The sequence below is a fragment of the Salmo trutta genome, chromosome 9, assembly GCF_901001165.1.
Source record: "Salmo trutta chromosome 9, fSalTru1.1, whole genome shotgun sequence".
NCBI lineage: Eukaryota > Metazoa > Chordata > Actinopteri > Salmoniformes > Salmonidae > Salmo > Salmo trutta.
This window is the reverse complement of record NC_042965.1, coordinates 10,346,673-10,407,620: the sequence shown is the minus strand read 5'-3', so window position 1 is coordinate 10,407,620 and position 60,948 is coordinate 10,346,673. Positions and strand designations below refer to the sequence as shown.

The following is a 60,948-nucleotide window of genomic DNA, read 5'->3' as shown; positions in this document are numbered from 1 at the left end:
AAAATTGTCTTGTGTTAGAGCCTGAAATGAAAACTGATTAAATTGAGATTTTGTGTCACTGGCCTACACACAATACCCCATAATGTGAAAATGGAATTATGTTTTTTTTTTTTTTTTAACAAATTAATTAAATATGAAAAGCTGAAATGTCTTGAGTCAATAAGTATTCAACCCCTTTGTTATGGCAAGCCAAAATAAGTTTGGGACTAAACATTTGGTTAAGAAGTCACATAATAATTTGCATGGACTCACTCTATTTGCAATAATAGTGTTTAATATGATTTTTTTAATGACAACCTCACCTCTGTACCACACATATACAAATATCTGTAAGGTCCCGCAGTCAAGCAGTGAATTTCAAACACAGATTCAACCATAAAGACCAGGGATATTTTCCAATGCCTCACGAAGGGCACCTATCGGTAGATGGGTGAAAATGTAAAAACAGGGTGAAGTTACTAATTACACTGTGGATGGTGTATCAATCCACCCAGTCACTACAAAGATACAGTCGTCCTTCCTAACTCAGTTGCCGGAGAGAAAGGAAACCGCTCATGGATTTCACTATGGGGCAAATGGTGACTTTAAAATAGTTCATGTCTGTGATAGGAGAAAACTGAGGATGTATCAACAACATTGTAATTACTACACAATACTAACCTAAATAACTGAGTGAAAAGAACGAAACCTGTACATAATAACAAATATTCCAAAACATACATCCTGTTTGCAATAAGTCACTAAAGTAAAACTGCAAAATAGGGTGGCAAAGAATTTAACTTCATGTCCTGAATACAAAGGGTTATGTTTGGGGCAAATCCAAGAGAACACATCACTGAGTACCACTCTTCATATTTTCAAGCATGGTGGCATCATGTTATGGGTATGCTTGTCATTGGCAAGCAAGTTTTTTTTTTATAAAAATGTACTGAATAGACCTAAGCACAGGCAATATCCTAGAGGAAAACCTGGTTCAGTCTGCTTTCCAACAGACACTGGGAAACCAATTCACCTTTCAGCAGGGCAATAACCTAAAACACACGACCAAATATACACTGGAGTTGCTTACCAAGATTACATTGTATGTTATTGAGTGGCCTAGTTACAGTTTTGACTTAAATCGGCTTGAAATTCTATGGCAAGACTTGAAAATGGCTGCCTAGTAATGATCAACAACCAACTTGACAGAGCTTATAGAGTTTTTTAAAGAATAATGTTCAAATATTGTACAATCCAGGTGTGCAAAGCTCTTAGAGACCTACCCAGAAAGACTCACAGCTGTAATCACTGCCAAAGGTGATTCGAGCATGTATTGACTCAGGAGTGTGAATACTTATGTAATTTAGATATTTCTGTATTTAATTTTCAATACATTTCAAAAAATGTTTAAAAACATGTTTTTACCTTGTCATTATGTGTATTGTGTGTAGATGTCTGAGATAAAAAATATCTATTTAATACATTTTGAACTCAGGCTGTAACAACAAAATGTGGAATAAATCATGGGGTATGAATACTTTCTGAAGGCACAGTAGATCCAATTCCCACAGCCTGGAATTAGACCTCCTCATCCTCCACTGGCTGTCCTGACCTCAACTTAATGATCACCTGCCAGAAATAGAGAAAGAAAGGAGTAAACGAGAGAGAAGGGTCATGAGTGGGGCTTGTACTCTGTACATTTGTTTTGACAGAGAATTCATCATTGTCAGATTAAAACTGGTGTGTGTGTATGCATGTGTGTGCATGTGTGATGGTGTAGTGGACATGAGTAGGCCATGGTTGCTCATGGCCACGTGATGGGCAGCTCCTTCTGTGACTTCAAAATCCGTGTCGGCCCTTGGGCCAAGAGGGAATTTCCTCTTGGTCTAATGGTCAAGACGTTGGTTTCCCCCTCGTTAGACCCAGGATCATATCCCATGTGTTACAATGGCATGCCTCAGGTTCCTCGGTTTGCCAATATATTGCTCTGTATGATAGTCGTCTTGGGCCATTAGTCAATTTATATCCCAGACATCACATCCTCGAGAAGAGGAGTTTTAGTTCATTCTGAAAAAAAGGCAGGGTAGTGTGAAGAAAATGAACCTTACCTCTTTGAGCTGGGCTATCTCTTTACTCTCCAGGTTTCTTTGTGCAGTGTTGGTTATGGTCTTCACTCGAGTGGCATAACTAGAGAATAAATAGTATGAAACGGAGAGATGGTATGTGTTACAGAAACGGTACGTGTTAAAATATTGTACGATTTACATACGTGTTACAGAGATGGTACATGTCACATACATGGTACGTTACACACAAACAAGAACAACCCAAGCAAGGGCCACTTTGAAATGGCACCCAGTTCCCTGTAGTGCACAAGGGTGCCATTTTGGAGGGTGCATCTTGGGGGCTTAGTACTACAGGGAGCCTGGAGGGATGTGATTTCAGCATTTTTTTACTATCGGCATGGGTCAATTGGACATGAGTTTCTCTTCTTATAGCAGAGTTTGTTAGAAGTGTTTGTCGGTGGGGGGCCGGGTGTTTAGGTGTTTGAGTTGTGTGTTTTATGGGGTATGTGTGATGGGAAAACTCTCTCACATAAGGGAGGTGAGCGTCTCGTCCAGGTTGCAGTCGGAAGGCGAGACGTTGACGACCATGAGCGTCTTGGCGTTGCCGCCCAGCGAGTCCTGCATGATCTGGGTGAGCTTGCTGTTCCTGTAGGGGATATGTGGCAGGTCCGAGGACAGGGCAGAGATCACATCTCCCAGAGCACTCAGAGACTTGTTAATAGAGTTAGCCTCCTATAGAAAGAGGAGGAAGTGAGAGAGAAAGAGACAGAGAAAGCCTTGGTTATCATTGTTACTGTTGTCCCGTTGACAATTTTGATCCTTATTATTTTCATATTGTAAATATCCAAAGTAAGCTTTGGCAATATGTACATTGTTACGTCATGCCAATAAAGCAAATTGAATTGACAGACAGAGAGAGAGAGAGAGAAACTATTCAGGAGGACTATTCAACAATGATATCCATGGGCAAAAAATGCAAACTGATAGTTGTAAACAGCCCGCCCACATAAATGACTGTAATATATAAAGCTTTATGCCTGAATTCTAACAGGGTAACCTAATAACCTTGAGCTGGTCGTCTTTTGCCCCAGTCTTTGCTGCTCTCTCGCTCCCTGCCAGATCCACCAGACTCAACTTCCCAAAGCTCACACTCCCATTGGTCAGATTCCTGCTCTCCACCATGATCCCAATGATCAGGTGGGAACGAGAGCTCTCCATGTTCATCTCTGCATCAACCACACAGAGGAAAAGAAGTAAGCCTTTTTATATCAACACTCCTAAAATAGTTTTAAATGTCTGTATATAGATTTATTTCCTGTTTACTTTATTCCTATTTTCTGATTGTATCATATTTTGTCAGAGGAACAGCATTATGACATGAGGTAGAATTGTGAAGTATGGTATCATGGTTGTCACATTAACCCCTGAAGTAAATAAAAGAGCCAGTGATTCTGTTAAGACCCTATCTCCTCTTACATATGCCTTGCTTAGCAGCTCTCTCTCTCTCTGAGCCCAGTTCTGTAATGATGTACCTACCATCCACTCAATCTGACTGTGACTAAACCAATAAATCAAAACCATTTAACAGGGCGCGTTTGAAGTGTGGAGCGGGCGTTAGGGCGTACTGGTGGCTGCGTTATGGCGGTTGGCGCAAGCCTGCTGAAACATGGCAAAGAGCTCCCCGGCGCTGGAGGCCTCCTTTGTCTCTGCTCCCTGGGCAAACACAAGCCCCTTTCTGTTTCTCTTAATCTCCACCCGCCTGCTCTGGGCCTCGGCCCCGCTCACAAAGAGGTCCTGGAGCCGGTCATTGTACAGTTCCAACATATAGACCGAGACCTAGGAAGAGAGTAACACAGAGAAGAGACGAGAGGAAAGGAGAGATGAGAGGAGCAAAAAGGACAGGATGGAGGAGAGGAGAGTCATTTTATGTTTACTATAAAGTATATTTGCTTCTTGTTGCTGATATACAATAGGACATTGTTTCTCATCGCTCAGAAAGACTTCGCAGCCCTCACCTTGAAGTCAAACTTGGTGGCATTCTCCTGGAGGATGTCAAATACGGCATTGAACGCTCTAGGCATGATGCCTGGGCTTCTCTGGTCTCTGTCACCCACCATGGTGAAGGTCTTTCCGGAGCCTGTCTGACCGTACGCAAAGATACACACGTTGAAGCCGTCGATGGCTGACTGGATCAGCCTGGAAAAGAGACTAGTTCAAACAGGGATTCTTAAAGGCCCTGTGCAGTCAAAAATGTTTTTACAGTGCCTTCGGAAAGTATTCAGACCCCTTGACTTTTTCCACATTTTGTTAAGTTACAAGCTTATTCTAAAATGGATAAAATAAACTAAATTCCTCATCAATCTACACACAATGCCACAATGACAAGGCAAAAACTGGTTTGTTGACATTTTTGCAAATGTATTAAAAATAAAAAACAGAAATACCTTATTTACATAAGTATTTAGTCCCTTTGCTATGAGACTCGAAATTGAGCTCACGTTCATCCTGTTTCCATTGATCATCCTTGATATGTTTCTACAACTTGATTGGAGTCCACCTGTGGTAAATCCAATTGATTGGATATGCTTTGGAAAGGCCCACACCTGTCTATATAAGGTTCCACAGTTGACAGTGTATGTCAGAGCAAAAAGCAAGTCATTAGGTCGAAGGAATTGTCTATAGAGTTCCGAGACAGGATTGTGTCAAGGCACAGATCTGGGGAAGAGTACCAAAAAATGTCTTCAGCATTGAAGGTTCCCAAGAAAACAGTGGCCTCCATCATTCTTAAATGGAATACGTTTGGAACCACTAAGAATCTTCCTAGAGCTGGCGGCCCGGCCAAACTGAGCAAATATTTCCCTCGATCCTGACTAGTCTCCCAGTCCCCCACTGAACATTATCCCCGCTGCATGATGCTGCCATCACCATGCTTCACCGTAGAGATGGTGCCAGGTTTCCTCCAGACATGATGCTTGGCATTCAGGCCAAAGAGTTCAATCTTGGTTTCATCAGACCAGAGAATCTTGTTCCTCATAATCTGAGAATGTTTAGGTGCCTGTCATGTGCCTTAGACTGAGAAGTAGCTTCCGTTTGGCCACTCTACCATAAACCCCTGATTGGTGGAGTGCTGCAGAGATGGTTGTCCTTCTGGAAGGTTATCCCATCTCCACAGAGGAACTCTAGAGCTGTGTCAGAGTGACCATCAACTTCTTGGTCACCTCCCTGACCAAGGCCCTTCTCCCCGATTGCTCAGTTTGGCCGGGCGGCCAGCTCTAGAAAAAGTCTTGGTGGTTCCAAACTTCTTCCATTTAAGAATGATGGAGGCCACTGTGTTCTTGGGGACCTTCAATGCTGCAGAAATGTTTTGATACTCTTCCCCAGATCTGTGCCTCGACACAATCCTGTCTCAGCGATCTACGGACAATTCCTTCGACCTCATAGTTTGGTTTTTGTTCTGACATGCACTGTCAACTGTAGTACCTTATATAGACAGGTTGCCTTTCCAAATCATGTCCAATCAATTGAATTTAACACAGGTGGACTCCAATCAAGTTGTAGAAACATCTCAAGGATGATCAATGGAAACAGGATGCACCTGAGCTCAATTTCGAGTCTCATTGCAAAGGGTCTGAATACTTATGTAAATACGTAAATAAGTATTATGTAAATAAAAATGTTACTTATGTAAATAAAATAATACATACATTCGCAAAACGTTCTAAAAACATGTTTTCACTTTGTAATTATGGGGTATTGTGTGTAGATTGATGATGATTTCTTTATTTAATCAATTTTCGAATAGAGCTGTAACGTAACAAAATGTGGAAAAAGGGAAGGGGCCTTAATACTGCACTGTATAGTATTCCTTTTTGTATATCTGTGTTTATATTATCCATGAGTTTCTAGTAGACAGACCATGTGGTTCAAGAGGAAATAGCCTAATTAATGAAAAAAGCATCTAATCAACAATCGCACTATTTTCAATTACCTCTGCAACTCATTCAACTATTCACCAGTTTGATGGCAAAACATTTACAATATATACATATAGATATAGTAAAATAAATGTTTCAAAAATAATAATATAAAGGATATTTCATGCTGAAACCCTCATATTAAACACCAATGGCATTCACCAATGGCATTCACTTGCCAATTAATGGTTTGTATTTAGGATAATGTTTTTCAGCTTTGTCATTATAGTTTTTTATTTTAAAACATCTTTTATAATTATTTCATATATTTTACATGTGATAAGGCCAGAGAGAGGGCCAGAGATAATTACAGACACCTGTAATAATCTGGAAGTACTCAAAAGGGCCACTAGATAATTTATGATAGATTTACCCCCTATTGAACTGTACATATTAATATCTTGAAACTGTAATTGTCTAAGACATGCAAGAAAAAATAATAAATAATTGTTCACAAAAAGAAGGATACCAAAATTCTGGTAGTTTACTGGTAAACTTTGAAAGTTTCCAGTAATATAGCCTCCCTTTGCAACCCTAGTTTAGTTACAACGGTGCGTACAATAAGCACAAAACTCTACATTTACAAAAGACCTTTGAATACATTTCCAGTTCCCCCACCTCCACCAAACCAATCACAGTGCTCTGTACTGTATTTCGTGACAGACTTATTGAATCTGACATAGGGGTAATAGGGTCTAAGGATGGGCTTTGGCAGCAGTTTTGAAAGGGGAGGATACCTCCTTTCCTGTCTCTTTTGGTTCAGATATGAACATTTCTGCTTCCCAAATCAAATCAAAATGAACCATTTGAGCCAATAAAAGGATGTTAAGATTGGCAGCATCACCTGTTGGTGTCTTGGAACACATCTTCCTGGGAGCTCTCGCCACCGAATACCCAGTCGAACTGGAACTCTCTCGGCCCCCTTGAGGTTTCCACGGTAACAGAGTAATCGTCCAGACGCCCCACGGCGATGGCCCCTCCCTGAGCTGCCTCGGTGCGGCTCATGGGCCGTATCCGACAGAACACCCGAATTTTACCTGCACCACACGACAAAACCACTGCAAAGGTCAAGCGACGCCACTGACCCCAAACTGTACAGTACTGAACTTACACCTATGCTAGCTCAGCTAAAATAGTCTTGTGGCATGCAGAAGACCCGCGTTCAAACCTAGTCAATTACATAGATAGATAACTACCTTTCATGTCCTCCACCATGTTGTAGTACTTCTTTCTCATGGTCCTCTCTGAAGTGTAGTTCTCTACGACCTTCCTATTCTCCTCTCTCACTTGTTTCAGCTGCCAACAGGGGATAGATGAGACAGTAACACTGAGACTGCAAACAGTAAGACCACCAAGAGTAGAGGGGATGAGAACCCCTCTGAAAACATCCCCTACAAACATGGTTGTCCTGCCAAGGCCCTTAGCATTGAAGGTTCTACTTCATGTCTTAGCTAGCTAGCTATAGGCTAGTTAGTCACACCACATCCAGGTCCCTGTTTGGACATCTCACCTGGTCTTGCAGCAATAAAAGTTGCTGGCCAACGCTTTTCATTCCCTCGCCTTTCCCCAAAATCTCATCCAACTCTGGAGTTGTGTCACAGTCTGAGAGAGTGGAGAGGAAAGCACAGTATGGGTACTGTAGTGCAGGGTTGGGGTCAAGTTGAATTGAAGAAGTCTATAGGCAGGTTTCCATTAATCCAGGTTTATGCGACAAAAGCAATGTCACCCCAAAAATCTTTGTGACGTGTAATGGAAATAGCAAATATAGATTTAATTCTAAATGCCAACTGCCTGCTAAATCTATTTTCCAACTATAATGTTTCTTTGCAGGATTCTCGTCCTGACTTTCAAGAATGGCTGAATTGCTTCGACTTGCTTTTCAGGTTGGCTGGATGCAAGTTTCACCATCCAATTACAAGTTTCGTCATGGCACAGACTGTGGAGATATGTTGGCACATGAGAATTATTAGAATATGGCATATATTAGTTAATTCCTGCATTCTATCCATGCTGGCTTTTGCGGGCTACCTGAGACATGAAACAGATAGGTGGGAGGGCATACAGGCGGTCGCCAATTATTTAACGCGCAATTTGCCTAAATGGGTAATGGAAACACTTCAACCAATTTCTATTATAAACTAGGTTTTTGTGTAAAAATGTGGGTTTTAAGGTGTGATGCTTACGTCCAGCTGTTTTTATCGGCACAAGATAGTTAAATGGAAACGCACCACAGCAGGCAATTGTCAAATATATTTTCTATGCAAACTGTCTAAATGTCGACAAAAACAATCACTGGACAAGTTAATGGAAACATAGCTACTGAGAATAAAAGGCTTTTTTTTCTTCAATTTATTGAATTGGAATTTCAGATTACTTCCTGAATTGACTGGCTTCTATTCAAATTGACCCCAACCCTGCTGTAGTGCATCAAACTAATGAAAGATATGCAGTTGACAGTGGGTATCATAAGTATTCACCTCCCGTTGAGTAAAAAAATAAATACATTATAAAGTGGGATTTATTTAATTGTGATTTTTTTGTCATTGATCTGGACCAGGTATTCCCAAACTGGGATACGGTATGCGCAATGCCGTCGGGGATACACCAAATACATTTTTTATTTGTTTTTCAACAAAAAAAATTCAACAATTTTTTCTTCACATTTTCAAACAGTCCATTTATATTTTCCAACGGGGCTATACATTTGGGTGAGTTTTTTTCCCCGCCTAAGTTGCCTTGTTTCACTGCCAAAAATAAAATGAAACCATCAGGTGTTCAGTGAAATAACAACACAATGTCAAATACAGGTAGCCTAGTCAAATAATTAACATCCAATCACATTAACCGTTACTCTCTCGCAGGAATTCCACTAACGGTCCGTATGTAGCCAAACTTAACTGCTGCTCATGTTGGTATCTGTACTGATGGTGCAAAAGCCATGACAGGGAGACATAGTGGAGTGGTAATGCGCGTGCAAGCCGTTGCTCCCGTAGCCACTTGGGTACACTGCAGCATCCACTGATAGGCTCTTGCTGCCAAGGGAATGCCTGACAGCTTGAAAGACGTTTTGGACACTACAGTGAAAATGGTTAACTTTGTTAAGTAGGGGTTTTTCTCTTCCTGTTTCGTGGGTGATTATATTTTGTGAGTGTGTTTGTTCCTCCTGCGTCACGGTTTGTTGTTTTGTCAGTAAGTTTATCTTTGTTATTGCATTCAGTTTCACTAACTAATAAATATGTGGAACGAAACCGACGCTGCATTTTGGTCCGCTCATTCAGACAGGCGTGACAGAATCACCCACCACCAAAGGACCAATCAGTGTGGGATGGAGCAGCAGGAGAAACGGACTTGGAAAGAAATCCTGGATGGAAAAGGACCCTGGAGGCAGGCTGGGGAGTATCGCCGACCGAAGGAGGAACTTGAGGCAGCGAAGGAAGAGCGGCGATACTATGAGGCGCTATATCCACCCAGAGGCAAGTGCTAGAGGCAGCCCCCAAAACATTTTTTGGGGGGGGCACACGGGGAGTTGGGCAGAGTCAGGGTGGAGTCCTGAGCCAACGTCCCGTGCTTACTGTGGGGAGCAAGTGACGGGGCAGGCACCGTGTTGTGCGGTGATGCGCACTGTGTCGTCAGGGCTCATTCACAGGCCGGTGCAATCTGTGCCCGCACCCTGCAGTTTTCGAGCTGAGGTGAGCATCCAGCCAGGGCGGGTTGTGCAAGCCATACGCTCCAGGCCTCCAGTGCGCATCCATAGTCCAGTACGTCCTGTGCCTGCTCCTCACACTCTCCTTTCAGTGCGCATCCATAACCCGGTACAGCCAGTGCCTGCTGTGAGCACTCGGCCCTTAGTGCGTCTCCCCAGTCCGGTGAGACCGATTCCTGCTCCTCGCACTCTCCCTCCAGTGCGCCACCATAGCCCAGTACGTCCTGTGCCTGCTCCCCGCACTCGCCCTGAGGTGCGTGTTACTAGTCTGGCGCCTCCTATGCCAGCTCCACGCATCAGGCCTCCAGTGCGCCTGCCCAGTCCGGGGTGTCCTGTTCCTGCTCCCCACAATCGCCCTGAGGTGCGTGTTACTAGTCTGGCGCCTCCTATGCCAGTCCCACGCATCAGGCCTCCAGCGACGCTCCTCAGCCCGGAGCCTCCAGCGACGCTCCTCAGGCCGGAGCCTCCATCGACGCTCCTCAGCCCGGAGCCTTCAGCGGCGGCCTTTAGCCCAGAGTCTTCAGTGGTGGTTGGCGGTCCGTGATCTGGTTCCTCCAGATACACAGAAGCGGGGGGATCAGCGGGCGGTGGGGGTACTGCCCGGAACCAGAGCCGGCACCATAGACAGTCTCCCACCCTACCCTCCCTTTGTGTTTTATTGTTTTTTTTGTTTGCATTCGGAGTCTGCACCTTTTGGGGGGGGGGGGGGGGTACTGTCACGTCCTGACTCTAGTAAGATGTCATTTTCTATAGTAGGGCAGGGCGTGACAGGGGGTGTTTTCTGTTGTTCTATGTTTTCTATTTCTATGTTGGGATTGTTTGGGGTTGATCTCTAATTGGAGGCAGCTGATCCTCATTGCCTTTGATTAGAGATCCTATTTAAGTAGGGGTTTTTCTCTTCCTGTTTTGTGGGTGATTATATTTTATGAGTGTGTTTGTTCCTCCTGCGTCACGGTTTGTTTTGTCAGTAAGTTTATCTTTGTTATTGCAGTAAGTTTCACTAACTAATAAATATGTGGAACGAAACCGACACTGCATTTTGGTCCGCTCATTCAGACAGGCGTGACAATTATATTATTTGTGCCCTGGTCCTATAAGAGCTCTTTGTCACTTACCACGAGCCGGGTTGTGACAAACTCACACTCATTCTTATGTTTAATAAATGTATCGTATAGTGTGTGGCAGGCTTACAATGATGGCAAAAAACAACATTTGAGAGTGCGCTGACCCTGGTGCTAGAGGGGGTATGCAGCTGGAGGTTGAATGTTTGAAGGGGTACGGGACTATAAAAAGTTAGGGGACCACTGATAGACAATAATACTGGAAATACTCCACAATGTCAAAGTGATAAGAAAATTCAATTTTTTTACAAATACATAAAAATGCAATACATATAATATAGTTGTTGCTTATTCACTCCCTTTGTTTAGGCAAGGATAAATTAGTTCAGCAATACAATGTGGCTAAACAAATCATGTAAATTAGTTACATGGACTCACTATGTGTGAAATAATATGGGTTGACATGTTTCCTATGTACATACATCTGTAAGGTCCCTCAGTCAAGTGTTGAATTACAAGCACAGATTCAACTACAAAGACCAGGGAGCTTTTCGAAAGCCTTATAAAAAAAGGGCAGTGATTGGTAGATGGATATCAATAACAAATCAGACGTTAAATATCTCTTTAAGCAGTGTCAAGTTTATAATTATGCTATAATTATAATTATGTGTATGATGTATTAAACCATCCAGACACATCAAAGATACAGTTGTCCTTCTGAACTGAGCTTCAGTGGCTGTGATGGGAGAAAACTAAGGATGGATCAACAACATTGTAGTGACTTCACACTAATGACCTAAATATGTGAAAAGAAGAATAACAACATACAGAATATTCCTAAACGGATACTGTTTGCAACAAGGCACTAAAGTAATACTGGAACAACAACAAAAAACACTGCAAAATAATAGACTTTTTAGCCTATATCCAAAGCCTTATGTTTGGGGCAAATCCAACACAACACATCACTGAGTAACTGCCTCCTTATTTGCAAGCATGGTGGTGGCTGTATCATGGTATGGGTATGCTTGATATTGGAAAAGACTGGACAGTTTTTCTGGATAAAAATCCTAGAGGAAAACTTGCTTCAGTCTGCTTTACACCAAACACGAGGAGAGGATGTCATAAAAAGTGGACCAAGGTGCAGCGGGTGCAGTGCTCATCTTCTTTTATTTTTATAAACGTGAACACTTAACAAAAATAATAAACAACAACGAAAAACAGTCCTGTAAGGTGCTCTGACTATACAAGGAACAACTACCCACAAAACCCATGGAAAAACACCCCTACTAAATAGGACTTTCAATTAGAGGCAACGAGGAACAGCTGCCTCCAATTGAAGGTCAGCCCAATTAACTAAACATAGAAATTTAAGAACTAGAACGAACATAGAAATATATTAACATAGAACATAACCCCCCAAAAAACGAAACACAAAAATAAACACACTCCTGCCACGTCCTGACTAACTACAATAACAAAATTACCCCTTTTCTGGTCAGGACATGACAGTACCCCCCCCAAAGGTGCAGACACCAAATGCACCTTAACCATATGACACAAATAAAAACCCCACGACAAAAACCCCAAAACTACAGGGAGGGAAGGGAGGGTGGCCACGTCACCGACGGTTCCTGTGCAAACACCCCCCCTTCCCCAATACTCCCCCCTACGGAGGTGGCTCTGGTTCTGTCCCTAGTCCCCAACCTAACCTGTCCACCCCCGCTGAAGGCTCAGGGCTAAGGCGCGTCGCTGGAGACCTCGGGCTGAGGCGCGTCGCTGGAGACCTCGGGCTGAGGCGCGTCGCTGGAGACCTCGGACTGGAGGGCCGCTTCTGCCGGTTCCGGACTGGAGGGCCGCCTCTGCCGGTTCCGGACTGGAGGGCCGCCTCTGCCGGTTCCGGACTGGAGGGCCGCCTCTGCCGGTTCCGGACTGGAGGGCCGCCTCTGCCGGTTCCGGACTGGAGGGCCGCCTCTGCCGGTTCCGGACTGTAGGGCCGCCTCTGCCGGTTCCGGACTGTAGGGCCGCCTCTGCCGGTTCCGGACTGTAGGGCCGCCTCTGCCGGTTCCGGACTGTAGGGCCGCCTCTGCCGGTTCTGTAGGGCCGCCTCTGCCGGTTCCGGACTGTAGGGCCGCCACTGCCGGTTCCGGACTGTAGGGCCGCCTCTGTCGGTTCCGGACTGTGGGACGTCGCCGGAAGCACTGGACGGGGCACTATCGCTGGAAGCTCTAGACTGGGCACTGTCGCCGGAAGCTCTAGACGGGGCACTGTTGCCGGAAGCTCTAGACGGGGCACTGTTGCCGGAAGCTCTAGACGGGGACTGCGCACTAAAGGCCTGGTGCGTGGGGCTGGCTTTGGAGGTGCCAGACTAGGGACGGGCACCACAGGGCTAGTGCGAGGAGCAGGAACAGGACGTACTGGACTTGGCAGGCGCACTAAAGACCTGGTGCGTGGGGCTGGCTTTGGAGGCGCCAGACTAGGTACGCGCACCACAAGGCTAGTGCAAGGAGCAGGAACAGGACGTACTGGACTGGGCAAGCGCACTAAAGGCCTGGTGCTTGGGGCTGGCTTTGGAGGCGCCAGACTGGTGACACGCACTTCAAGGCTAGTGCGGGGAGCAGGAACAGGGTAAACTGGACCCTGGAGATGCACTGGAGGTCTGGAGCAAACAGCCTGCACAACCCTTCTTGGCTGAGTGCTCACCATAGCCTGGCCATACTGAGGAGCTTTCACCGTTTGCACCAGCCTTTGAATGCTTCTGGGCAATACAGTGCGGCATTTCCGCATAGCTCGGTGCTTTCTCGATCTGTCGCTCCCCGTGCTTATGTCTACGACCTGACTTAGCCATACTACCCGTGTGCCCCCCCCACAAAATGTTTTGGTGCTGCCTCTCGCACTTGCCAATCTCTGCGTATAACGCATCGTAATGGTGCCGCTCCGCCTTGGCTGCCTCCAGCTCCTCCTTAGGGCGCCGGTACTCCCCAGCCTGGTGCCAAGGTCCTGCCCCATCCAGGATCTCCTCCCAGGTCCATGACTCCATATAGTTCCTCTGCTGCTCCTTCCTCTGCTGCTTGGTCCTTTCTTGGTGGGTAGTACTGTCAGGTGCGTCATAAAAAGTGGACCAAGGTGCAGCGGGTGCAGTGCTCATCTTCTTCTTTAATTTTTATAAACGTGAACACTTAACAAAAATAAAAACAACGACGAAAAACAGTCCCTGACTATACAAGGAACAACTACCCACAAAACCCATGGAAAAACACCCCTACTAAATAGGACCTTCAATTAGAGGCAACGAGGAACAGCTGCCTCCAATTGAAGGTCAGCCCAATTAACTAAACATAGAAATATAAGAACTAGAACGAACATAGAAATATATTAACATAACCCAAAAAAAAAACGAAACACACACAACAAACACACCCCTGCCACATCCTGACCAACTACAATAACAAAATGACCCCTTTTCTGGTCAGGACGTGACAGAAGAATTCACCTTTCAGCAGGACAATAACCTAAAACACTGGAGATGCTTACCAAGAAGACAGTGAATGTTCCTGAGTGGCCAAGTTACAGTTTTGACTTAAATCTGCTTGAAAATCTATGACAAAACTTGAAAATTGCTGTCTAGCCATGATTCCCAACACCTTGACCGATCTTGAAGAATTTTGAAAACAAAAATGGGCAAATATTGCACAATCCAGATGTGCAAAGCTCTTAGAGACTTAGTTAAGGTGACTCACAGCTATAATCACTGCCAAAGGGATTTCTAACATGTATTGATTCAAGGGGGTGAATACTTATCTAATCAAGGTTGTATGTTCATTATTCTTTCAAACATTTTTTTTATTGTTTTTCCACTTCGACATTAAAGTATTTTGTGTTGATCATTGGCAACAAATGAAAATTGAATCCATTTTAATCACACTGTAACACAATAAAATGTGAAGAAATCCAAGGTGGTGGATACTCATGATACCCACTGTACATGTCACGTGATTACACAACACATATCCAGGAAAATACAACATTTAATGCAATTTAGATCCTCAATCCCACTACAATGTTCAGTCACACAAATAGAAACAGACACACATGTGTAAACATACATAGTAGCAACAACGCGCATGCCCGCACACAAACACACAACATTACATTACCAGAGAGTGAAGGCGTGGCCCCGACTCTGATACAGTCCAGAGCCATCTGGGTAATCTCACATTCCCTCAGTGTCTCTTGAAGCAACAGCACATTAGATGCATACTCATCGGAAGAGTCCAACCTGTGGTACAGAACATTATTCACGCAATAACAAGAGGGGTGATCATTTTTTTTGGCCCATATCAAAAGGGCACTATGTAAAATAGGGTCTCTATGGTCTCTTCAGTGCTTCCATACAAAAGGCAGCTGGTTCGAAACTCACCCGAACACTTAGCCCAATCCTAAACCTAACCAATCCCATACATTTTCGACATTTAACTCCTTACCCTAACCCTGGCTTCATGTACTTATCTGGTTCAACTCTAACCCTAGCCTCAAACCTAACCCTAACCCCTAGCTTCATGTCCATATCCTGGTTCAACTCTAACCCTAGCCTCAAACCTAACCCTAACCCCTAGCTTCATGTCCATATCCTGGTTCAACTCTAACCCTAGCCTCAAACCTAACCCTAAACCCTAGCTTCATGTCCATATCCTGGTTCAACTCTAACCCTAGCCTCAAACCTAACCCTAACCCCTAGCTTCATGTCCATATCCTGGTTCAACTCTAACCCTAGCCTCAAACCTAACCCTAACCCCTAGCTTCATGTCCATATCCTGGTTCAACTCTAACCCTAGCCTCAAACCTAACCCTAACCCCTAGCTTCATGTCCATATCCTGGTTCAACTCTAACCCTAGCCTCAAACCTAACCCTAATCCCTAGCTTCATGTCCATATCCTGGTTCAACTCTAACCCTAGCCTCAAACCTAACCCTAACCCCTAGCTTCATGTCCATATCCTGGTTCAACTCTAACCCTAGCCTCAAACCTAACCCTAATCCCTAGCTTCATGTCCATATCCTGGTTCAACTCTAACCCTAGCCTCAAACCTAACCCTAATCCCTAGCTTCATGTCCATATCCTGGTTCAACTCTAACCCTAGCCTCAAACCTAACCCTAACCCCTAGCTTCATGTCCATATCCTGGTTCAACTCTAACCCTAGCCTCAAACCTAACCCTAATCCCTAGCTTCATGTCCATATCCTGGTTCAACTCTAACCCTAGCCTCAAACCTAACCCTAATCCCTAGCTTCATGTCCATATCCTGGTTCAACTCTAACCCTAGCCTCAAACCTAACCCTAATCCCTAGCTTCATGTCCATATCCTGGTTCAACTCTAACCCTAGCCTCAAACCTAACCCTAACCCCTAGCTTCATGTCCATATCCTGGTTCAACTCTAACCCTAGCCTCAAACCTAACCCTAATCCCTAGCTTCATGTCCATATCCTGGTTCAACTCTAACCCTAGCCTCAAACCTAACCCTAATCCCTAGCTTCATGTCCATATCCTGGTTCAACTCTAACCCTAGCCTCAAACCTAACCCTAATCCCTAGCTTCATGTCCATATCCTGGTTCAACTCTAACCCTAGCCTCAAACCTAACCCTAACCCCTAGCTTCATGTCCATATCCTGGTTCAACTCTAACCCTAGCCTCAAACCTAACCCTAATCCCTAGCTTCATGTCCATATCCTGGTTCAACTCTAACCCTAGCCTCAAACCTAACCCTAATCCCTAGCTTCATGTCCATATCCTGGTTCAACTCTAACCCTAGCCTCAAACCTAACCCTAACCCCTAGCTTCATGTCCATATCCTGGTTCAACTCTAACCCTAGCCTCAACACCAACCTTAACCCCTAGCTTCATGTCCATATCCTGGTTCAACTCTAACCCTAGCCTCAACACCAACCTTAACCCCTAGCTTCATGTCCATATCCTGGTTCAACTCTAACCCTAGCCCCAAACCTAACCCTAATCCCTAGCTTCATGTCCATATCCTGGTTCAACTCTAACCCTAGCCTCAACACCAACCTTAACCCCTAGCTTCATGTCCATATCCTGGTTCAACTCTAACCCTAGCCTCAACACCAACCTTAACCCCCAACCCTACCTTCGTGTCCATATATTTGGTTAAACCCTAATCCTTGCCTCAACCCTTTCCCTAACCAATTAGGATTACTTGCCTAAACACAATCACATTTGTATCTGCCCTCGAGGCAGAGATGCCCTCAGACCAAGATTCAATAAGTAAAATTCCACCTAAAGCTGAAGGATGGGACTCTCCAGTTATATGGCAGAAAAGGAAGCTACAGTAAGTCAAATAAATGTTCAATGGGAAGGAAAATGGCTTTGTAGTTCGTATACTGACCATTCTGGGGCAGAGTTGACCTCCTCTTTGATGTTGTTATCATCTGCGGTCATCTGTGACATATGGTCAAGTTTTTCTCTTGCTTGGGCCAAGGCCACACGGTTCTCCTCGAACATGTGGTCAACAAGGAGCCTCGCCTCGCTCACTTCGTTACAGATATCATGGGCCTAAGACAAATGATTTCAATAATGTGGCTCTTTTACTGTTTGAACGGTGTGCTTCACTGATCATTAGACTCATAGCTGTGAAATAATAGAACAATTTCAGTTAGGCAGGGCCGGCCCTGGGCATAAGCACATTTTTTACTCAGTTGAGAGTGAGAATAGTAGAATACAAGAAGTGCAATTTCGAAATGTGGTTGTGCATCAGCAGTTTTCCTATGTCAGCCACTGAGTTACTCAATTAGTCCAGATTGGTAAATTAGTCTACCAGCTATCTAAACTTGTATTAATCATGGCCAAATTACCGACCTGGTACGAAAATATTCTCTCTGACCCATGGCAAATGTGTAGAATTGCAGAAAACTTGCTTTAAAACTGCAGCATTTTCTCTAAGACCCATGGCAAAATGTGTTGAATTGCAGGAAATGTACTTTAAAACTTAAAAATGTTCTCTCTGACACTAAAATATTTTGCCCGCAAAGTGGGGGGGCCACATAACCAAATTTCGCTTAGGGCTCCAAAAAGGCAAGTGAAGCAGTGAAGCACCCTGCAGTGAAGCATCGTTTAGGTGTCTCAGCATTTAGTTCCAGTGTTCCAATGTGTTTCAACGAGCCACTTAAACACCTCACCTTCTCAACGACAATGCGGAGCAGGACAGCACAGGGGGGCTGTGCCACCGGGATAGGTGGGATGGGTGTCTGCTCTGCCTCCAGGAGCTCAGTAATCTCTCTTTCCCTTTTATACAGACTCTCCTTCAACTCCTCCAGGCGAGCTTGGGCCCCCTCCAGTGGCAGCTCTGTGTCACTGCACCCCTATGGACAGCAAAGCCTGCTCAGTGCTCACTGTACACTGAACAATGTTTATGGCTGAAATTGCCATTAATTACAGATCGAGGATCAGATTCCTCTAACCCCCAATCCTTACCTTAGCAATTAGGGAAATGAAAGCAGTCTGACCCAGTCTCAGTGATTTGGGGCAAAAACATACATAAACCCACCTCAGTTTGCTGGACAGGACCGTTGTCATTCTCTAATATGTCACCAGCATCAGTAGGAGGGGCTTCCTGTTGCCCCTTCTCCTGTGGGGAGGTCCTGAGCATCTCCTGGACTTTCCCCACCTCCTGCCTGGCCATCTGCAGCTCCTGTAGTGCTATTCACCATTGTACACCATTTATAACAGTCAGAAACACACACATGTACACAAACATAAGCACACCGACTCACTGGATGCCTGGTGGCTGTGGAGGAGGTCTAGTCTGCTGGAGAAAAGCTCCATCATTTTATTCTGTTGGGAAGAAGAACCATGTTGAGGTTATCTAAGCAGAGACAAGTATGATCAGTTTGAGCTTCACTATCATTTCGAGAGAAAAAAATCCCTGCCCTGTCATGTTGTTCCATGCCACAAAAGTCATGTGTCTTCGCTATGCAACTCAATGTCAGTTCACAAACAGTGTATTACTGTGCAATAAGTAGCATAGCCAGTGCTGCTGGAGCAGAGCCTCTGTTTCCGCTGTGGCCATAAGAGGCTTGGAAATGGTCAAGCTCTCACAAGTCCCTTTCAGTGGTGAGAGCTGGGACAGGGCACACTACGAGACTCACAAACAAAGCAGAGAATCAGAACCTCTTTAGGCTCTGTATGGTCAGACCTTCTCTCTCTGCCACTGCAGGGCCTCCTCTCTACTCCTCCTCCTCTCGGCGATCTGCTCTCCCTGCAGCCTCTCATTCTGCCGGCTCACACTCTGAATGGAAGAGGACAAACATATGAGATAGAAATTGCGACCCCGATGGACATTGTGATTTGAACTCATTGACATTGTGATTTGAACTTATGTCAAATGAATACATGGGATGGATAGTGAGACAAATGAGATGAGGAAACCTCTGAATTGAAAGTAGGGTGGACTATGATGTGTAAGTTGGTACTACTCTAGGATCACCTTTCTGTACTGTACGAGAATTATGTCATAACGTTTACATTTCCTCCATATTGGATAAGGAAATGTATCTGACCCACTGTACTTATGAATTTGAACTATTGCACTCTTCGGGGCATCGGTACAGAGTACTTCTTGGGCACAAGGTTCATGTAACCCCAAGGCCAAAACTGGAGTGAACGCTACGTTGGGTTAACCTTTTGCTGCTCTCTTGATATTTACTTTACTTGTATTTTGCATAACAACTCTGCCTAGTTGCACTACCTTGTCGTATTTGCAGCATGAACAGGCTGTGCATTTAATTTCTGCTCTTCCCACAATTTGTATTCTGTACAAGCTTCCTTCTTTTCACTCTGTCAATTAGGTTAGTATTGTGGAGTAACTACAATGTTGTTGATCCATTGTCAGACACAGGTGTCACGTCCTGACCAGTAAAGGGGTTATTTGTTATTGTAGTTTGGTCAGGACGTGGCAGGGGGTTTTATGTGTTTCGGGGTTTTTGGTTAATGTTCTATATTAGTTATTTCCATGTTCGTTCTAGTCTTTCTATTTCTATGTTTAGTTTATTGGGTTGATCTTCAATTGGAGGCAGCTGTTCCTTGTTGCCTCTAACGGAAGGTCCTATTTAGTAGGGGTGTTTTTCTATGGGTTTTTGTGGGTAGTTGTTCCATGTTATGACAAACACTTAATCAAAAACAACGACGAAAAAACAGTCCTGTGTGCCTCACAGGACTGTTTTTTCGTCGTTGTTTTTGATTAAGTGTTTGTTTTGGTTTTCTTCGTAATAAAAAAGATGAGTATTCACATTCCCGCTGCGCCTTGGTCCCATCTTTACGACGAACGAGACAGAACTACCCACCACCAGCGGACCAAGCAGCGGAGGAAGGAGCAGCAGGGGAGCTCTTTGGATTCATGGACATGGGAGGAGATATTGGACGGAAAGGAATCCTACACATGGGAGGAGATCAAGGCTGGAAGGGATCGCCTCCCATGGGAACAGATGGAGGAAGCCAGGAGAGCGGAGGCAGCAGGAGATTGGAGAGAACGCTATGCTGGGACACGGCTGGCAAGGAAACCCGAGAGGCACCCCCGATAATTTTTTTTTGGGGGGCACACGGCTAGGTCAGGCAATAGACCTAAGCCAACTCCCCGTGCTTATTATGGGGAGCAGTGGATCATGAGAGCGCCGGTCTATGCGGAAGTGCGCACAATCTCGCCCATACGCACGCACAGTCCGGTGCGAGCGATTCCAGCCCCTCGCAAGTGCCGTGCTAGAGTGGGCATCCAGCCAGGTAGGAGTATGCCTGCGCAGTACATCTGGCCACCAGTACGTCTCCTAGGCCCAGGCTACCCTGCGCCTGCTCTACGCACGGCAGCCATCAGGCCTCTGCACAGCCCAGTTCGCACTGTGCCAGCACTCCGCTCGTGCAGGGCTACTGTTACCACCCAGCCAGGACGGGTTGTGCAGGCTGTGTGCTCCAGACCTCCAGTGCTTGTTCATGGCCCGGTGTGTCCAGTTCCTGCTCCTCGCACTAGTTCTGAGGTGTGTGTCTCTAGTCTGGCGCCTCCAAAGCCAACACCACGCACCAGGCCTCCAGTGCGTCAGCCCAGTCCAGTTCGTCCTGCTCCTGCTCCTCGCACTGGCCTTGAGGTGCGTGTTACCAGTCTGGCGCCTCCAAAGCCAGCACCACGCACCAGGCCTCCAGTGCGTCAGCCCAGTCCAGTTCGTCCTGCTCCTGCTCCTCGCACTGACCTTGAGGTGCGTGTTACCAGTCTGGCGCCTCCAAAGCCAGCCCCACGCACTAGGCCTGTAGTGCGCCTGTCCAGTCCAGAGCTTCCAGCAACAGTTCCCCGTCCAGAGCTTCCGGCGACAGTTCCACGTCCAGAGCTTCCGGCGACAGTTCCCCGTCTAGAGCTTCCGGCGACAGTTCCCCGTCTAGAGCTTCCGGCGACAGTTCCCCGTCTAGAGCTTCCGGCGACAGTTCCCCGTCTAGAGCTTCCGGCGACAGTTCCCCGTCTAGAGCTTCCGGCGACAGTTGCCCGTCTAGAGCTTCCGGCGACAGTTGCCCATCTAGAGCTTCCGGCGACAGTTGCCCGTCTAGAGCTTCCGGCAACAGTTGCCCGTCCAGTGCTTCCGGCGACGTCCTACAGTCCGGTGTCTGCAAAGATGGCCCACAGTCCGGAGCCTGCAGAGACGGCCCACAGTCCGGAGCCTGCAGAGCCAGAGTCACCCTCCAGTCCGGAACCGGCGCAGCCAGAGTCGCCCTCCAGTCCGAGGTCTCCAGCGACGCGCATCAGCCCGAGGTCTCCAGCGACGCGCATCAGCCCGAGGTCTCCAGCGACGCACCTCAGCCCGAGGTCTCCAGCGACGCGCCTTAGCCCTGAGCCTTCAGTGGGGGTGGACAGGTTAGGTTGGGGACTAAGGCCGGAGCCTGAGCCACCTCCATAGTAGGAGGATTGGGGAGGGGGGGGGGGTGTAGCACAAGTATCGTCGGTGACGGTGGCCACCCTCACTTCCCTCCCTTTAGTTTGGGATTAATTTTGTTTTGGGGTTTATTTTTGTGTTTTTTTGTTTGAGGTGCATCCGGGGTCTGCACCTTTGGGGGGGGGGGGGTACTGTCACCAGTAAAGGGGTTATTTGTTATTGTAGTTTGGTCAGGACGTGGCAGGGGGTGTTTGTTTTATGTGTTTCGGGGTTTTTGGTTAATGTTCTATGTTAGTTATTTCTATGTTCGTTCTAGTCTTTCTATTTCTATGTTTAGTTTATTGGGTTGACCTTCAATTGGAGGCAGCTGTTCCTCGTTGCCTCTAATTGAAGGTCCTATTTAGTAGGGGTGTTTTTCTATGGGTTTTTGTGGGTAGTTGTTCCATGTGTGGCTGTGTGCCTCACAGGACTGTTTTTTCGTCGTTGTTTTTGATTAAGTGTTTGTTTTGGTTTTCTTCGTAATAAAGAAGATGAGTATTCACATTCCCGCTGCGCCTTGGTCCCATCTTTACGACGAACGCGACAACAGGACAATAACCTTAAACATAAGGCCAAATCTACAGTACACTGGAGTTGCTTACCAAGAAGACAGTGAATGTTCCTGGGTGGCCGAGTTACAGTTTTGACTTAAATCGACTTGAAAATCTATGCCAAGACTTGAAAATGGTTGTCAAGCAATGATCCAGAACCAATTTAACAGAGCTTGAAGAATTTTCAAAATAATAACTGGGCAAATATTGTACAATCTAGGTGTGTAAAGCTCTTAGAGACTTACCCAGAAAGACTCACAGCTGTAATCACTTGCCAAAGGTGATTCTAACATCTATTGACTCAGGGGTGTGAATACTTTTGTAAATTTCATATTTTTGTATTTCATTTTCAATAAATGTGAAAAAAAACACTTTGTCATTATGGGGTATTTTGTAGAGAGAGACTGAGAAGTCAAGGGGTATGTATAATTTCTGAAGGCACTGTACGTTGGTTTAAGTTGAAAGTTTTGGTAACACATTAACTGACACCCAGCGTCATAACACGTTATGACACAGTCATAACCATGCAATACATATGTCATAACAGCTGACATAACTTGTCATAACCTGTCATAATATGGTCATTACACTGTCATGACCCATATATTTACACCTGTTGTGACGTACAGTATATTGCGTTATTTCATGGCTGGTTATGACACCTACATAAGAGTGTCAAAACAAACATTTATTCAAATATTTCCCTGCCAAGAAGTTTCCGGTATTTTTAAAGTTTGTTTCTTAAGTCCTTTGTTGTTGTTGTAATGAATTCTGTTTACAGTCGTGTTTTTTTCATCATATTTTAAATAACTTGCAGAAAATACACTTTATGACACTGTCATGAAGCATTATGACCATCATAATCATATAAGCCAGATAGGTCTATCACGTACATGCCCTTATGTCAGTCATTGCCCTTGTCCTGCATTCGTCCCAGTCATTAGCAACAGAGCATTGGTGAATGTGCATGACTGACATCAGTTTGTGCACAATTACAATGATAATTTAAGATAGTCAATTTGAGAAAATGTTATAGAACATAAAGATACTGTTAACAAGTAGGCTATGGTGTAATGGAATGTTTTGCCTTGTTTTGTGGGTTTTGACACTTATGTCATAACCAGCCATAAAATAACTACCGTGGCAGGTTTTGTAGGTTTTGACACTCTTATGTAGGTGTCATAACCAGCTATTAAATAATACAATATATCATAACAGGTCTAAATATTTGTGTCATGACACTGTTATGACTATATTATGTCAGGCTACGATAAGTTATGTCAGCTGTTATGACAAATTATGACAAGGTTATCATTTTTTAGCTAAAACTATACTAAATATATCCACGTTCAAAAAATTTATTAAAATACATTGTTTTGCAATGAAGGTCTACAGTAGCCTCAACAGCACTCTGTAGGGTAACACCATGGTGTAGCCAGAGGACAGCTAGCTTCCGTCCTCCTCTGGGTACATTGAATTCACTACAAAACCTAGGAGGCTCATGGTTCACACCGCCTTCCACAGACTTCCACAGTAATTATGACAACGTCCGGAGGACGTCCTCCAACCTATCAGAGCTCTTGCAGCATGAACTGACATGTTGTCCACCCAATCAAAGGATCAGATAATGCATCTAGTACTGAAAGCATAAGCTACAGCTAGCTAGCACCGAAGTGCATACAATGGGGTGAGTAGTTGACTCAAAGAGAGAGAAAACAGTTTTTAACAAATTAATTTCTTCCAAAATGAAGGAGCAGCGAGAGAGAGAGAGAGAGAGAGAGAGAGAGAGAGAGATTGTAATTTTATTTAACTTCAGTTTCACTTACTTAGCAAGCAAATTCAGTTAGCTAGTTTAGCCTACTCAAATACCCTGCTGTTAGCTAGTTGGCTATACTATCCAACAGAACACTGGAACTCTTCCAAGTGAAGGTAAGCTTTCGGTTTTACTAATTTATTGCCACCGGGGCCCGCCAATGTAAGTGCTAAACTGCTTACTGACTGTACATTGTAATGTTACTGCATGATTGTAGCAGGTTTACTAATGCGTTAGTTTTATTAGCTATGTTGACTATGATGTTACTTTAGCTAATATGGTGACAACGATGTAGGCCGTGTGTAGCGGTTATGATATGGTTTGGCTTGGAAAGTTTTTGTTGCCTGGTGACATACAGCTGACATGTTGTGCATTGAAGTCCACAAGCAAAGGGAAAAGGTAAGAGGAGATGCGAGAAAGAATACAACGTGGCTGCTATGAAAGTGTTATCGCGTGATCTGGGACGTATTAATTCCATCGGTTCTGTTGAAAAACGTTTCGTAAACAAACAGAATGAAACGGGGATAAACATCCCTGCATTTGTCAAAATAGAAACTCTCGTTTGGAACTGTTGGACTAATGATTACACCCTAGATCAGCTAGATTCAGGCAAGAGTGTGCAAGGCAGTATTGAATGTGTTACTGTCTGTCCATGTGTCACTTTCTGTCACCTAAAATGTTTCTCGACCTGTGTGCATCTACGTTGTAAACTTTCATTTATATGCTACGCTGTAGCAACCTCATGATGGGTATAGGGAAATTTTGAGTATCATGTACATTACCGGTCAAAGGTTTTAGAACACCTACTCATTCAAGGATTTTTTCTACATTGTAGAATGATAGTGAAGACGTCACAACTATGAAATAACACATATGGAATCATGTAGTAACCAAAAAAGTATTAAACAAATCGAAATATATTTTATATTTGAGATTCTTCAAATAGCCACCTTTTGTCTTGATGACAGCTTTGCACACGCTTGGCATTCTCTCAACCAGCTTCACCTGGAATGCTTTTCCAACAATCTTGAATGAGTTCCCACATATGCTGAGCACTTGCTGGCCTCTTTTCCTTCCCTCTGTGGTCCGACTCATCCCAAACCATCTCAATTTGATGTGGGATTGTGGAGGCCAGGCCAACTGATGCAGCATTCCATCACTCTTCTTCTTGGTAAAATAACCCTTACACAGCCTGGAGGTGTTTTGGGTCATTACCCTGTTGAAAAACAAATGATAGTCCCACTAAGCCCAAACCAGATGGGAGGGCGTATCGCTGTGGTAGCCATGCTGATTAAGTGTGCCTTGAATTCTAAATAAATCACAGACAGTGCCACCAGCAAAGCACCTGTCCTTTAGTAGTGGTTTCTTTTTAGCAAAAATCGACCATGAAGGCCTGATTCACACAGTCACCTAAGAACAGTTGATGTTGAGATGTGTCTGTTACTTGAACTCTGTGAAGCATTTATTTGGGCTGCAATTTCTGATGCTGGTAACCCTAATGAACTTATCCTCCGCAGCAGAGGTAACTCTGGGTCTTCCATTCCTGTGGCGGTCCTCATGAGAGCCAGTTTCATCATAGCACTTGATGGTTTTTGCGACTGTACTTGAAGAAACCTTCAAAGTTCTTGACATTTTCCTTATTGACTGACCTTCATGTCTTAAAGTAATGATGGACTGTCGTTTCTCTTTGCTTATTTGAGCTGTTCTTGCCATAATATGGACTTTGTCTTTACCAATTAAGGCTATCCTCTGTATACCTCCCTTCCTTGTCACAACATAACTGATTGGCTCAAACACATTAAGAAGAAAATAAATTCCACAAATTAACTTTTAAGAAGGCACACCTGTTAATTGAAATGCATTCCAGGTGACTACCTCATGAAGCTGGTTGAGAGAATGCCAAGAGAGTGCAAAGCTGTCATCAAGGCAAAGGGTGGCTATTTGAAGAATCTCAAATATAAAATATATTTTGATTTGTCTAACACTTTTTTGGTTACGACATGATTCCATGTGTGTTATTTCATAGTTTTGTTGTCTTCGCTATTATTCTACAATGTAGAAAATAGTAAAAATAAAGAAAAACCCTTGAATGAGTAGGCATTCTAAAACTTTTGACCAGTAGCGTAGTAGCCTAAACCTATCGCTGTTACATTGAACTGGGTGAATGGAATGTGAATGACAGTCATCCAATATGCTGTGATAGAAATAAGGCCATGCTCATGAAAAAATATATATATTTCTCCCTCACTGACCGCCACTTAGTGTTACCCAAGTGGTAATATCACATTCACAAGTACGGTGAAATGCCTTTCGTGCAAGCTCTAAACCCAACAATGCAGCAATCAATATCAATGTAGTACTAAAAATATCATAATGTAGAACAAAAACAGAAGAGAAATAAAAATAAGAAACAAGAAGAACAAGAGAGGGTAAGCTATATACAGGGTCAGTTCCAATACCATGTTAACAATGTGCAGGGATACTGTGATTGAGGTAGATACTGTATGTATAGGGGCTTCAGGAAATATGATAAACAGTAGCAGCAGCGTATATGATGATTGTGTGAGTTTGTGTGCATGTATGTAGAGTCAGTGTAAATGTGTGCACATTATGTGTGTGAGCAAATTAAGTGAATGTGTGTGTGTGTGTGTGTGTGTGTGTGTTGGAATGTCGGTGTGAGTGTGTAGAGTCCCGTGAGTGTGCATAGAGACTACAAATAAAAAATGTAATAAAGGGTCAACGCAGATAGACCGTGTAGCCATTTTGTTAGCTGTTTAGCGGTCTTATGACTTGGGAATAGAATCTGTTCAGGAGCCTGTTGGTGTCAGACTTGATACACCGATACCGCTTGCCATGCGGAAGCAGAGAGAAAATTCTTTGGCTTGGGTGACTGCAGTCTTTAATGATTTTCTGGGCCTTCCTTTCACACCACCTGATATAGAGGTCCTGGATGGCAGGGAGTTCGGCCCCAGTGATGTACTGGGCTGTCGCGCCTTCTTCACAACTGTGCGTGTATGTGTGGACCATTTTAAGTCCTTAGTGATATGGACACCCAGCAATTTGAAGCTCTCGTTGGTCTTACTGACGTTGAGGGAGAGGTTGTTGTCCTGGCACCACACTGCCAGGTCACTGACCTCCTCCCTGTAGACTGTCTTATCGTCACTGGTGATCAGGCCTACCACAGTCATGTCGTCAGCAAACGTGATGATGGTGTTGGAGTTGTGCGGGGCCACGAAGTCGTGGGTGAACAGGGAGTACAGGAAGGGACTAAGAACACACCCCTATGAGGCCCCCGTGTTGAGTGGCAGAGTGGCAGAGGTGATGTTGCCTACCCTCACCACCAGGGGTCGGCCCATCAGGAAGTCCAGGATCGAGTTGCAGAGGGAAGTGTTCAGTCCCAGGGTCCAAAGCTTGGTGAAAACCTTGGAGGGAACAATGGTGTTGAACGCTAAGCAGTAGTCAATGAACAGCATTCTCACATAGATATTATTCTTATCTAGGTGGGTGAGGCCAGAGTGGAGTGCAATTGAGATTACGTCGTCTATGGATCTGTTGGGGAAGTATGGAAATTGGAGTGGGTCTGGTGTAGGGTGTCTGAGAAGATGGAGTTAAAATGTGCCATAACCAGCCTTTCAAAGCACTTCCTGATTACAGAAGTGAGTGCTCCAGGGTGGTAGTCATTGTGGCATGAAGCCTTACAGTTCTTTGGAACAGGAATGATGGTGGTCAGCTTAAGACGTGGGGATTACAGACTGGGACAAGGAGAGGTTTAAAATGACCATGAATTTGCCTGCCAGCTGTTCTGCGCATGGTCTGAGAACGAGCACTGGAATAACGTCCGGCCCCGCGGCCTTGAGAGTGTTGATCTGATTAAAGGCCTTAGTCGCGTCGGCACGAGATCACCCAGTCCTCTGGGTCAGTGGGGGCCCTCGCGGTGTTCGAAGTTTGCATATAATGCATTGAGTTGGTCTGGTAGAGAGGCATCGTTGGGCAGATCACGGCCGGGTCTTTCTTTGTAACGCTTAATGGACAATAGCCCCTGCCACATGTGGCAGGCATCAGAGCCCGTGTAATATGATTCCACCTTATTCCTATATTGTCTTTTTGCGGGACTTCTTGTACTTGTTCCTGTCCTCGGCCGCAGCCTAAGGGTTACCTGTGGTCGCCCTGTCCTTTAGCTCAGCGCCAACTTCGGTGTTAATCCAGGGCTTTTGATTGGAGAAGAAGTGAACCTTCACCATGGGGAAAACGTCGCCGATGCATTTCATAAGGAAGCCGGTGACGGAGGTGGTTAGCTCGTTGATGTTATCGGCGGAGTGTCGAAACATATTACAATCATCGCTAGCAAGGCAACAAGGAAAGCAGCCTCTGGGTGCAAGTTTTTTGTGTTTGTTTATAACCTCGTACAGTTCGTTAAGTGCCAGCTTCTTATTTTCCTTGTCCTGAGTTGGAATGTATTTCTCGGGAGGTAGAAGGGTCGGCATTTGACCATTAGGTATTCCAAGAAGGGCGAGACATCCACTACGCTAGAGTCAACCATTTCTTGTTGATGAAGAGGCAAACCCGATTTCGATCTTAATGTATCGTACTGTATGGTTTCCTGTTTTGTATGTTGTTTTGTATGTTTTTTTTATTGTTATGTTACACTCAAAAAGCCCTCTGGGGAAAATAAGATCTACTGAACTTAATAGAATATACTATAGTGACAAAGTTGTTCCCCGATGAGGGGTGGTGATGGTTGGTCGGTAAGAGGGAACTCACTGTGATTCTCTCCTCCCAGTGTGTGTTCTTCTTTTCTATCTTGTCTTGGTAAAGGTCTAAGATTCTCTTCAGTGCATTCAGCTTGTTCTGGTAGTGAGATCGGATCTTCTGTATTGTCCTCTCCTACTAGCACAGATAAGTGTTGATATCAACTTGTAGTGACACCTGATCAATACACACACGCGCACACACACACAGATCACCTGGTTCTCTCGTGATGCGATCTGAAAGTTTTCCTCTAGCTCTTGCACCATCTCCAGATGTCTACTTTTCATAGTCTGCATGTCCTCAGCTATCTGTTGCCACAAGAAATGATGCACTTGGCGTCTTAATATTGACACAATAAATTCACAGTGACTACTTAAGATCATCAGTCAGTCAGCTGATAACATGCCATGACAGAGGTTAATGACTCATATACTATACACACACAGAATGCACAGCAGCGTGATAGCCTAACAATTAAATAGAGATAAAGACTGAAAAATCAAAGGCGTCTGGTCATCTGATCCTGCATAAACACACACGCACAGGCATGTGCACACGCACACGCACGCACACGCACACACACACACACAATAAAGCCTATTCCAGGCAGAAGGAGCGGCAGACATGTGAGTAAATAGGAAAACACAACATTATCTCTAACAATGAGCTCACTGTGTGCTTCTTTTCACAACGATCAACATCGGGTTTGTCCCTTAGTCACACGTCTGACTATCATATCCCATTCCTTCACTGTACATTTCATAATGAGTAGTGCTCTTCATACTATACTATGTGACTTCCCAGAAATGATAAACTTACAGTCACTTCAGAAAGTATTCATACCCCTTGACTTATTCCACGTTTTGCTGTCTTACAGATTGAATTCAAAATGGATTAATTATTGTTTTTTTCTCACCCATCTGCACACAATACCCCATAATGAAAAACATGTTTATACATTTTTGCAAATGTATTGAAAATGAAATACAGAAATATCTACTTTACATAAGTATTCACACTCCTGAGCCAATACATGTTAGAATCACCTTTGGCAGCGATTACAGCGGTGAGTCTTTCTGGGTAAGTCTCTAAGAATTTTGCTCACATCGATTGTAGAATATTTGCACATTATTCTTTAAAAAAATATTCAAGCTATGTCAGCTTGGTTGTTGATCATTGCTAGCCAGCCATTTTCAAGTCTTGCCATAGATTTTCACGTAGATTTATGTAAAAACTGTAACTAGGCCACTCAGGAACATTCAATGTTGTCTTGGTAAGCACATCCAGTGTATATTTGGCCTTATGTTTTAGGTTATTGTCCTGCTGAGTGTCTGTTGGAAAGAAGACTGAACCAGGTTTTCCTCCAGGAATTTTCCTTTCTTTTTATAAAAAACCTCTTTAGTCCTTACCAAGCATACCCATAACATGATGCAGCCACTTCCATATTTGAAAATATGAAGGATGGTACTCAGTGATGTGTTGTGTTGGATTTGAGGCAAGCTTAACGCTTTGTATTCAGGACATAATGCTAATTTCTTTGCCACATTCTTTGTAGTTTAACTGTAGTGCCTTGTTGCAAATATATATATATATTTTCCATATTTATTTTTTCTGTGCAGGCTTCCAGCTTTTCACTCTGTCATTTAGGTTAGTATTGTGGAGTAACTACAATCTTCAGTTTTCTCTTATCACAGCCATTAAACTATGTAACTGTTTTAAAGTCCCCATTGGCCTCATGGTGAAATCCCTGAGCAGTTTCCTTCCTCTCCGGCACCTGAGTTTGTAGTGACTGGGTGTATTGTTACACCATCCAAAATGTAATTAATAACTTCACCGTGCTCAACGGGATATTCAATGTTTGCTTCTTTTTTTTTACCCATCTACCAGTAGGTGCCCTTCTTTGCGAGTCATTGGAAAACCTCCCTGGTCTTTGTGGTTGAATCTGTGTTTGAAATTCACTGCTCGACTGAGGGATCTTGCAGATTATTGATTGTATGTGTGAGGTACAGAGATGAAGTAGTCATTCAAAAATCATGTTAAACACTATTATTGCACATTTTTACTCCTGAACTTATTTAGGCTTGCCATAACTACAGGCAGGGGTTGAATTCTTATTGACTCAAGAAATGTAATCTTTTAAGTTTTCATTCATTTGTAAAAATAATATAATAACATAATTCCCCTTTGACATTATGGGGTATTGTGTGTAGGCCAGTGACCCAAATTCTTAATTTAATCATTTTAAATTCAGGCTGTAACACAACAAAATGTGTAAAATACTTTCTAAAGGCACGGTATATACTATGCTAAAATACTCTTTGAAATTTGCATTTTTCCCAGATCTTGTATGACCTATGGATGTGTACCTGCGTAATGTAGAGTTCAGCTGACTCGTATGGGATGTAGAGCTTGGCCCCCTCTACTTTCAACTCCTGGTGCTTCCCTCTCTCATTGGAGGACAGAGATTCAGAGATGCCTATGGGAGGTAAGGATAACACACACAATCTAACAAAAAATGTACATTTAAATTATTGGTAAATAATGTATTGTGTAATTTTGGAGTCACTTTTATTGTAACTAAGAATAGAAGACGTTTCTAAACATTTCCACATGAATGTAGATGCTACCATGATTACGGATGAACCTGAATGAATCGTGAATAATGAATCCTGAAAAAGCTACAGACGCACAAATATCATACCCCCAAGACATGCTAACCTCTCACCATTACATTGTTATTACAATAACAATATATATTTTTTCTCACTCATTATTATTCACGATTCATTCAGGATTATCCGTAATCGTGGTAGCATCTACATTTATTTAGAAGTGTTTAGAAACATATTCTATTCTTGTTTACAACAAAGGTGACTCCAAAATTACACAATACATTATTTACCATTCATTTCTATTGGGCACAAAATAATTTGAAAAACAACAAAAACAAACAGAAAATACATCCAACAAATTCGTTGTGTCAGAAGCTTAATGTAGTCATTGCGTACTATGAATATGGGACCAAATACTTAACTTTTTACTACTTTAATAAACATTCAAGTGAATTTGTCCCAATACTTTTGGTCCCTTAAAATGGAGGGACTATGTACAAAAAGTCCTGACATTTTAAACTGTTCCCCTGATATGGATGAAAATACCCTCAAATTTAAGCTCACAGCCTGCACTTTAACCATATAGTCATTGTATCATTTCAAACCCAAAGTTTGTCACTGTTCCAATACTTTTGGAGCTCACTGAATTTTTTACATGAACCATTTAATTAGCTTTAGTTTAAAAGCTGGGTGGAAAAAAAGTCAAACATTCCCGCAATTCCTTTACGTTGATGACTTTTTGCAAATCCAATCAGTTTCCCAAATTGATTCAACATCATCACATTGATTTTTTTGTTGAAATGATGTGGAAACAACGTTGATTTAACCAGTTTGTGCCCAGTGGGTACCCATTCTCTTCCACTTCCTGACCCTAAGTCTTTCCTAAGAATTCTAGATAATGTCATAGTTTAATTTCCACCCACACGCTCCCTAATTATCTTTGCACTGAATCGCCCAAACATACCAATCTTCTTCTGTCCAATACTAACACACTCCCTTTGCCACTCCCATATAGAGTGACTCGAATGGACATTTCCATTCAAGTCATATTCTGTGATGGGCGAACCTGCTGCCATATTGAGTGTACCCATGCAAGGAAGGAAAAGCAGGAAGTTCAGCAGCAAATATTGTGCTTAACAATTAAACAATTTCTGTTTCAGTCATTTTATTTAGGCTGAGGCTTCGTGACCGAATCGGCGTCCGATGTTTTTCGGCAACCTGATTTATTTACCAACCACCCTGCTTGAACTCTCTGCCATCCAGACAAAAATCTGAATCTCCCATCCTTCTCCCCTGTCTGTATACAGCACCTTGCTCCACGGACCCGCCTCCAGGCTCTTTTCTGTGGTCTGCTCCAATCCAGCGTCGAAATGCAGCCCACCTCTTCAACCACAATGCTTTGTGTTCAACCACCACTTAAAAAGTAGAAAATGGTTGCGGATCAGATTGAGGTCATGGCTGAAGGTTAGAGATATATGGCCAATATTTATCTGTTGAGAACTGCAATTTTATCATGGTCGAACAAACATAGGGCCGAACTGATTTGTACTGTGCTGGCCTGGATATTTTTACGCACGCACACACACACACAGGCACACACTACAGCATTGTTTTAAGTCAAGTTTATCTTTTATTAATTTAGTTTAAAACACGGTTTACATGGCTCTGATCAGACTGGTCTCATAGACTAGGTGTAACATATTAAATGTAAATCAGAGACACTCAAATGACTATGTTATGTAACGTTTGGTTTGGTTACATAAGATAGAAGGTTACTTAGGGCATAAACTAAAGAAGGGTGGTTGGTCGGGGTGGATGTGTGGGCGTATAACACGGGGTGAATGGGTGGGCAGATAATGCAAACATCTAGCAGCCCAAAGGTTGTATGTTCGAATGTCATCACAAACAACTTTAACATTTTAGCTAATTAGCAACTTTGCACCTACTTACTTCTTTTTAGCTACTATGCAACTACTTAACATGTTGGCTAACCCTTCCCCAAATACTAACCTTAACCCTTCTCCTAACCCTAACCCAAGCCTTAACCCTTTAACCTAACTCCTAACCTTAAGCCTAACCTTAAAGTTAGCGTTAACAACCTAGCCACCCAGCTAACATTAGCCACAACAAATTGGAATTTGTAACAAGTCAATCAATTGCAAATTCGTAACATATTGTACAAATTGCAATTTGTAACATATTGTACGAATTGTAATTTGCAACATATCATACGAAATGGATTATGGACATCCACAAATTAACACATACCATACGAAACTTTAAATATCATACTAAATGAAGTGTCTCGGATTTACGTACAGAATAATATGAAATGCTCTGAGACCACGTTGCTCTCATAATAATAGTTTAACACTTTGTATAGTTACACAGATGCACTTATGTTTTGTTATTATGATGCACATCTACAGAACATATATGTTTAAAGGTGTATGTTTTCCACAATATATTTTCTATTTCCATGCAGTATTTATGTAAAGGTTAATCCGTTATTATCACGATTTAGGAAATGATATCAGCAACATGGCTAAAGACCAGCAACACAGTTCATTGCTTGAGATGGTCGCCTTTGAATACTTTCTTCATTCTGTCTTTCATTCCCGCCCGCCCCTTCTCTCTTCCTGCCTCTTTTACTCCGAAGAAGAGTGGTTATGACCTCATGTTGTAACTCTCTTCCCAGAAACACCTTTTTGTGGAGAAACAGAAATTATGTTATGAATCAGGGTAAATAATTAGTTATCTGAAAGGTTAGGAGTCAGTATACAAGCTTGCTGCATTCTATGATTAAACATAGTCCATTTAGCCTACATGTCTTAGGGCCTGTGTTTTGGTAGGATTCATGGTTATTGTTGGAGACTGTTGTTCAAGTTTAAAGTTATTTAGCCTTTAGCGTTATCATGGATTTGGAACAATTTTTACTCTCCTGACACAGTTATGCCTAAAGTTTTACGGTTTATGGTGTCATGACAGGGTTTCTGCTTGTGCCGACCTGTGTCCAGCTCCTGGTCCAGGTGTGTGCTGTGTACTACCGGGCACGGCTGGTGGTGCTTGGCCTCCTCCCTCAGGTCAGGGACACTCCCAGGTAACTCCTCCAGAACTGACACTGCCAAGGGGGTGTTGTCCACCCGCGAGGACCTCACTGTCACCTCAGGATATGGCGACCGGGTGGTCGTCTCCCAAGCCCCTGAGCAAAATACAACACAGGATATACGTCACTATGAGATTAGAGACTGGAAGAAGAAGATATGTGAGGACAGAGAGATGCCTAATGACTGGGATAAAGCAGACAGAGAGGGTAATTGATTTAAACAGGACATCTGGACAGAAGACGGTGGAGCTGGCAGCTAGAGCACATCAGCCTGTCTGGCAGTGAGGACAGCCTACAGGTTTGCTAAACAAGAGAATAGAAATAGATGCACACGGGCTAACACACGCTTGCAAGCACACACACATGCACGCACACACACTACACACACAGGCTCTCAAGGGCTCTGGTCCAAACAGAGGAATGCCACTGACAGACAGATTCAACGTCAGTAAGACAAAGGAATTGATTGTGGACTACAAGAAATGGATGGGGCTGTAGTGAAGCGGGTCGAGAGCTTCAAGTTCCTTGGTCTCCATATCACAAAGGATCATGGTCCAAACACACCAACACAGTCATGAAGAGGGCACGACAATGCCTCTTTCCCCTCAGGAGGCTGAAAAGATTTTGCATTGGCTCTCAGATCCTCAAAAAGTTCTACAGCTGCACCATCGAGAGCATCTTGAATGGCTGCATCACTGCTTGGTATGGCAACTGCTTGGCATCCGACCGCAAGGCACTAGAGAGGGTAGTGCCTACGGCCCAATACATCACTGGGGCCGAGCTCCCTGCAAGACTGCAGTCGCTAATCAAATGGCTAAATGGACTACCGGCAGTGACACTTTTTTGCACTAACTCTCTTGCACGGACTCTTTTCACACACACTGGACTCTACGCACACATAAGCATAATGCCATTTGTTACGGATACAGGTATCCTGTGTGTGTATCCTGTATGTGTATTTCTTTTCTCTCCTTTTCTCCTCACAGGTGACAATCATCATTCCCCAATCAGTCGCTAATCAGAAGACACCTGCACCTTTTCATTTACCCAATCACAGCCCCTTTCCCTTGGTTTAAAAACCCAGTCAGTTGTTTTCTCCCCAGATCAATCTCTCTGTGTTCAATCTTTCGCTCTCAATCTCTCTCAATCTCTCTCAATCTCAATCTCTCTCTCAATCTCTCTCTCAATCTCTCTCTCAATCTCTCTCTCAATCTCTCTCTCAATCTCTCTCTCAATCTCTCTCTCAATCTCTCTCTCTCTCTCTCTCTCTCTCTCGTTGTGTCCCCAGCGCTCGCTTTCTGTATTGATCTCGCTTTTGTTTTGCAACTACGTTACCTTTGTCCGGTTATCCTGTGAGTATTGTTTTGTTTGACTGTTTGTTTGGTGGGAAAAGGGGGCACCGAGACAAGTCGCCCATGGGCATACATTACCCGTAGGTAAACCTTGTCTAAATACACTAGTTAGAACTGGGCGGACCACCCACTGTATTTTTGGTTAGTTAGCTAGCTGTTATTGAAGTAGGCTAGTCTAGTTTAGGGGTGTTTTTGGATTATTGTTTCTTTCCTTGGGTCCAGCTCAGCCCCTTTTCTCACACCTTTACCGTGTGTTTAAACAAACCTATAGTGTTTGACGGTAGATTTTAAGTTTTTGTTCACTGTTCCTTTATCACTGTTATAATTTGCATGAGTTATGTTACGGGTCTCGTTTCCATCCCCCCCTAGACTGCAGGGCCAAAGGGATTCGTAACACCATTTAACATCAAAGATAAACATATGTTTACCTTTGATGTTAAATGGCATTATGCTTATCCTTGTAATTCTGATCATAACTATTTCATTAACATTATTATTCTCTTGGCCAAATATTATATTCACAAATGTAAATGGGGTGGAAAAATTATTTTGTAGTTTTTCATTGAACTGTTACAATTTTATAAATCCCTCAAACTTGTGAAACTTTAAAAAGTTGGAAAAATTATTAGAAGTCAAGTCTGGAGACTTTATACACAGCCATCCATGAATTTCAATCCATAGTTTACTAGAATGGCGGCATGGAAAAAATAAATGCTCTAAGGATTCTGAATCAGAGGATTAAAAACACAAGGCATTTTGTCAAAATTGAATCTTTTGTGCAAGAAATCATTAGCAGGGTAGATAAAATAAAATAAAATATTTTTAAATTAGTTTCTTTAACTTTTGGGATAGCTGGACAAGTAAGGTAAAAGGTAGTCACTTTTGACCATAGCATGGGTTGGTCAATTCCATAGCAATATATTGAATTATAATCACCAAAAAATTACTTCATTAACTGCCAATAGTAACCACTTATTGTTGCATTTTTTTTATCCAAAGACTCAAGTCATTAATTTGTAAACTTGGAAAAGAGAACAACCTCATAATATAACAAAGTGTTCTTAATAAGTCCAAGTAAAGAAAGTGGAATTGCTTTGCAAACCTTCATATATTCTCTGAGTAATATTAACCTGAAATTGAACTCATCTAACAGCAAAACTCCCTAGTGTTATCTATCAAATCACATACAAAATGTCAAACCAAAGGCCTTTGAAAAGGGATTTCCTATTCATTAAGGATCGGTGTCCCGCTAGCGGGACAACTTCCGGTGAAACTGGAGGGCGCGCAATTCAAATAAATAATCATAAATATTACAGATTTTAAACACGTAGGTACATAAGGGTCTTATATCAGCTGAAGGCTTAAATTCTTGTTAATCTAACTGCACTATCTGATTTACAGTAGCTATTACAGCAAAAACATGTCCTGTGATTGTTTGAGGACGGCGCCCCACATCAAAATAGTTTTCCACCAGCACAGGTTTCATACATTCACATATAAAGATTAAATATTCACTTTTTGAAAATCTTCCTCTGATTTGTCATCCAAAGGGTCCCAGCTATAACATGTAGTGTCGTTTTGTAAGAAAATCCTTTATATCCCAAAAAGTCTTAAGTTGGCGCCATCGATTTTGAGTAAACCACTCGTTAAACTTGCAGAGAAAGGAATCCGAAAATCTACCCCTAAACTTTGATTCAACAAGTCAAAATACGTTTCTATTTACTCCTCAGATACCCTAAAATGTAATCAAAGAAATATGTTCAATAGGAAACCGATTTTTAGCAGGTGCGTAATGTCTTCATGGTGCAGTCAAACACAAATTTACATGACTGTCCTTCTACTAAAACTGTTATTTCTTATACGTTTTTGAAGTTACAAGCCTGAAACCTTGAACATAGACTTCTGACACCCTGTGGAAGCCATAGGAATTGCATCCAGGGAGGTAATTTTCAATATGACCTTTCTCTTGCATTTCTAAGAGGATGGTGTCTCAAAGAAATTTTCCGGTTGGTTTATCTTTGGATTTTCTCCTCCCATTGTCATGTCCTGACCATAGTAAGATGTTATTTTCTGTGGTAGAGTAGGTCAGGGTGTGACAAGGGGTGTTTTGTGTTTTGTATTTCTATGTTTGAGTTTTTCTGTGTTTTTTGGGTTGATCTCCAATTGGAGGCAGCTGGTCCTCGTTGTCTCTAATTGGAGATCGTATTTAAGTAGGGGTTTTTCTTCCTGGGTTTTGTGGGTTATTATATTTTGAGTAGTGTTTGTTTCTCTCTGTCACTGTTTGTTTTGTCTCAGTTATTTATGTATTTGCAAAGTTTCACAGATTTAATCAAATGTGGAACTACAACCAAGCTGCACTTTGGTACGCTCCTTTCGACAACCGTTACACCCATATCTATTGTTATATTCTCCTACATTTCTACAGACGTCAGTGTTTTCTTTCCTATGGTACCAATTATTTGCATATCCTGGCTTCAGGACCTGAGCTACAGGCAGTTTCCTTTGGCACGTTATTCAGGCTGTAACGCTCGTCGTGAGAAGGGGACCAAGGCGTAGCGTGGTAAGTGTTCAAACATAGAGAATAATTAGGATCTCTATGGTCAGGGTGTGACACAGGCAGGAAATGGAGAAAAGCCCTAAGAAGTTTTAATAACTCTTTTATTCCAAATCAATGTTTTGTTGGGAAACATTGGGCTTGAATATTATTTTCTAGCAAAATAACATTTGCTGTTAACTTAGACAATTTCACAGGTACCCAACACAGACCTACACATACACTACATAAGCCCACATACAAATAACATGCACACAAAAAATGTACTCTTAGCTTTAACTCTGCATTGTTGGAAAAGGACCCGTAAGTAATTTCTTTCACTGTTAATCTAGACCTGTTGTCTACGAAGCATGTGACAAATACGATTTGATTGCTCTGCTGCCTGAAATGGACCCAACCAAGCATCTGAAATATTTAAACCTCTTCTGTCTTCACATGTCTACACCTAACACATTCCTCTGAGAAGAACCCAGGAGCTCCCCAGACACACACGAACCAGCACCTCAGTCTGGGTCCTACCTAGAATCCTCCCTCATGACCTCAGTCTCCAAAAAGAAGCGGGAACAATAGTTATTCTATTAAGTTATTAACATAACTCCTATGGGAGAAATGTTGTGAATACTCTTACTTTGACATCGCATGCTGAAAGCTTTATATAAGCGTACATCTTATTCTGTTAATCTTAGCTGTGTGCTATGCCCTGAGAAAGCAGGAAACAACTGGTTTCTGTTGACTTCAAGAGTACCTTTCTGGGATACGGTCCTTGTTTTCTAAAGGTATGAGATGACTATGACGTGCTTAGCGAAACTCCAACATAAGGGACCATATAAGGACATATGGCTCGGCAAAGACGGACACTGAGGATGGCTATAAATGACAAAGTCTGAATGTGTTCGGGGGCTCTTAGCTGTGCACCATTTTGGGTCTCTGCTAACCAGCTCCATTTTTGCAAATCTTACTAATAAAGAACTTTGTTGTTTGAGGAAACTTGCAGTCTCTCTTGCTTTCCCTTTAATGTGTAGAATTTACACGACACTCATCACCAAGGATCCAAATAACTAGAAATTACAAGAAGGATCCTCACTATACTTATAACTAGTTAGAACCTCCTCTATATTTGTATTTTATTTCACATTTATTTAACCAGGTAGGCCAGTTGAGGAAAGTTCTCATTTACAACTGCGACCTGGCCAAGATAAAGCAAAGCAGTGCGACAACAACACAGAGTTACACATAAACAAACGTACAGTCAATAACACAATGGAAAAGAAAAATAGAAAAGTCTCTGTACAGTGTGCAAATGTAGAAGAGTAGGGAGGTAGGCAATAAATAGGCCATAGAGGTGAAATAATTACAATTTAGCATTAATACTGGCGTGATATATGTGCAGATGATGATGTGCAAGTAGAAATACTGGGGTGACAGCATCTAGTTGTATGTGTGTGCTTGCATGCGTTGTTCGTGCATGCGTGCACATGTGTTTGGGAGTTGGTGGCATACTTACGTTGTTTTGATGAAGGGGCAACAGAGCAGTGCCTCCCTACTGTCTTCCCCAGAAACGTCAGAGACAGGGACACATTCTCAGTTCCCGAGGAACTCACGTACATGATGTCTGAGATGAGTGTGTGTTTGTGCATGTATGACTGCTTGGACCCTGTCATAAAGCGCAAAACAGGGATACATGTAGAGTAGTGACAAAACCACAAAACTCTTAAATAAACACTTTCTCATTTGATGGCACATGAGACACTCATGCCTTCATAACCATTGCAGCTGTCCGTGTGTGTGTGCATGTGTGTGTGCTTTGCAAAACAGGATTTCACACTAACTGTTTGTCTATTCAGAAAAAAACTAAAATAGCATCTCATCTTTATCAAAGAGCATTCTGGAAGGTGCACGTCTATCTCACCAGCTATCCTAAGCTACTTTCCACAGAGGTTGGTCCAGACCTTGAACTGATTCACTTTGTAACACTATGAATCGAACATTTTCAAACATCATCAATAACCTACACACAGTAACAGTTTTGATCTGAACCTGTACTGTCACTCAACTACAGGATGAGATTAGTTCACACATTTAGCTTATCAATGACATGAAGCTAAAAAGTGCCCCCCCCCCAAAAAAAGAACAATCAAATCAAATATTGGATTGATTATAAATGAGCACCTTATTTCAGATCTGATCCCTGCTGTGGCAAAGCGATGTCGGAGACCTGCTGCTGTCCAGGTACGGAGAGGGAGTAGCTGGAATGCTGCTCGCTTTTCAGGGTAACAAAACTCTCAACACTCTTTAAATATTAAACTTCAGAGATGGGGTTTCACCACTTGGGTATTAGCTTGCCCTGTTCGCTGCGGAGAAACACTCATCGGGTTTCCAGTGTGTGAGATAGAGATTGCAACTAGATGCTGTCTCTCTAGTCCATGAGACCCCATACATCACCACCATTGTCTAGATTGGATCAGGGCTTGTATTCACAAGTGCCTCAGAGTAGTGAGTTCTGATCTAGGATCAGGTCCCCCATGTCCATCTACTCTTATTCATTGTACTCTAAAAAGCTAAACTGATCCTAGAGCTTACTCAGTCTGAGATGCTTTATGAATACGGGCCAAGGTCTATGATCACCATTGTCCAGTATGACCCTTCTCTTCTCAGGTGGGGGTGTACTGTACAGTAGGTCACCCGTATTCAAGGGTGCATGAGAAAGGTATTGGTGGGATAATTTGGGGACCTTACACAGAGTGATCGTAGTAACTGCTGTGCAGTATGGTCAGCTAGCCTGGATGTCATTCGGTTTCTGCTTTAGCCAGCTTTGTTGTTGTTGTTGTGGTGGCCGTCATGCCAAACAACAACAGAATTTGTCCAGAGCATAAACAAACAGAGTGAAACCAGACTAACAGGAAGAATAGATGACCAGTAGTGAATCACTTTAAAGCCATAATCTGTATTATACCTAGGGCCCAGAGTGTTTCTGGTCAGGTCACATGGTCAGGAAAAATGTATGAAACCACCCATGCTCCAATTAATGATCTGAATTAGAAGGCAAAAAGGGTAAGCTCGCACCAGCAAAGCATGTGTTATAACCCGTACATCCATCTTGATGCCTTTTTAATGAACATCCTGACTCAGCAGGAAATGACCAATAGCATGCTTCTGCTTCCACAACCCAGATTGCCCATAGGACATCCATAGCCTGGCAGACAGAGACAGACCTGTCAGTAAGTCACTCGCAGTTGACATTCCATGCATATGCCAGGGTTGTTGCAGGTAAGGGTGGCACACAACTCTCCAGGGGCCGGGCGAGTTATAGTTAAAGAGGTCACAACTGAGGGATGTTGCATTTGGCCATCATCAGCCTGGCTGCCTCTGCAATCTTAGTCGTATCCTCTTTGATTTTTTAACTGCCAGTGAAAGTTATTTCACTTTATCTCTGATGCAGTCTTGTTACTCAGTGACAGAGCATCTCACAACAACCCTGCTGAGATGACTGATCATCGTAAGTGATCATTAATCATTTTGTCTACAGTAATGATTCTCATAACACTCAATGGCTTTTGTTTTCATGAAGTTGATTAAGCTATGACACAAGTGACCAAGTTCTTTTGATGATGAAATAGGCAGAATATAATAAGTGCATGCTTTGGAGAGGTTGTATCCTAATCTTTCTGAGTAACTTGTCTAAACATCTCCATTGTATAAAGCATGGACAGTTTATTCAAGTTGGACAGTAGCTTACAGGTAGCATCAGGTCCCAGACAGTCATGTTGCCTTGACAATCGCAGGAGGTAACTAGCAAACCACACCCTAGAGGTGCGCTTTACTGCCAGCGTCAAAGGAGGATCTATTGAGGAATCACTGCTCACATAGTCAAGGATAATACAGCAAAGATAACCAGGCGTGTTTGGTTTTTTATACACCATAGACCTGAGATGACATAACAGTTGTGGCCAGGTAGATCAGTGGGCGGTTTTTGCAGGTTGCCTGCTAGAGTCAAGGATGATGGACAGCCAATGAGGGGATTCGATTAAGCTGCCCTGCGTTGCACTGGGATATGGCCCGTCACGTGACCGGGTGAAGACAGTGAGGGATGCGCACCCTGATCAAATCGAACAGTAATCTGCACCGGGTGGTCATATTGTCAACAATGATGCATGTATGATGCATCATACATGCATGTGTTAGAATTTTCAAACTATTTTTAATTGGGAAGGCAGATAAAGCGTTTGTATCAAAATCAATCACTTTTGCATGTGAAAACACAGAATCCTACTCATTATTCCACGTGCTGAACCCTTTTGTTTTGAGTCGACTTCGCTGTCGGCCAGAGTGGGGCACCTGGCTCACACCCAGGTGGTAGCACGGTTCAAAGGCGCAAAGGGCTGTTACGGTCATAGAATTTGGGATTAAGGTTGGACAGAAAAATGACCGTTGTCACCTTAATAACTGTTTGAATACCAAAAAAAAAAAAAATGTTTTTGCCGCCAATGTTCTTCTCTCCTTTTCTCTTGACTGCATGTGCTGCCATAGAAATATAATTAATAGAACATGGATCCCCATTCAAGTTAATGATGGCATAATGGGTGGACTGGCGGCCATTGCGAGTGTACCCATAGTAGCAAAACAGGAACTAAAATATGTGCTAAAATATGTGCTGTGATTCATTGATTCAACTCAAATGACATTACAAAAAATACATTCCATTGCATGAGCCACATACGTTAACATCATTTGAATTATCATTCTACATTACCATGGAGATTATTGCATCACAATACCAGTGGTGAGTTCAACAAGCTTCTTCTGTCTCCAGCAAACATGTTACCAGAGTAACAATTTCAGTTGAACTATTTGAATGAACATTCCAAAATGTTTCGGTGAAACATCAAACAGTTACTTTTTGTAAGGATTACAGTGGCTTTTTAGCGACAATATTCAAACTGAAAACGATTTAGCAATTCCTACTAAATATAGTAGAAAGTCTATATGGCCACTTGATTATTTTTAGCGGCAGTTTAGACCCGTAATAGACACTTATGTTCACCACACACTATGTTCTCAGACTGTTAGCTAACGTTAGTGAACGGTCGCGGCTAACACGAAACAAATGGAATATGTTAGCTAACATTAGCCAAAGTTTGCAAACTATTTCCCATGTTGAACGTGTGGTGGAAATTCTACCATTAACTAATAATGAGGAGAGGCAAAATCAATAATCAATCAAGGTATTAATAATATTTTTAAACGTATTATAAGAAGGAGGCTGGTCGCCCCACCCCTGCAGGTGAGATAGAGTAAGAGCCTCCTGTACAGAAAGTACAGGAACATTTATATAGTCAAGCTACCCCATACAAGCATCTGCAAAACACTTGACCCGATGTATGTGTGTGTGTGTGTGAGTCTGACCCAACTGAGTGAGGACCACAGGGGCCAGAATGACAGGAACCAGACATACTTCCTCTAACCGTAGCTCCACAGTTCCCCCAAGTTGGACAAGCAAGCACCTTTGACTGTCAGCCCATATGATGTATGGTCGTACTGGTCACATACACACATAAAAACATGAACCTTTCGCCCAGAAAAAGGCTCCAAAACAGAACAAGAACAAGTTTTTCACAATTCCAGACATTTAAAATGTAAAATCCCCTGTCTTAGGTCAGTTAGGATCACCACTTTATTTTAAGAATGTGAAATGTCAGAATAATAGCAGATAGATTGATTTATTTCACCTTTTATTTCTTTCATCACATTCCCAGTGGGTCAGAAGTTTACGTACACTCAATTAGTATTTGGTATCATTGCCTTTAAATTGTTTAACTTGGGTCAAACATTGAAATGTTTAGCCTTCCACAAGCTTCACACAATAAGTTGGGTGAATTTTGACCCATTCCTCCTGACAGAGCTGGTGTAACTGAGTCAGGTTTGTAGGCCTCCTTGCTCGCACACGCTTTTTCAGTTCTGCCCACAGATTTTCTATAGGATTGACATCTATGCTTTGTGATGGACCTCCAATACCTTGACTTTGTTGTCCTTAAGCCATTTTGCCACAACTTTGGAAGTATACTTGGGGTCATTATCCATTTGGAAGACCCATTCGCTACCAAGCTTTAACTTCCTGACTGATGTCTTGAGATGTATCCACATAATGGATAGTGGATCAATATATCCACATAATTTTCCTGCCTCACGATGCCATCTATTTTATGAAGTGCACCAGTCCCTCCTACAGCAAAGCACCCCCAGATCATGATGCTGCCACGGTTGGGATGGTGTTCTTCGGCTTGCAAGCCTCCCCCTTTTTCCTCCAAACATAACGATGGTCATTATGGCCAAACAGTTCTATTTTTGTTTCAGCAGACCAGAGGACATTTCTCCAAAAAGAATGATCTTTGTCCCCATGTGCAGTTGCAAACCATAGTCTGGCTTTTTTATGGCGGTTTTGGAGTAGTGGCTTCGTCCTTGCTGAGCGGCCTTTCAGATTATGTCGATATAGGACTTGTTTTACTGTGGATATAGATACTTTTGTACCTGTTTCCTCCAGCATCTTCACAAGGTCCTTTGCTGTTGTTCTGGGATTGATTTGCACTTTTCACACCAAAGTATGTTAATCTCTAGGAGACAAGAACGCGTCTCCTTCCTGAGCGGTATGACGGCTGCGTTGTCCCATGGTGTTTATACTTGCTTACTATTATTTGTACAGATGAACGTGGTACCTTCAGGCATTTGGAAGTTGCTCCCAAGGATTAACCAGACTTGTGGAGGTCTACAATTATTTTCTGGTGTCTTGGCTGATTTCTTTTGATTTTCCCATGATGTCAAGCAAAGAGGCACTGAGTTTGAAGGTAGGCCTTGAAATACATCCACAGGTACATCTCCAATTGACTGAAAATTTCAATTAGCCTATTAGAAACTTCTGAAGCCATGACATCATTTTCTGAAATTTTCCAAGCTGTTTAAAGGCACAGTCAACTTAGTGTACGTAAACCTCTGACCCACTGGAATTGTGATACAGTGAATTATAAGTTAAATAATCTGTCTGTAAACAATTGTTGGAAATATTATCTGTGTCATGCACAAAGCAGATGCCCTAACCGATTTGCCAAAACTACAGTTTGTTAACAAGAAATTTGTGGAGTGGTTGAAAAACTAGTTTTAATGACTCCAACCTAAGTGTATGTAAACCTCTGACTTCAACTGTGCATATGAGATGAGAAATGTAGGATATGTAAACATTATTAAAGTGGCGTTGTTTAAAGTGACTAGTGATACCTTTATTAAGTCCATTTATTAAAGTGGCCAGAGATTTGAGTCTGTATGTTGACAGCAGCCTCTCTATGTTAGTAATGGCTGTTTAACAGTCTGATGACCTTGAGATAGAAGCTGTTTTTCAGTCTCTCGGTTCCAGCTTTGATGCACCTGTACTGACCTCGCCTTCTGGATGATGGCGGGGTGAACAGGCAGTGGCTCTGGTGGTTGTTGTCCTTGATGATCTTTTTGGCCTTCCTGTGACATCGGGGGCTGTAGGTGTCCTGGAGGACAGGTATTTTGCCCCTGGTGATGTGTTGTGCAGACCGCACTACCTTCTGGAGAGCCTTGCGGTTGAGGGGGGTGCAGTTCCCGTACCAGGCGGTGATACAGCCCGACAGGATGCTCTCGATTCTGCATCTGTAAAAGTTTGTGAGCGTTTTCGATGACAAGTCAAATTTCTTCAGCCTCCTGAGGTTGAAGAGGCGCTGCTGCGCCTTCTTCACCACGCTGTCTGTGTGGGTGGATCATTTCAGTTTGTCCGTGATGTGTACGCCGAGGAAATTAAAACCTTCCACCTTCTCCACTACTGTCCTGTCGATGTGGATGGGGGGTGCTCCCGCTGCTGTTTCCTGAAGTCCACGATCAAAACCTTTGTTTTGTTGACTGAGTGAGTGAGTTGAGTGAGAGGTTATTTTCCTGACACCACACTCCGAGGTCCATCACCTCCTCCCTGTAGGCCGTCTCATCGTTGTTGGTAATCAAGCCTACCACTGTAGTGTCGTCTGCAAACTTGATGATTAAGTTGGAAGCGTGCATGGCCACGCAGTCATGGGTGAACAGGGAGTACAGGAGAAGGCTGAGAACACACCCTTGTGGGGCCCCAGTGTTGAGGATCAGCAGGGTGGAGATGTTGTTTCCTACCTTCACCACCTGGGGGCAGCCCGTCAGAAAGTCCACGACCCAGTTGCAGAGGGTGGGGTCGAGACCCAGGGTCTTGAGCTTAATGACGAGTTTGGAGGGTACTATGGTATTAAATGCTGAGCTGTAGTCAATGAACAGCTTTCTTACATAAGTATCCCTCTTGTCCAGATGGGATAGGGCAGTGTGCAGTGTGATGGCGATTGCATCGTCAGTGGACCTGTTGGGGCGGTAAGCAAATTGGAGTGGGTCTAGGGTATCAGGTAGGGTGGAGGTGATATGCTCCTTGACTAGTCTCTCAAATCACTTCATGATGACAGAAGTGAGTGCAATGAGGCGATAGTCATTTAGTTCAGTTACCTTAGCTTTCTTGGGAACAGGAACAATGGTGGCCATCTTGAAGCATATGGGGACAACAGACTGGGATAGGGATTGATTGAATATGTCCATAAACACACCAGCCAGCTGATCTGCGCATGCTCTGAGGCCCGCGGCTAGGGATGCCGTCTGGGCCAGCAGCCTTACGAGGGTTAACACGTTTATATATTTTACTCACGTTGGCCACAGAGGAGGAGAGCCCACAGGCTTTGGTAGCGGGCCGTGTCAGTGGCACTGTATTGTCCTCAAAGTGAGCAAAGAAGTTGTTTAATTTGTCTGGGAGCAAGATGTCGATGTCGGCGAGAGGGCTGATTTTCTTTTTGTAATCCATGATTGATTGTAGACCCTGTCACATATGTCTTGTGTTTGAGCCATTGAATTGCGACTCTACTTTGTCTCTATACTGATGCTTTTCTTGTTTGATTGCCTTGCGGAGGGAATAGCTGCACTGTTTGTATTCGGTCATGTTTCCAGTCGCATTGCCATGATTAAAAGCAGTGGTTCGTGCTTTCAGTTTTGCGCAAATGCTGCCATCAATCCACGGTTTCTGGTTAGGAAATGTTTTAATTGTCACAAGTGGGTACGACATCTCCGATACACTTGCTAATAAACTTGCTCACCAAGTCAGCGTATACATCAATGTTGCTGTCTGAGGCTATCCGGAACATATCCCAGTCCACGTGATCGAAGCAATCCTGAAGCGTGGAATCCGATTGGTCAGACCAGCTTTGGACAGACCTGAGCATGGGCGTTTCTTGTTTAGTTTCTGTCTATAGGCTGTGAGAAACAAAATGGAGTCAGATTTGCCGAAGGCAGGGCGGGGGGGCTTTGTATGCATCGCGGAAGTTAGAGTAGCAATGATCCAGAATGCTAGCAGCCCGTGTCGCGCATTCGATATGCTGATAGAATTTAGGAAGTTTCGTTCTCAGGTTAGCTTTGTTAAAATCCCCGGCTACAATAAATGCAGCCTCAGGATGTATGGTTTCCAGTTTACATAGAGTCCAGTGAAGTTCTTTCAGGGCCGACGAGGTATCTGTTTGGGGGGGATATACACGGTTGTGACTATAATCAAAGAGAATTCTCTTGGAAGATAATGCGGTCGGCATTTGATTGTAAGGAATTCTAGGTCAGGTGAACAAAAGGACTTAAGTTCCTGTATGTTGTTGTGATTACACCATGAGTAATTAATCATAAGGCATACACCCCCGCCCTTCTTCTTACCGAGAGATGTTTGTTTTTGTCGGCGCGATGCATGAGGAAACCAGGTGGCTGTACCAACTCTGACAACATATCCCGAGTGAGCCATGTTTCCTTGAAACAGAGAATGTTACTATCTCTGATGTCTCTCCGGAAGGCAACTCGTGCCCAAATTTTGTCCACCTTGTTATCTAGAGATTGGACATTGGCGAGTAATATGCTCGGGAGCGGTGGATGGTGTGCTCGCCTTCTGAGTCTGACCAGTAGGCCTCTGCCTCTCCTGCGGCGACCGCGTTGTTTTGGGTCGGCCTCTGGGATAAGATCCCATGTCCAGGGAGGAGGTCAGAACAAAGGATCCGCTTCGGTTAAGACGCATTCCTGGTCGTAATGTTGGTAAGTTGTCATCGCTTTTATATCCAATAGTTCTTCCCGGCTGTATGTAATAACACTTGAGATTTCCTGGGCTAACCATGTAAGATATAGTACATAAAATAATAGGTTTTTGGACTCCTTTGTCTGCATGTTGAACGAGTGGATTACTGAAATCGATGGCGCCAACTAAACCGACTTTTTGGGATATAAAGAAGGATTTTATCTAACAAAACGACCATTCATGTTGTAGCCGGGACCCTTGGGATTGCAAACAGAGGAAGATCTTCAAAAGTAAGTGATTTATTTAATCTCTATTTGTGATTTAGTGAAGCCTATGCTGGTTGAAAAATATGTTGATGTGGTGCGCCGTCCTCAGACAATCGCATGGTATGCTTTCGCCGTAAAGCCTTTTTGAAATCGGACACCGCAGTTAGATTAAGCTTTTAAATGATATAAGATACTTGTATGTTCATGAATGTTTAATATTACGATTATTCGTTTGAATTGCGTGCCCTCCAATTTCACCGGATGTTGTCGGCTTGTGTCCCGCTAGAACAACAAGGCTATTAAAAAGGGAAGGACTGTATGAAAATGTATATGCTACCTATATATATGCTACATATTACAGTACAGCTATACAGAAAGGCAGCATACAACAATAGTTACAACTAACTTTTAAGAACAATATATACAGTGCATTCGAAAGTGTTCAGACCACTTGACTTTTTCTGCATTTTGTTACGTTACAACCTTATTCTAAAATTGATTAAATACATGTTTTTCCGCATCAATCTACACACAATACCCCATAATGACAAAGCGAAAACAGGTCTTTAGAAGAAAAAAACCCAAAATACTTTATTTACGTAAGTATCAGACCCTTTGCGATGATACTCTAAATTAAACTCAGGTATGCCCTGATTCCATTGATCATCCTTGAGATGTCTCTACAACTTGATTGGATTCCACCTGTGGTAAATTAAATTGATTGGACATGATTTGGAAAGGCACACACCTTTCTATATAAGGTCCCACAGTTGACAGTGCATGTCAGAGCAAAAACGAAGCCATGACGTAGAAGGAATTGTCCGTAGAGCTCCGAGACAGAATTGTGTCGAGGCACAGATCTGGGCAAGGGTACAAAAAATGTCTGCAGCATTGAAGGTCCCCAAGAACACAGTGGCCTCCATCATGAGCAATCGGAGGAGATTGGCCTTAGTCTAGGGACGTGAGAAAACAAGATTCTCTGGTCTTTGGCCTGAATGCCAAGCATCATGTCTGGAGGAAACCTGGCACCATCCCTACTGTGAAGCATGGTGGTGGCAGCATCATCCTGTGGGGATGTTTTTCAGCGGCAGGGACTAGGAGACTAGTCATGATCGAGGGAAAGATGAACAGAGCAAAGTACAGAATGATCCTTGATGAAAACCTGTTTTAGAGCGAGGGCGATGGTTCACTTTCCAACAGGGCAATGGCCCTAAGCACACAGCCAAGACAACGCTGGAGTGGCTTCGGGACAAGTCTCTGAATGTCCTTGAGTGATCCAGCCAGAGCCTAGACTTGAACCCGGTCGAACAACTCTGGAGAGACCTGAAAATAGCTATGCAGTGACGCTCCCCATCCAACCTGACAGAGCTTGAGGGGATCTGCAGAGAAAAATGGGAGAAACTCCACAAATAAAGGTGTGCCAAGCTTGTAGCGTCATACCCAAGAAGACTCGAGGCTGTAAACACTGCCAAAGGTGCTTCAACAAAGTACTGAGTAAAGGGTCTGAATACTAAATGAATGTAAATGTGATATTTCCGCGTTTTTTTAATTTTATTTTCTAAACTTCCCGCTGTATGAATAGCCTACATTCTAAATACAGCCTAGTTACCAAGGAACTTTACCATATGTAGCCTGCATCCTTGTTTGTTTGTCACTCAAGTCGCTTAGGTAGCCAAAGTGTGTGTGTGGCTGGGCGTAGTAGTGACATTTAATTATTATTTTGATTAATTATTCGATGTAGCTGATCCTGTCATGTCTTGAAAGCCATTGTGAACTAATTGAGCAAAAGTGATGAAACGGTTAAAGTTTTGGGCGAGTTCTACATGATTCCTGTTGTAGGTGTGGTTTTGCCATACCATTGTGAAATAGATGGGGGCAATTTGTTCTGCAGTGACAAATAAATAATCTGTGCAGCATCATAAACATGAATTATATCCACTTGTTCTAGGCATGTTTACTTTTACTCTATGTAATGATGATTATCCTATGTAAGTGGCAGTCATAGGAAAATAACTAAATGTTTGTACCACATTGAATGAGGTTGTGTTGGGGGTGAGTCTACTGAAATGTAATTTGCCCAAATATGGTGCACTGGTCTTGTACTGTAGCATATTCTGGCAACAAAGAGCCTTTCATCTCTCCATTTCACACTCAGAAATGCAAAAGGCCTTGATGTTCAATACAAAGGATATTATTAATACTGTGGTTATTACTGAATCCCCCTATTCCTCTCTCTTCAGACCCGTACCACCATGTCATTCATCGCAGCCTTCTTGCAGCAGACCATCTATCTGGGCCTGCCCGATGACTCGGTAGGGTTCTGCTCCACTTTCTAGAGGGAACGCCACAAATCTGCTCTTTTTTCCCTTCTTGTGGAACGCATGGGCTCCCGAGTGGTGCAGCGGTCTAAGGCACTGCATCTCAGTGCTAGAGGCGTCACTACAGACACCCTTGTTCGAATCCAGGCTGTATCAGATCCGGCCGTGATTGGGAGTCCCGCAGGGCACAATTGGCCCAGCGTCGTCCGGGTTTTGCCGGTGTAGGCCGTCATTGTAAATAAGAATTTGTTCTTAACTGACTTGCCTAGTTAAATAAAGGTTAAATACAAAATTAAAAAATATTTAAATGTGTGGAAAAACTTACCAGGCGGTGTTTCTACTTTTGTAGCCGGATAGACAGGAGGGGGACTGGGGACGGGGAGGGAGGACAGAGAAAAGTAATGGCTGTTGAGGATAAAGAAAGAGTCAGATACAAAATAATGGGAGTCTTGTGACTCATAGAAGGAATTCAGGAGTAGGAGCCCTTCCCTTCAGAAACTGTTGAAACCGGTGGAAAAACTGCACAATTCCTGCTCTTTCCTCCTGTTAACATATTCTTTGTATGTGCTGTTCCTTCCTTTGCTTCTATACTACTGTTCTGGATTTTGTGAAGGTATACATTAATTAACTGCATGGCAGCTAAGTGTTCTCCCTCTCTCTCTCTTTCTCAGACCTTACCCAGTCAGGGCACTGTGACTCCTGACCCAAATTTCAATGTCGAAAGGAATGTACTCATCTTGGATAAGGCCATCAATGTCAAGGGTGAGATTGACATACACACACACACACACGCATGCACTCAACAAAGTATATGTGGGTGTTACATAGCTAGGGGTGAAAGTAGACAGGAGGTCCCCGTACCAGGAAACATTTCTGTGTCCACAGAAATGTAAAGTATTTTAAAGTATTCATTATATGGAGTCTAACTGGAGTGTAATATAATATGTACAAAAATGTGTAATTCGATTCTTTCATTTTCATGTTAGTAGAGGAGCTGTTAGTCAAAGGTCCTTTCCCAGATTATTTTCAAAGGAGTAAAGGAGGAGCCACATTCTCAGATAAGAGCCTATAGATATGGGAGATTTTGCCTTTGATGGATTGTGCTGTTGCAAGAAGGATACAAATCATTAAAATCCAGACGGAAAATATTTACACAAGAAGCAACCTAATATCACACAGTCAAACTCTCAGTCATTTAGTAAGTTCCCCATTCTGCCATTCTCACTATTAAACATTGCACAGTGTTCAACACAACGGCTGAGCTATAAACCTCCCCTTGGAAGTGAATGAGGAAATGACGTGTCTAATTTGAATATGTAATTGATCTTGTCACATTGAATTTACTCCAGAGCCTCTTGAAAGGATTTCAGTGTATTTGTGTTCTGATGAAACAGGTCTGAAAAAGACCTGATCCCTACATGAAAGTTGGCATCACTCAGGGCTTTTGGCAAGTCTGTGTTGCGTACTACAGTGGCTTGCGAAAGTATTCACCCCCCTTGGCATTTTTCCTATTTTGTTGCCTTACAACCTGGAATGAAAATAGATTTTTGGGGGGTTTGTATCATTTGATTTACACAACATGCCTACCACTTTGATGATGCAAAATATTTTTTATTGTGAAACTAACAAGCAATAAGACCAAAAAAAACAGAACTTGAGCGTGCATAACTATTCACCCCCTCTCCCCAAAGTCAATACTTTGTAGAGACACCTTTTGAAGCAATTACAGCTGCAAGTCTCTTGGGGTATGTCTCTATAAGCTTGGCACATCTAGCCACTGGGATTTTTGCCCATTCTTCAAGGCAAAACTGTTCCAGCTCCTTCAAGTTGGATGTGTTATGCTGGTGTACAGCAATCTTTAAGTCATACCACAGATTCTCAATTGGATTGAGGTCTGGGATTTGACTAGGCCATTCCAAGACACTTAAATGTTTCCCCTTAAACCACTCGAGTGTTGCTTTAGCAGTATGCTTTGGGTCATTGTCATGCTGGAAGGTGAACCTCCGTCCCAGTCTCAAATCTCTTGAAGACTGAAACAGGTTCCCCTCAAGAATTTCCTTGTATTAAGCACCATCCATCATTCCTTCAATTCTGACCAGTTTCCCAGTCCCCGTCGATGAAAAACATACCCACAGCATGATGCTGCCACCACCATGCTTCACTGTGGGGATGTGTTCTCAGAGTGATGAGAGGTGTTGGGTTTGCGCCAGACATAGCTTTTTCCTTGATGGCCAAAAATCTAAATGTTTGTCTCATCTAACCAGAGTACCTTCTTCCATATGTTTGGGGAGTCTCCCACATGCCTTTTGGCGAACACCAAACGTGTTTGCTTATTTTTTTTCTTCAAGCAGTGGCTTTTTTTCTGGCCAGTTTAAATTAATGAAAAGTTGTGAAACAGATCCAACATGTTTCTGATAGTATTTCAGTTTATCTTGTATGCATATTTTATGTGGTTGAAAATGAAATACTGTCAGCTTTTATGTCGCTGAAAGAAATTACACGTTTAGGCTACACAACAGTTTTTGTAAAAACATCTCAAGAATGATCAATCAAAACAGGATGCACCTGAGTCTCAGACCAAAATGCACTGTATGCTTAAATTATTGTGATTGTCATGTTTCACCGGTACGGCATACCCCCACTATTTATTTTGCTGGTATTACCAAACCGTTCATAGCAGAGCAGCTCAGGTGAACATAACTCTCTGTGTGTAACATGAGGCAGCATAGGGGGGCATTCTGAGAGGAAACAGGATGCACCTTTTGTAAAAGCATCTCAAGAATGATCAATCGAAACAGGATGCACCTGAGTCTCAGACCAAAATGCACTGTATGTTTAAATTATTGTGATTGTCATGTTTCACCGTTCGGTGTACCCCCACTACTTATTTTGCTGGTACTACCGAACTGTTCATAGCAGAGCAGCTCAGGTGAACATAACTCTCTGTGTGTAACATGAGACAGCATAGGGGGGAGAGGAAATGAGAGGAAATGTTATGAGAGGAAATGTGAGCATGTGTGTAGTGTTGGACAGTGTACCGACACTTCGGGACTTTTTCGATACTAGTTTGGTACTAGAATGTTTGTTACTTTCAGTACTGTCAAATGTGTCTCACGTTATATATGGATTGAGAGTATCGAGTCCGTCTTGTAATTTGTCTGAAACTTCTCAAGGGGGCAGTAGCTAACCAGGCTATTTGCACATGCAGCTGACACAGTGTGAGCCACTTTTGAGAAGAAAACGAGGGAGAAAGTGAAAATGCTGACAGCATGGCTTCTTATAACAGAAACATCATACCTCCATGCCTGCAGCTTGTTGACAAAACTGGCTGCAGAAGCAAACTATTGGAAGACTGCTTACAGAGCAGATGAGGGCCAGCCTACTGAAACAACTAAGAAAAAGGTGTTACAAAGCAGTGCAAGGGAGGTTTAGCTCCACAACAACATTAAAAAAACTATATTACACATGACATTTGCATTGTAACGTTAGTCTACGAGCAACTAAATTGGAATAATTTGAGTAACAATGACATGAACATATATTCAGCATGGCATTCATGTGAGCATTGTAATATATGATTACAACCCAAAAGTAATGTGAAATGCACTCATAACTTGACAGCAATATATTTTGACTACTACAGCCAGCAGCCCTGGGCGGAGCATTGCACCATGGGAAGTGAAATGCACTCTGGTAATCGTAGTATGCTGTGTAAAATCCATTATATTTCTATGGTGTGTAGTAGACTATTGCAATATAGAAGCTTTCGAAATGAGCTTCAGTGTTTTTATGTATTTTTTTTAAACTAAACTATTAATTTAATACATTAATTGATTTAGCTATAATGAATCATAGGCCTAATGAATGTCATTTGACCCAAAATTATGGCCCTAGATGAACAAATTAACACTGTGTATCAAAAAATGACTGAGTCACAGATATGGTTTTGCATAAAGAACATTGAAGATATTCTTCTGTTATTTACTTTTTTATTTTAGCAAGACATTTCATACAGAAGACATTCTATTTGTTATTTTAGTTTCACCAATTATTGTTCAATGGTGCATACATTTTCAAACTTTGTTCTCCCTTTCTGGCTCAGTTGGTAGCAACTGCTATGCGCTACCAACTGAGCCACACGGTTATCCATGGTATTGAGTATCGTTTTGGTATTGAGTATCGTTTAAGTATCAAGTATCGTGATACTAAACCTGTATTCGGTATAAAACACTAGTGTAAATATGTCCGGGTCCGTGTTTTCATTGTTTGTTGCTGGTGAGTAGTCAGGGTTGCCTCACCGTAAGGCCGGGGCCATACAGAGATTTTGTATTAGTAAAAAAAACAGATGAGGGCTCATGGCTTAGGCAACATGCGCAACAGCGTTTCTTATTGAACAAGTCCCTCCATCTTGTGATGCAGGTGTGGATGAGAACACCATCATTGATGTGCTGGTGAGGAGGAGCAACGCCCAGAGACAGCAGATCAAAGCTACCTACGAAAACGCTAAAGGCAAGGTATGATGTGACACACGCACACTTACCAACACACTAGTTGTGTTTGGTTTAGCATGTGCGGCTGGCGGTGGGTGGGTGGAGTTTGCACTTTAGGACCAATGGAATGATGCAAAACGTGCAAACTCCAGCTTAACACACACACACTTGTGTATGACTGTGGAAGAGTGTGTCACCCCTCTCTCTGCAGCCTCTGGAGACTGCCCTGAAGTCGGCCCTAAAGGGAGACCTGGAGGATGTGGTTCTGGCTCTGCTCAAGACGCCAGCCCAATATGACGCCCAACAGCTCAAACTGGCCATGAAGGTAAACATGCACGCAGCTAGTCACTCACTAAACTCAGAATAGAGGCAAAAAGGTGGGACTTTTACAATGGGTGGGACTGTTTTAATATGTGAGGAGACGGTGCTGCCGAGTATCTACTGTACTTTAGAGTTCACGATGTGCAGTGTGTGTGTGTGAGGTGTCTGGTATAGAAGTAGACCTGAAAATTAGATGTTATTGAACAAGTGCAGGTAATCCCTCCATGTTTCAGTTTGTTTTGTTGCTTTTGGGCATAATTAACACTGCCCTGCACTTTCTGTTTGTGTTATCTGATCCTGGACTCTTTCTCAGCTTTACAACTTGTGACCTGACCCTTTTGTCCTTGTTGACCGTTCACACCATCCCCTCTCGCCTTCTCACTCAGGGATTGGGCACAGACGAGGATACTCTGGTTGAGATTCTGGCCTCCAGGACCAATAAGGAGATCAGAGAGATAAAGAAAGTCTATAAGGGAGGTGTGTCTGCAATATGTAAATATGTCTATGTAAATGTCCTGTGTGTGATATTTACAACAAACCAATAATCATGGCCTTTTCATTGCTAGAAAACGAAAAGGAGCTAGAGGATGACATCAAATCTGACACAGGCGCAGACTTCAGGAATGCTCTGCTCTCACTCTGCAAGGTGTGTGTTTTATTGTTTGTTTATTAAACATGTTTAAAGATAAATAGTTTGGCACAGTTAACCTCACTCCCCCTCTCTCTCATTTGCATACTGTAGGCTACTAGGAATGAGGACACCATGGTGAACCAGGAACTTGCTGACAGTGATGCCAGGGTATGGAAGAGTGTCAGAATCAAGGTTGGGCACCGCAAAGAGTCACTGTGTAATGCGAACCTTGTGTGTGATGCCCGTGCCTACTGTATCTGTCTATAGGTCCTGTATGAGGCTGGAGAGAAGAGGAAGGGAACAGACTGCTCCGTCTTCATAGACATTCTGACCACCAGAAGTGCTCCTCAGCTCCGCCAAGGTGAATATACACACACTGCACATGTATACACATTTGGTAAATAAGACATTGCCCAATAAGCTTACACTATTACTTTTCTCACCACCTGTTCATTATGTCGTAGCCCTATAGTGTGCTTTGTTTTTGTCATCAGTTAGACCAGAGGTGTCAAACATACGGCCCACGAGCACATTCAATCCTGCGGGTGCTTTGGGGGGGGTTATTTTATTTAGGGGAAAAACAATCTTAGTCAACAGTTTAAATGACTAAAACAATATCGAAACTGTGTACAAATGATAATGGACCTACATTCATAGTCCCTTCACTCTGTCCAGCTTACTAACAGTCATCGAAACAAAAGCTAAACAGTCAGGGAGCATCGAAAATTCTAAACCTCATAGATAGGACCATATTTTTGGGGACTGCGAGGAAAGATAATAGATTTTAAGTGCGGCCTTCCGGTACCTCGGTGACGACCGAATGCGGCCCGCAAAATTTTGACACCCTTCCGTTGATGAAGTTGGGCGAAGCAACATTTGTCCAGAATTCCTTTTAGACACTTCATAGATTTTTTTCACTGCAAATACCTGAGTGTGGACCTTCTTTTTTAATCATAGAATGTTACTTTTGGTCAACGCACCACAAATACTAATACTAGATGTGTGTGGGGGGGGTTTCCTTTTCATACACTGCATGTGCAAACACATGGTTGATACTGTATAATCAAGTACATAATCCTTTCCCACTCTCTTTCTCTCAGCGTTTGAGAGGTACTCCAAGTACAGTAAGGTCGATGTGGCAAAGGCTATTGACCTGGAGCTGAATGGAGATTTTGAGAACTGTCTGACTGCCGTAGGTGAGCGAACACAGCCAGGTCCAAGCCTAGTAATGTTCCAATGCACAAATTATTTGAGGACATCACCCTCAATCCATGTCTTCTGCTGCATCACACCCTTCACTAGGCTTTAGTCCTGTGACATTACACCATGTGCTCCATTTTCTTCATTCAAATAAGGCCACGCTGCGAGCAAGATAACAGTCTCTCGAGACTAAAATAATCATCACTTTTTTATAAATAGATGTGAAGGCACATTATCCAAAGCATATTAATATTATCCAATTACTGATTGCAAATGCCTGTTTATCATTTCATTGCCGTTCTGTTTTGTGTGAGGACAATGGAGCACTATGTCTGACTTAAGAGAAGACCATAGTACCAGCTGGCAAGTGTCTTATCTGACATTTTCAACCTCTCCCTGACCCAGTCTGTAATACCTACATGTTTCAAGCAGACCAACAGTCCCTGTGCCCAAGAACACCAAGGTAACCTGTATGTAGCCATGAAATGCTTTGAAAGGCTGGTCATGGCTCACATCAACACCATCATCCCAGACACCCCGGACCCACTCCAATCCACACAGCCCCAAAAGATCCACAGATGACTCAATCTCTACTGCTCTCCACAATGCCCTCTCCCATCTGGACAAGAGGAACACCTATGTGAGAATGCTGTTCAGCAACTACAGCTCAGCGTTCAACACCATAGTGCCCTCCAAGCTCATCACTAAGCTCAGGTCCATGGGACTGAACACCTCCCTCAAACCTGGATCCTGAACTTCTGGACAGGCCGCCTCCAGGTGGTGAGGGTGGGCAGCAACACACCCTCAACGCGGGGGCGTGCATAGTTACCTCATGCACTCCCTATTCACCCACGACTACATGACCGCACACGACTCCAACACCATCATTAACTTGGCAGACTTCACGACGTTGGTAGTCCCGATAACCTACACGAAGAGACAGCCTATAGGGAGGAGGTCAGGGACCTGGCAGTGTGGTGCCAGAACAACAACCTCTCCCTTAACATCAGCAAGACAAAGGAACTGATCGTGGACTACAGGAAACGGAGGACCGAGCACGCACCCCATCTACATCAACAGGGCTGTAGTGGAGCAGGTTGAGAGCTTCAATTCCTCAGTGTCCACATCACTAAGGAATTCATTTGATTCACACAGACGAACACAATTGTGAACAAGGCACGACAACGCCTCTTCCCCCTCATAAGGCTGAAAAGATTTGGCATGGGCCCTCAGATCCTCAAAACGTTCTACAGCTGCACCATATCTTGACTGGCTGCATCACCACTTGGTATGGCAACTGCTTGGCATCCGACCGCAAGGCGCTACAGAGAGTAGTGTGTACTGCCCAGTACATCACTAGGGCTGAGGTCCCTGCCATCCAGGACCTCTATACAAAGCGTTGTCAGAGGAAGGCTCTACAAATTGTCAAAGACTTTAGACACCCAAGTGTCTGTTATCTCTGCTACCACACGGAAAGCGGTACCAATGCGCCAAGTCTGGAACCAACAGGATCCTCTACAGCTTCTACCCCCAAGCCATAAGACTGCTAAATAGTTACCCGGACTATCTACATTGACCCTTTTTGCACTAACTCTCTTGTCTCATCACATACACTGCTACTGTTTATTGCCTATCCTGTTGCCTATATGTACATATTTACCTCGACTACCTAGTACCCCTGCACATCGACTTGGTATTGGTACCCCGTGTATATAGCCCCGTGTATATTGTTACTCATTATGTATTTATTCCTTGTGTTTTTTATTTAATTTTTCTCTCTGCGTTATTGGGAAGGGCCGTAAGTAAGCATTTCACTATTAGTCTACACCTGTTGTTTACAAAGCATGTGGCACATAGCATTTGATTGAATCCCCTCTACCATACCCCCCCCCCCCCACACACACACACACACACCTCGAGACAGCTTTGGAGAATGCCCCTTCTTGTCGATGCTGTCACCTGACTGTTTTTCCTCTATGTCTTTCAGTGACGTGTGCTGGAAGCAAGCCTGCTTTCTTTGCTGAGAAACTCATACAGAGGAGGCTGGTGGGAGGAGCTGTTGGAGGATGGGCTCATTGTTATGGCTGTAATAGAATAAAGGAAATGGTATCAAACATATGGAAACCACATGTTTGACTTCGTTCCATTAATTCCCTTCCATCCATTACAATAAGCCTGTCCTCATATAGGTTCTCCCACCAGCCTCTAAAGTAAGGCATTTTTTTGAAGAATACAGAGAACGTGAACAAACAACTGACTTCTAAATCTTATAGAAGGCAGGCCTAATTTCATTTTCAACAATACTTGTCTATCGGCCCGTCGCGCTCACCTTGGTCATTATGAAGTGCTTCAAAAGGCTGGTCATGCCACACATCAAGGCCAGTATGCCAGGCACACTGGTCCCACTCAAATGTGCCTACTGCTCCAACAGATCCACGGAAGATGCCATTTACATCACTATTCACACGGTCGTAGGTACATCACTGGGAGCACACTCCCACCAATCCAGTACATCTACTCGAAGCAGTGCCTGAGGAAGGCACACAGCATCATCAAGGACCCCACACACGAGCTGTTCTTTCCCTTACCTTTGGGCAGACGATATCGGAGCATGAAGTCTGAAACCAACAGGCTCAGAGACAGTTTCTATACAAGCCATCAGACGGCTGAACACTTGAACTGGACTGACCACCTGCTTTGATTCTCCACACCTTAGCACACATGCACTCAATCATGCACACACCCACACAGACATACACACACACACACATATACATTCATGCTACACACACATCACAACTGCTCCTACCCAGTAGTGTAAAGTACTTAAGTAAAAGTACTTTAAAGTACTTCTTGTCGGTTTTGGGGGTATCTGTACTTAACTTTACTATATATATTTTTGACTACTTTTACTTCACTACATTCGTTAAGAAAATATTGTACTTTTTACTCCATACATTTTCCCTGACACCAAAAGTATTCCTTTCATCTCAGTGCTAGAGGCGCCACTACAGACCCTCGTTCGATTCCAGGCTGTATCACAACCGGCCGTGATTGGGAGTCCCTTAGGGCGGCACACAATTAGCCCAGCCTCGTCCAGGTTAGGGTTTGGCCGGGGTAGGCCGTCA

The 60,948-nt window shown here is 43.2% G+C and overlaps 3 protein-coding genes across 3 annotated transcripts; 1 reads left to right on the top strand and 2 right to left on the bottom strand.

Annotated features, from left to right (window-relative positions):
- Positions 1-1,475: 1,475 nt before the first annotated feature.
- On the bottom strand, positions 1,476-18,500 carry kifl (kinesin family-like). The gene is made up of 13 exons (XM_029762342.1): positions 18,347-18,500; positions 17,979-18,161; positions 17,189-17,355; positions 14,941-15,062; positions 7,530-7,621; positions 7,216-7,315; positions 6,864-7,056; positions 4,061-4,241; positions 3,671-3,881; positions 3,111-3,271; positions 2,575-2,777; positions 2,088-2,166; positions 1,476-1,608 (listed from the first exon to the last, which is right to left on the bottom strand). The coding sequence occupies exons 1-13, from the start codon at positions 18,479-18,481 to the stop codon at positions 1,558-1,560; spliced, it is 1,878 nt and encodes a 625-aa protein (XP_029618202.1). The 5' UTR covers positions 18,482-18,500; the 3' UTR covers positions 1,476-1,557.
- A 462-nt stretch (positions 18,501-18,962) lies between these two features.
- On the bottom strand, positions 18,963-40,133 carry LOC115199850 (uncharacterized). The gene is made up of 7 exons (XM_029762343.1): positions 39,988-40,133; positions 34,479-34,673; positions 32,782-32,886; positions 31,226-31,335; positions 29,075-29,167; positions 28,872-28,994; positions 18,963-19,087 (listed from the first exon to the last, which is right to left on the bottom strand). The coding sequence occupies exons 1-7, from the start codon at positions 40,118-40,120 to the stop codon at positions 18,989-18,991; spliced, it is 858 nt and encodes a 285-aa protein (XP_029618203.1). The 5' UTR covers positions 40,121-40,133; the 3' UTR covers positions 18,963-18,988.
- Positions 40,134-55,295: 15,162 nt separating this feature from the next.
- Positions 55,296-57,960, top strand: LOC115199576 (annexin A1-like). The gene is made up of 7 exons (XM_029761911.1): positions 55,296-55,329; positions 55,559-55,692; positions 55,880-55,993; positions 56,376-56,528; positions 56,732-56,788; positions 56,888-56,981; positions 57,721-57,960. Exons 1-7 carry the CDS (start codon positions 55,296-55,298, stop codon positions 57,927-57,929), a joined length of 795 nt encoding a protein of 264 aa, XP_029617771.1. The 3' UTR covers positions 57,930-57,960.
- The last annotated feature ends 2,988 nt before the right edge of the window (positions 57,961-60,948 follow it).

Coding starts and splice junctions, on each gene's coding strand:
- kifl (XM_029762342.1), bottom strand. CDS start 18,481: ATGGCCAGGCAGGAGGTGGGGAAAGTCCAGGAGATGCTCAGGACCTCC. Junction 3,272..3,670: donor CCGCCATAACGCAGCCACCA/GTACGCCCTAAC, acceptor TGGTTGATGCAG/AGATGAACATGGAGAGCTCT. Junction 2,167..2,574: donor GAGACGCTCACCTCCCTTAT/GTGAGAGAGTTT, acceptor TTTATTCTCTAG/TTATGCCACTCGAGTGAAGA.
- LOC115199850 (XM_029762343.1), bottom strand. CDS start 40,120: ATGCACAAACACACACTCATCTCAGACATCATGTACGTGAGTTCCTCG. Junction 32,887..34,478: donor GGACCAGGAGCTGGACACAG/GTCGGCACAAGC, acceptor CTACTTTTTAAG/TGGTGGTTGAACACAAAGCA. Junction 28,995..29,074: donor TCGCATCACGAGAGAACCAG/GTGATCTGTGTG, acceptor CTGTGCTAGTAG/GAGAGGACAATACAGAAGAT.
- LOC115199576 (XM_029761911.1), top strand. CDS start 55,296: ATGCGCTACCAACTGAGCCACACGGTTATCCATG. Junction 56,529..56,731: donor GTGTGATATTTACAACAAAC/CAATAATCATGG, acceptor TGCATACTGTAG/GCTACTAGGAATGAGGACAC. Junction 56,982..57,720: donor TGCTCCTCAGCTCCGCCAAG/GTGAATATACAC, acceptor TCTTTCTCTCAG/CGTTTGAGAGGTACTCCAAG.